The 72,089-nt window shown below is 38.3% G+C and overlaps 1 protein-coding gene across 1 annotated transcript; it reads right to left on the bottom strand.

Moving 5' to 3' along the window:
* Positions 1-25,634: 25,634 nt before the first annotated feature.
* Positions 25,635-65,283, bottom strand: LOC102909377 (killer cell immunoglobulin-like receptor 3DL1). The gene is made up of 8 exons (XM_076563425.1): positions 65,190-65,283; positions 63,293-63,586; positions 32,132-32,416; positions 30,673-30,978; positions 28,696-28,989; positions 26,463-26,561; positions 25,884-25,930; positions 25,635-25,781 (listed from the first exon to the last, which is right to left on the bottom strand). The coding sequence occupies exons 1-8, from the start codon at positions 65,281-65,283 to the stop codon at positions 25,635-25,637; spliced, it is 1,566 nt and encodes a 521-aa protein (XP_076419540.1).
* Positions 65,284-72,089: the final 6,806 nt, after the last annotated feature.

Here is a 72,089-nt window from a genome sequence, read left to right as displayed (position 1 = left end):
AATATACTCTAAAAGGAAAAAAGAGAAGATATAGAAATGATAACATAAAAGGTAGATTTTTGAATCTACTCAGAAAAGAAAAAAGAGAGACTATGGATATGATAAAAAGGTAGATTATTCCATCTGCTTTAAAAAAGGAAATACTTGTTTTCAATATTTTACATTGAATTCGATTTTTGTATATTATGTACAAATTTTGTATTGGACTCACCAAAATAGGGTACATTTTCATTATTCACTCATCAGCTGAAGAACATTTAGGTTGTTCCCTTTTCCTAGCTATTGAGAATAGAGCAGCAAAGAACATGATGGAATAAGCATCCATGGCATAGGATGTCAGGTTCTTTGGACATATGCCAAAGGGTGGACATGATGAATATATAGTACTCATGTATGAAAGTCTCAAAAATATTAATTTTACAGAGAAAATCATCTTTTATTAAAGAAAAAAGGTGTAATCTGACTATGAAAAAACTCTAGGTTGAAATTGTTATGAATTTTTAAATGATTCATCAAACAACATAAAAACTTTGAAAACCACCCCTGTAGACAAAGAATACACCTACTGAATTGGAAAATTTTATGGACCAGCTTAATGTCTAAGTAGGTAACGGCTATTGCTACCAAGCCTGATTCTGAAAATCATTGCTGGGACCCAAACAGGGAGAGGAAAAAACCTAATTCCAGTAGATATTCCTCTGACCTCCACATTTTTAAATAGTACACACACACACACACACACACACACACACACACACACACACCAACTGAATGTAAACTTTAAAAAGTTAAGAGAGCATTTCAATAGTTTACTTGATGATAAAATAGGAGAATGAGTGAGCTTAGATTGGTCACTTTATCATCAGAGGTAAATACAGAAATTGAATAAAAATACAATTAAAGAATGATTAGATAATTTTGAAACTATCCTAATTCCAAATTATAAGTCACAAAAATTCAAGAAAGTTTAAAGAAACATTGAGACTTACATGGGAGGATGGTGGTGACAGCTAGAATGAGTTTAGGGAGTGGGTTGAATATTATTAAAAGTATTGTATGAAATTCTCAAAGAGTTTGTAAAACATTTACAAAAAGACATAAAAATAGCTAATAAAAAGAAGCAGAAAAAACTATACAATGTTATCGAAACATAAAAAAAAAATGAATACAGTCAGGTTCAAGATGGGCAAATGACATGAAACAAATTCAAACCAAATAGTCAAGATCACAGAACATATAATTATCATAAGAGATCCTGATATCAGAATGGCAAAAGAAGCAAAGAACACAAGAGACATTTCCAGCAATGCTAATAGCAGTCTTCCGAGAAAAATCTATAGGACACAAGAGACCAGGGTGACCAGATAAAGGAAAACAAGAAAACACTCTACAAATGTCAGCAACAGTGTTGTTCAGAAATGAAGCATATAAAGATTTTCTCAGAAATACAGTAGCAGACAAAGTTCATCACAATAAGCTCAGGAAATGCTGTGGTGTTCTTGAAGCTGAAAGAAAAGGCTGATAATGAGTTACATGAAAATATCTCCCTGTAGAAAAAATAAAAGTAGCTCACTAAAGCAATACAAAATTAGATGATACAATAGTGTGGTGATGATACACAAATTCTATCTTTAGCACAGATGTTGCAAGAAAAATAATCCCATAATAATTTGTCCATTGACATATATGTCTAAAAAGTTATAAATTATAACATCAAAATCTCAATACAAGGGGAGGTAGTCATGGGGAGTGGAGTAATATGGAAGATACTTTTTTTTTTTTTAAAAAAATGATTATCCAGCAGGTGCTGTGGTCCACACTTTTAAATGCAGCACTGGAGAGGCAGAGGCAGGTGAATACCTGAGTTCATGGGTAGCCTGGTCTACAAAGTAAACTCTAGGATAGTCAAGGTAACACAGAGAAACCCTGTTTTAAAGAACCAAAAAGTTCATCCAATCAAAGTTGATGCCTGACCTAGCCAAGGGCAGTGTCTGGGACAATCTGGGAAAGAACTGACTGATAGGAAGGTTTCCAGGGTCTTAATTTTGAAATTCAAAATACTTACCAACAAGTCACTCACAGAAGCTAGCAGTCAACACCCTGTGATGCCTTCTTTCCTGTTAGAATAAAATCTATTTTGATGGATAGTATTTCAAGGTTTTAAGGATGGACTCACCTGCTTGTGCCAATATCCTCAGGACTAGGAAGAGGCCTGGGAAGAAAAACTCATGATGAATGCTCTTTGTTTTTTCAGTAGCCTGCCCTCTTACATCTGTGTCCCTGTTGGGCCTCTGTACATTAGAATTAGAGCTTAGTTAAGATGAACTCATGCACTAATATAAAACATGGAGGCCAGTGTTTCTGCTGTAGATAGATTTGGCCTCCCAGGATGATATTTCCACCCTCTTATTCCACACTATCTATTCCCAGCAGGACTCACCAGTACAGATCAGGTTTAGGAGCACAGACGGCATGGTGCTGCTTTGGCTGACAAGAGGCAGAACCAGAATAAAACTTAATATGGGATGTTAAAGGCTTGAGGCATCTACTTGACCACAGTACCAAAAGCTTACCAACAGAACATCTGCCCTCACTGCCACTTTCATTATTATTTTTTTGTGTCTTTGAGTATTTTTCTGTAGCCCTGGCTATATTGGAATGTACTTTGTAGAACAGGCTAGTCTGGTTTTGAATTCAAAGCCCCACTAGCATCTGCCTCCTAGGTGCTTGGATTAAAAGTGAGGGTTCTCTTACCAGGTAGTAAAAGACTCTGCTTTTACTATTGCCTTGTTGAACCATAGCTTCTTGATTATTGTTCATACTTTATCTTTTCATAAAAAGTATTTGCCATGACTACAGCTCGGTTGTATCTTAGACCGACTTCTTTGTTTCAAAATGGTTAAATCTGAGCCGGGTGGTGGTGGCGCACACCTTTAACCCCAGCATTTGGGAGGCAGAGGCAGGCAGATCTCTGTGAGTTCGAGGCCAGCCTGGGCTACCAAGTGAGTTCCAGGAAAGGCTCAAAGCTACACAGAGAGACCCTGGCTCGAAAAAAAACAAAAAATAAAAAAATAAAAAAAACCTTAAATCTGATTATTGTACTCAAACTTTTGATGTGTTCTTTTGCTTTTTATATCTGAGACTCAGTGTTTCCTCTGGATTTCTATGCAGCATGACCAATAATTATTATTTATATTGTAAGAGCAATCCAAATTGTCATTCAAAATGATTGTACTGCTAGTCTTCCAGTTTCAGGTTACAGATATTCAGTTTCTTAATTAATCATGTAGGTATTTACAATAATAAAATACCAATTTTGAATAATAGAACAAACAAAGCAAGTAAGTTTTTGCTTCATTTGAAATTTGTTTTAAGAAGTTGAAAAATATCAAAAAATGGAGAATATTTCATACATATGTATCAGTAGGAGTTGCATATTTAAAATGCCCATCCTATCAAAAGTAATCTAAAGAATCCCATCTAGGCAGTCATATCAAAAATTCAACATAATGATACACAGACCTTAAAGACAATTTCAGCTTTAATGTAAACACACATTGAAACTAACAGGATAGTTAAACTATCATGAACACTAACAGAACTGCTGGAGGTCTCACCACTCCTAACTTCCATTCATTCTGTAGACCTACATTAATAAACACACCACAGTATTGGTACAAGACAGACACATTCATCCATGGAATCAAATTGAAGACCCAGACATAATTCAAACATTTATGCATACCTGATATTTGATAAAGAAACTCCTAACATTCACTGGAAAAAAAGACAGTATCTTCAACAAATAATTTTTATCAACCTGGGTGGCTGCATGTAGAAAAGTGCAAATATCTTCATACTTATCAATTGCAACAAAACCCAAAACAATTATGTCATTCTAAAGATGTACATATTTTCCTTCTAGATACATAGAAATGTAGCTTTCACATCTGAAGGGAAAAAATCCTTTGATTAGCATCAAAAAAACACCAATAAAAACCCCAAAACAAAAACAATAGAGAGAACAGATGATGATGAGGTGTTTAGGCCTAGCTGATCTATTACAACAGAACTCCTGCACCTAAGGCGCAGGCAACATCATGCAAGCAGGGAAAGAAAGATTGTAATAAATAGAGCAAGAAGATGTTTGCTGTGAGATGGCATCTGCTAGAAATGTAATTATAAAATCATGTAAATATAAATAACATTATACACATTAATCTGATCACATTCATAAAATTAGGAATATATGTAGATATTGAAAGGTAATTAAAAATAAAGATGAATTTGAAAGAAGAAAATTGCTGTATGTGAGAGGTTGAGAGGATTAAGGAAAGGAAAAATGGTTTAATTATGATTTATTTGAAAAAGTATATTAATAAAAGTTTTAAGTTTAGAAATGTAGATTAATAGATAAGAAAAAAGCCTAATAATATAATAAAACATTGCAGATACTAAATATTACATAAGCATACTACACTTCTAGGATTTCTGTCCTATTTCAAATATTCCCAATTCTTTGCAGTGTTTTGCATCTTTTTGGCCTCTGATAGAATCTTCTAGAAATATATCATGAGAATATTGATGTTTCATATCTACGTTCATTGTCAAGAGTAGTGTATGTCCTACTGAAATAATGAACAAGTGCTATAGAGTCAGGAAAGAGCCGTGTAAAACAAAAATGTCTGAAAATTGGCAACAACAAGTTTTCAAATGTTACATATTAAACATTCTCAGATATTTCTATGTCAACCATTCAACAATGAAGTGAAACAACACGGCATAAAAATACATTTCTGGTGCTCTTGGTAAAGAATGGTGAGTGTACAAGGCTAGAGAAATCACTTACACATTAAGAGTGTCTTCTGAACTTGCAGAGGACCCAACTTCAGTTCCCAGTGCTCACAGCAGGAGGCTCACAACTGCCTGTGACTCCAGCTCCAGGGGATCCAACCAATGCCCTCTTCTGCCCTTACAAGCACCAGAACTCATATGCACACATTCACCCACCATTTAATCAGTGTGTGCTCTCATACTATGCTAAAGGAGACTCCCCTTTTACAATTGCCTTTTGCCTTTTACCAAGGATCAGAGCTTGGTTTGTGTATCAGAGTAATTGTGGCCTCAGAAAATACCCTTTGTTGATATTTGTGGAATAACGAGTAATATTGGCATCAACTCTTTGAAATTCTGGTAGAATTCTGCACTAAATCTATTCCTTTTTGCTGGGGAGATATTTTATTGACTGCTTTGATTTCACTTAAATTGCGTATCTAATCTTCATTTAATCTTTACCCTTTATAAGTGATGTGCATAGAGAAAATTATCCATTTCTTCTTGATTTTCCAATTTTGTGCAGAACAGGTTTTTAAATTATGTCCTTATGATTCTTTTGATTTACTTTTGTCTATTTTTTATGTCCCATGTTTGTGTCTTATTTCTTAATTTAGATATTCTTCCTATGGTTTAGTTAATTTGGATAAGGGTTTGTGAATCTTATTGATTTTTCCCAATGATTAAAATTGTTTTTTTGTTTCTTTGTATTTATTTTGTTTGTATTGCATTAAATTCAACCATGAGTTTGATTATTTCTTGCCCTCTACTCCTGCTGGGTGTGATTTCTTCTTTTTGTTCTAGAGATTTCTAGTGTTGGTGTTAACTTCCTTGTATTATACCTCTCCAATATTTTATTTATGTACTTAATGATCTGATCATAAGTTTGGGTATATCCATTATGTATGTCACTGTGACCTGTAATCATGATTGTATCTATTTTTCTAGCACCTATTATCTATCTATCATCTATGAATCTATTATTTATCTATCATGTATCTAGTCATCTTTGTATTTTTTTATGTATGTATATATGTATGTATGTATCTATCCATCTATCTATATCTATCTATCATCTATCTATCTATCTATCTATCTCTTAATATCTATTGTCTGTCTACGTACATATATACCTATTAACTATCCATCATCTTTTATCTCTTCTCTTCATTCTATCATCAGATGATCTGCCAGTCAATTATTTATGTATTTGTGATTTATTAATCTTTCAGTTATCTATTTTTGCACATCTTTCTTCTACCCATTATCTATTTACCTCTGCTTGTCATTCTGTCTGCCTATTATAGTCTTTTAAATATCTCTAAATATCATATGTTTTTCTGTATATTCACAACTTTTTTTTCTTTTCAAAGTAAGCACCGTCTTGAGGATTTCCATGGAGTTTTCAGTCCCTCAGTCTCCTCTCAAGAATTTTCATTCATCATGCAACCAAGACAGTATGCCATGGGTTGAAGAGAGGCAACCAAGCTTCACAGTTCCAGACACAATCACAGTCACCTTAGCAGAATGCTAAGGAGATTAGACTATCCTTGCCTGCCACTAAAATAAGTTAGTATTCCAGTTAAGAGATAATCTAGCTTTTGTGGGAGTCCTTTCTTCCTTGATAACTCGTTTTCATTAAGGACTCACTGGGACACAGGAAGGTGTTTTTTGTGGGTTCAAATGCTGATATAGCTGCAGTCCAGTTAGCTTCCTGTTTGTGTGCCTTCAAAACCACAGATAATTATGAGGCAGTAGGACCCACAGGAGGTGTGAGATCTCAGTTACAGACCACACTTTTCTAAATTAATTACTTCAAATGCAAAATAAGCAGTTCTTTTTTGAAATAATTAGTTGGTCTTGTGGGGAATTGCAGAAGAAACAAAGAATCCTTCTGTTTATATTTCCAGCATGAAAGGAGGATTTCCCTAAAAATGTCTAATGTTTCTCAAATTCCTGTCTCTTTTTTCTCCTTATATTTAGCCTAGGTTATACCAGAATTCAGTCATGGAGCAGATGCTAGCCTCAAACTTGAGTTAATTCTCTTCAATTCTGCCCAATTCTAGGAATATAGATGCTCATTCTGACACTTGTCTGTAAACACGTTTATCTTTATTTTTATTTTTAAGGGAGAAAAGATTTGTTTCACTTACAGTTCCATAACCCTGGGTGAATCACAGGGACTGTCACTCGAGAGACATTTGGTTAATTTGGACCCACAATTAAAAATCAGATCAAGAAGTATTTCCTTATAGTGACTGTTTAATTCACTCTTAAAGATTTAATGACTACCTACTTAGGAAATGATGCCACTCTAAATGTTGGGCAGGTCCCTTCACACCAATCAAACTAAACAGGAAAATCCCCCCCTAGACATGCCCATATGCAAACTCTCTGTGATTTATACAACTCTTAGACTCTAGAAAGTATTCTGTATTCTGGGAAGTTGATATTTTAAATTAAATTCACACTAGCAGATATACCAAGATAATACTCCCATTTTTACAATTGCCTAAAATATTTAGAACCAAGTGCTACACCTCTCTTGAGAATATTCCTGAAGGAATTTATTATCATCACACCATGGATACAGTTGAATATTCATGTCTGTTGATCCACTAGGTAATCCCGGCTGCCGTGAGTTCATTTGTAGTATTGCCTTGTCATTTTCAGAGACCAGATTCTCACTGTACTCCTTCCCATCTTCTAACTCTTATGCTCATTTGAAAGCCTTCTTTTGTGATGATCCCTGAAACTGGAGGGGTCGTTGTAGATGTTCCAAATGGCAGTTTGTCTCTATATAGTGTTTAGAACACTTTGGCTGATGTGTTTGAGAAATGTTTCAATTTTTCTTGGAACACTTTATTTATATCACTACCACCCCTACTCCTGCTGGTTTCCTTTCTACTTCTAGTTGGTTCTCTCTTCTGCTTTCCTGTTACATGCTCTTCTTACCCACCATCCTTTATTCTCCACCCCTTTTATTCTCCTCTTCTTCTCTGTCACATCTGTCACTACGAGTCTCATGGATCATTGTAAGAGACAGCATTAGTCCTCTCTGTCTATCTCTTTCTTTCACACACACACAGACACACAAACACACATACAGTATAGCATATATGTGTAAATATGCCATAAAGAAAGTCTATACTTTGTTAGCTAACCTAAAAATGAATAAAAACTAAAAACATAGAAATATAATTTTTAATTTTTATTCCACATAATGAAATATGTGGTATTTATCTTTCTGAAATGTGCTCTTATGATAAACTATAATTCCCATTTGCATCTATTTTCTTGTAAACTTTCTATTTAAGTTTTCATTATGAGTACATGTTGGGAAAACAAAATATTTGTGCCCACTGATCACTAGGAAAACCAGGAATGTTAACCATCCATGCTTGTCTTTTCAAAAAAGAGATTATAGCCTGAATTTTTCCTGGAGATATGGGAATTAAATGTGATTAATACCTTGGTGATCTGTGTTGTCTGAAGGCTCAGATCCTATCAATCTCCTACAAGCAGGTTCAGAAGCAGCTAATAGTCTATATAATCACTGTTTTCTCTGAAAGATCAGGACATATCAAGCTCCCAAAATGAGGACTGCAGAAACTTAATTGTCTTTGTGTACCTTACATTATCTGCACAGCCTGGTACTCCTTCAGGCTCCAAGAACCAGGACCAGAGTTGGCTAATAGTTCAAATGACCGCTAAGCTATTTGTGTGATAGAGAACACACAAGAGTCTACCCAAGGCCCTTAACCCAACACAGGTAGCCAATCTCTACAGTCTATCTTTTGGAACAAACCATGTTCTGACATTAGATGCCATTATACTTCCTTTTGCACTAGGGATTGTATTATATCAGGATTTTTCCCTCAAAGTGTACTGTGTTTCAATATACTTAAACTGCTTGGTGTCAGACTTCAGAAGTTTGTACCAGCGGGGACAGCTAAGTCATGCTGAAACGGGTTTCCTTCTTGCCTTTCAAGTTTAATTTCTTTGCCACTCATAACATTTGCAAGGATCCCCACAGCTGACAACCAGTGTGAAGTGCTATGTCCTCAGTGAAGGGTAAAACACTTTTCTAGTGTAGGGCAAATCCTATAATGCTATGAACATAGTTGAGCATGTATCCCTGTGGTATGATTGAGTCTTCCTTGGATATATATCCAAGAGTGGTATAGCTGGGTTGATTGCCAATTTCTGAGAAAATGCCATACTGATTTCAAAAGTAGCTGTACAAGTTTGCATTCCAACCATCAGTGGAGGAGTGTTCCCTTTTTTCCACATCCTCTCCAACATAAGCTGTGTTCGGTGCTTTTGCTTTTAGCCATGCTGACAGGTGTAAAATGATATCTCAGAGTTGTTTTAATTTTCATCTTCCTGATGATTAAGGATGCTGAGCAATTAATTAAATGCCTTTCAGCCATTTGAAATTCTTCCTTTGAGCATTCTCTCTGTGTAGCTAGCTCTATAGCCCATTTCTTAATTGGATTGTATGTTATTTTGAAGCCCAGTTTCTTGAATTCTTTATATATTTTGGAGATCAGTCTTATGTCAGATGTAGAGTTGGTTAAGATCTTTTCCCATTCTGTAGGCTGTCCTTTTGTCTTATATACTGTGTCCTTTGCCTTACAGAAGCTTCTCAGATTCAGGAGGTCCCATTTATTAATTGTTTCTCTCAGTGTCTGTGCTACTGGTGTTATATATAGGAAGTAGTCTCCCGTGCCAATGCGTTCAAGACTACTTCCTACTTTCTCTTCTGTCAGGTTTAGTGTAACTGGTTTTATATTGAGGTCTTTGATCCAAATGTACTTGAATTTTGTGTATGGCAATAGATATGGATCTATTTGCCATCTTCTACATGCTGACATCCATTTAGGTCAGCACCATTTGTGGAAGATGCTTTCTATTTTAGTTTGTCCAGTTTTGACTTCTTTGTCAAAAATCAGGTGTTCTTAAGTGTGTGGGTAAATACCAAGGTCTTCAATTCAGTTCCATTGGTCCACATGTTGTTTTTTATGCCAATAACAAGCTGTTTTTATTACTATATCTCTATAGTAGAGCTTGAGGTCAGGGATGCTGATACTACCAGAAGTGGCTTTGTTGTCCAGGATTCTTTTAGCTATCCTGGGTTTTTCTGGGTTTTCTGTTTTTCTAAATGAATTTGAGTATTGTTCTTTCCAGGTCTGTGAAGAATTGTGTTGGAATTTTGATGGGGATTGCATTGAATCTGTAGATTGCTTTTGGCAAGATTGCCATTTTTACTATGTTCATCCTACCTATACATGAGCATGGGAGATCTTTCCATTTTGTGGCATCTTCTTTGATTTCTTTCTTCAGAGACTTAATGTGCTTGTTATACAGGTTTTTCACTTGCTTAGTCAGGGTTACCCCAAGGTATTTTATATTATTTGTGGCTATTGTATAGTGTGATGTTTCTCTGATTTCTTTCTCAGCCCATTTATCATTTGTATATAGGAGGGCTACTGATTTTTTGAGTTAATCATGTATCCTGCCAAATTATTAAAGGTGTTTGTCAGCTGTAGGAGTTCCCTGGTAGAATTTTGGGGGTCACATATGTATACTATCATGTCATCTGCAAATAGTGTCCTCTTGAATTCTTCTTTTCCAATTTCTATCTCTTTTATCTCCTTTTGGTTTCTTATTGCTCTAGCTAGGACTTCAAGTACTATGTTAAATAACTATGGGGAGAGGGGACAGCCTTGTCTTATTTCTGGTTTTTAATGGAATTGCATTGAGTTTCTCACCATTTAATTTGATGTTGGCGGTGGGCTTGCTATAAATTGTCTTCATTATGTTTAGGTATGTTCCTTGTATTCTTGATCACTCTAAGACCTTCATCATGAAGAGGTGTTGGATTTTGTCAAAGGCCCTTCTACCATCTAAGAAAATGATTATTTGTTTTTTGTCTTTCACTTTGTTTATATGGTGTATTACATTGACAGATTTTCATATGTTGAACCATTTTTGTATCTCTGGAGAAGCCTACTTGATCACGGTGGATAATTTTTTTTTTGATGTGGCCCCAGACGGACCCCATCCCTGGGATCCAGCCACCACTGGGAACACCTGCCCAATTTGGCCCCAGGTTCTGGCCACCGGGCAGATCCCCTTCTAGTCCCACCAGGAAGGATTCCCTTGTCCAAGCCCCTGGCAGCCCCTGCAATCTCCACGCCCTGGCCCCATGCCCATCTGCCAGAGACCCCAGCCACTTCCTGAGACTTAGAGACCGGCCCCCAGCTCCCATCCTGCCCCTGACTTCCCTTCTGGACCAGAGGTGAGTATCCGGGCCCATCCCGGACCCCATCTCTGGGCACCAGCCACTTCTGGGTACACCTGCCCAACTTGGCCCAAGGTTCTGGCCACCGGGCATGACCCCTTCTAGCCCCAACAGGAAGGATCCCTTTGTCCAAGCCCCTGGCAGCCCCTGCAATCTCCACACCCTGCCCCCATGCCCATCTGCCTGAGACCCCATCCACTTCCTGAGACTTAGAGACCAGCCCCCAGCTCCCATCCTGCCCCTGAATTCACTTCTGGACCAGAGAGGGCTCCCATCCTGCCCTGGACTTGCCTTCTGGACAAGAGCGCATATCCTGCCCCGGAATTCCCTTCAGGATAAGAGCACCCATCCTACTACTGACTTCCTGTCTGGACAAAAGCTCCCATCCTGCCCCAGTTTCCCATCCAGATAAGAGCTTCCATCCTGCCCCGGAGTAGCCAGTTGGACAAGGGAGCTCCCATCTGGACAAGAGAGAGAGAATTCCTGAATCTGTCAGCTCTGTCTGAAACAAGTGCACTGATAAGGCCAAGAACGAACCATAAGGAGATGGGCAGACGTCAAGGCAGAAGTATATACAACAAAGTGAAGAGCAATACAGCATCACCAGAACCTAGCCCACCTCCAACATTTAGATCTGAACATCAAAAATTGGAAGAAGCAGAAGAAAACAGCATTATGAATATCATGAAGAAGTTAAAGGCTTGGGTAGAGGAAAAGACAAAAAAAAAAATGGGAAGAACGCGGTAAACAACTAGTGGAAAGGGCAAACAAATTAGAAGCAAACAAAGTCCTGGAAGTAAACAATAAAGTACTGGAAGAAAACAATAAAGTACTGAAAGAAAATCATGAAAAAGCAATGAAACAAATAAAGGAAACAGTCCAAGACCTGAAAAGGGAAATGGAAAAAATGAAGAAGACACAAACAGAGGGAATGATGAAAATAGAAAATCTGAGTAAATGACCAGGAACTTCAGATGCAAGTATAACCAACAGAATGCAAGAGATGGAAGAGAGGATCTCTGGCATTGAAGATACAGTGGAAGAAATAGATTCATCAGTCAAAGAAAACACTAAAGCCAACAAAGTCATGAACAAAAATGTCCAAGAAATTTGGGACACCATGAAAAGACCAAACCTACGAATTATAGGGATAGAAGAAGGTGAAAAATACCAACTCAAAGGCACAGAAGATATATTCAACAAAATCAGAGAAGAAAACTTTCCCAACTTAAAGAAGGAAATGCCTATGAAGATACAAGAAGCCTATAGAACACCAAACAGACTAAACCTCCCAAAAAAGTCCCCTCGACACATAATAATTAAACAACTAAATGTACATAATAAAGAAAGAATATTAAGAGCAACAAAGGAAAAAGGCCAAGTGACCTATAAAGGCAAACCCATCAGAATTTTTTTGATGTGTTCTTGGATTCAGTTTGCCAATATTTTATTGAATATTTTTGCATCAATGTTCAAGAGGGAGATTGGTGTGTAATTCTCTTTCTTTGTTGCATCTTTGTGTGTGTTGGGAATCAGAGGAACTGTAGCCCCATAAAAGGAGTGTGTAACATGTCTTGTTTCTCTTGTGTGGTACAATTTGAAGAGTATTGGTACTAACTCTTCTTTGAAAACCTGGTTGAATTCTGTGTTGAAATGGTCAACTCCTGGGCTTTTTCTTTCTTTTTTTTTGGTAGGGAGACTTTTAATGAGTCTTTCTAATTCCTTAGGGGTTATTGGTCTATTTATATTGTTTGTCTGGTCTTGATTTAACTTTGGTATGTGGTATCTGTCCAGAATATTGTCCACTTTGTTTAGATTTTCCAATATTGTGGAGTACAGGTTTTTGAAATATGACCTGTTGATTCTTTCGGTTTCCTCATTGTCTGCTGTTACATCTCCTTTGCATTTCTGATTTTGTTAATTTGGATGCTCTATTTGCCTTTTGGTTAGTTTGGATAAGGGCTTGTCTATCTTGTTGGTTTTCTCAAAGAACCAACTCTTTGTTTCATTGATTTTTTGTTTTGTTCTCTTTGTTTCTATTTTATTGATTTCAGCTCTCAATTTGATTTTATCTTGTATTTATTCCTCCTGAGTGACTTTGCTTCTTTTTGTTGTAGAATTTTTAGCTTTGCTGTTAAGTCACTAGTGTGAGATTTCTCCAACTTCTTTATGTGGGCATTTAGTGCTATGAATTTTACTCTAAGCACTGCTTTCATAGTTTCTCATAAGTTTGGGTATGTGGTGTCTTCATTATCATTGCATTCTATGAATTCGTTAATTTTCCTTCCTTCCTTCCTTCCTTCCTTCCTTCCTTCCTTCCCTCCCTCCCTCCCTCCCTCCCTCCCTCCCTCCTTTCTTACTTTCTTTCTTCTTGACATGTTGGTGATTCAGCTGAACATTTTCAGTTTCCATAAGATTGTATGCTTTCTGTAATTTTTGTTGTTGAAATCTAACTTTAAGCCATGATGGTTCGATAAAATACATGAGGGTATTCCATTTTTTTTGTATTTGTTAAGATTTGCCTTGTGACTGAGTATGTGTTCAATTATAGAGAAGGTTCTATGTAATTCTGAGAAGAAGGTATATACTCATTTGTTAGGGTGGAATAATATATATATATATATATATATATGAATCATAACATCTGTTACGTCCCTTATTCATCTGTCAAGTTTTGATCTGGCAGATCTGTCTAGTGTTGACAGTTGAGTGTTGAAGTCTCCCACTATTAATGTGTGGGCTTTGATATGTGATTAAACTTTAGCAATTTTTCTTTACATGTGTAGGTACCCTTGTATTTGTGGCATAAATGTTCAGAATTGAAACTTCATCTTGGTGGATTTTTCCTGTGATGAATATGTAATGTCCTTCTCTAGCTCTTTTGATTGATTTCAGTTTGAAGTCTATTTTGTTAGATATTAGATATTAGTATACCAGCTTGCTTCTTAAGTACATTTGATTGGAAAGTCTTTTCCCAGTATTTTACTCTGAGGTAGTGTCTGTCTTTGAAGTTGAACTGTGTTTCTTGTATGCAGCAGAAGGATGGGTCATGATTTCTTATCCCTACTTTTATCCTCTGTCTTTTTATAGGTGAAATAATTCCATTGATATTAAGGGATATTAATGACCAGTGATTGTTAATTTCTGCTAACTTTTGGTGGTAGTTTGTGTGTATTTCCCTTCTTTGGGATTTACTGCTGTGGGGTTATCTATTGCCTGTGTTTTCATGGATGTATCTGCCTTCTTTAGGTTGGAATTTTCCTACTAGTATTTTCTGTAGGGCTGGATTTGTGGATAGGTATTGTTTAAATCTCATTTTGTCTTGGAATGTCTTATTCACTCTGTCTATGGTGATTGAAAATTTTGCTGAGTATATTAGTCTAGGCTGGCATCCATGGTCTCTTAGTGTCTGCATTACATCTGCCGAAGAACTTCTGGCTTTCAAAGTCTCCATGGAGAATTTGGGTGTTATTCTGATGGGTATAACTTTATATAACTTGGCCTTTTTCCTTTGCTGCTCTTAATATTCTTTCTTTATTATATAGGTTTAGTTGTTTAATTATTATGTGGCAAGGGGACTTTTTTGGAATGTCTAGTCTATTTGGTGTTGTATAAGCTTCTTGTATCTTCATGGGTGTTTTAAGTTGGGAAAGTTTTCTTCCATGATTTTGTTTTATATATTTTCTGTGCCTTTGAGTTGGTATTTTTCTCCTTCTTCTATCTCTATTATTCTTAGGTTTGGCCTTTTCATGGTGTCCCAGTTTTCCTGGACATTTTGTTATGACTGTTTTAGGCTTTGGTATATTCTTTGACTGATGAGTCTCTTTCCTCTATTGTATCATCTACACTAGAAAATTTCTCTTCCATCTCTTGTATTATTTTGGTTATGCTTGCATTTGTGTTTCCTGTTCACTTACTCTGATTTTCTATTTCCAGCGTCCCCTTTGTTTGTGTCTTCTTCATTGTTTCTATTTCACTTTTCAGGTCTTGAACTGTTTCCTTCACATGTTTAATTGCTTGTTCGTTGATTTCTTGGCTTTCTTTAAGGGATTTATTGGTTTCTTCCAATTTTTTGTTTTTCTTTTCCTCAATTTCTTCAACAGAATTTTTCATTGCTTCTATAAAGCTTCTGGCATCTTCATTAAGTTCTTTTAAAGGCTGCTTTTAAGCCGGGTGGTGGTGGTGTATGCCTTTAATCCCAGCACTTGGGAGGCTGAGGCAGGCAGATCTTTGTGAGTTCGAGGCCAGCCTGCTTTCCAAAGTGAGTTCCAGGAAAGGTGCAAAGCTACACAGAGAAACCCTGTCCCGAAAAAAACAAAAATAAATAAATAAATAAATAAATAAATAAATAAATAAATAAAATTAAAGGCTGCTTTTCTCTGCTTCTTCTAAATTGTGATGTTGAGCTCTTGCTGTTGTAGAAGGTGATGCCATATTGCTCTTTTTTGTTGTATGTATTTTTGCATCGACGTCTACCCATCTCTTCCTCCAATTGGAGTAAGATGTGCTTATGTCTGACTGAGCTGCTATTTGTCCACTCTGTGCTTGCTGTTTCTGTGTCTCAGGGGGCCCCTCTGGGTCCATTCTTAGCTCTTGGTCTAATTGGATTTGGCAGATTCTGTATCTCAGGGAGCTGCTCTTAGTCCAATTCAAGCTAGCTGATTCTGTGGCTCATGGAGTTGCTCTTGGTCTTATCAGAGTTCTTGTTCCAGTCATCGCTGGCAGATTCTTTGTCTCAAGAAGCCTCTCTTGGTCCAAAGAGAGCTGGCAGATTCTGTGTCTCATAAGCCACTGATGTTGCAGGGTGATGAGTATTGGTTTGGGGTTTAGGGTGTGCTTCTTGTAGATTGCTGGGTCCAATGGATAGTCTTGGTGGAGAAGCCTGCCTGTAGGAGATATCCCTGATGACCAGCTTGTAGGGCAGATTTGGGTGGGGTTTCCCTAAGACTGGTTATGTCCTAGAATTGGTGTCCTAGAAGTTTGTATAATTTTCATACATATGAATTTTTCTTTTTTGAAATCAAGTTATTTTCTTAGTGTACAAAAGAATGGGATCATGATATTTTCATAGTACACACTGTACCATGTTCTTGTCTCCTCCGTCTAATATCTTCTTCACTCTTCTTTCGCACCTCAGTTTTTTGCTACCTATTCCCAAAACATCTCTTGTGTTCTTCTGATTTTACACCACAGGCATATAAATACAATTGTCTAATTTCACCATGAGAAAACACATATTTCTTGTCACACATTCATATTTAAATCATGATTATGCCTTTGAAAGAAAATGTCATATTATTCTTAAATATCCTAACTTATTTCATTTACCTTGAGGATCCCCAGGGCTATACTTTTTTATTTTTATCCTTGTGCATGTGTGTCTGTACGCTCACATGTGTGTTAGATACCCTCAAACGGGAGTTCTAAGTTGTGATCCAGCACACATGAGTGAGAAGAACCGAACTCAGGCCCTCTGCTATAGCAAAGCACTCTTAACTGGTGAGCCATCTCTCTAGCCCTGTTCTCAGTAGTTTTGAAGCCATCACTTTTAGTCTGCATATTTTGCACAGCTTAAAATTCAACCCTGGGTCTTGTATAAGTTATCTGCGCACTCTACAAATGAACCACATCCCCAGCACTTTTTAGAAGACATTTCCTTCTATGTAGCAAAGGCTGGTCTGTGTATTCAAAGTTGTCTATTGCTTAATGCCTGGAAATAGTCTTTGTGTCTTAAATATATTTTTAATTCCAACCCACCAAGTGCAATCAGCAAATGTGGTGTATCTGAAAAGAGATTAAATAGGAACAAAGAAAAACCAATATACAGGTGGTGTTTTTTGGTACCATTTTCCTCTATTATCATGTAACTACATTATGGACTTTCCAAATTAACTCAATATCAACTTATTAAATTCAGATGGGCAAATGCATCAAGATGGTCTGAATGTCTAGAAACTCCCATGGCCTTCAGAGCAGGGCGGTAGCTCTGATAATGGCTAATTCTCCAGCAGTAAGGCAAAATCACTAGATAATCTTAGAGCTGGATGGGACCTTTGGCATTGTCCCAGCATTTTTTCAAACTGAAAGAGATGTTGAACTAGAATTTAAGCCTTCTAAATCTCCCCTTATGTATGACACCTTATCTTTTAAGGCCATCAGGTGAGTGTGATTAAAAAATAAGTATAGAACTCACAATGTGAGGCATAATGTTCTATTTGGTTGTTTGATTTCTCTTTTGTTCTAACATCCATCTCTCCATCTTTCTCTATATATCTATAAACTATCTATTTGTATGTATGTATGTATGTACCTATCATCTATCTATCTATCTATCTATCTATCTATCTATCTATCTATCATCTATCTATCTATCTATCTATCTATCTATCTATCTATCTATCTATCATCTCTCTATCTCTCTATCTTTCATCTATTTATCTATTACCTATCTATGTAATATCTGTCCAATATCTACCATCATTTGTACTGTCTAGTCTATGTCAACTTGACACACAAACTAGTGTAGGCAAATTTCAAAGCAGTCTTATTTAATAAGAAACATGGAGCCAAATGTAGGGGTGAAAGCCTTAGAGGTCAGGGAAATAATGAGAGCCACCACGTAATCTAAACTTACCACACTGTAGTGTGGTACTGCTGCCTGACTTTTGTATTAATGGCTTGCTATTTCCTCTGATCCCCAGACAAATTTTACTTATTAACATACAAATAAAATATCACCACAGTTCAGCACAAATAAAGTATCCCCACAAACTAGAGTTGTCTGAAAGTAGGAAACCTTAAATGAGAAAATGCCTCCACAAGATCCAGCTTTAAGGCCTGTTCTAAATTGCTTATTGATGGTGATGGGCCCAATCCTTGGTGGATGATGCTGTTCCAGAGGTGGTGGTCATGGGCTCTATAACAGAGCATGTTGAGCAAGCCATGAACAGCAAACCAGTAAGCAGCACTCATTCAAGGCCTCTGCATCACCTCCTGCCTCCATGTTCCTGCCCTGTTTGAGTTCCTGTCCTGACATCCTTTGAAGATGAGCATCAATATAGAAGTATATGTGAAATAAACCCTATCCTCCTAAACTTGTTCTTTGGTCATGGTGTTTCATTAGAACTATAGAAACCCTAGCTAAGAAATTATCTACTAACCTTTCATCCACCTACACAATTCTGTTCCTTCCTATTTACCTGTATATACACATGCATGTGCCTTATAAATAAAAACATATAAAAACTAAATTGCCTAAAGTCCTTTCTGATATAGTTGGAATGAGTTATTTCCTTTTATTAGATGCTCACCAACTTATGTTTCAAATTTTTATTTTTTGTATATGGGTGATTTACCTGAATGTATGTCTGTGTACAGTGGGGACATCTGGTACCTGAAGACTCCAGAAGACAGCACTTGATTCTCTGGAGTTGGAATTACAGGTGGTTGTGAGCTGCCATGTGGTGCTGGGAATTGATTCCAGGTCCTATGGAAGAGTATCGAGTGCTTTTACCCACTGGGCTATTCTCCAGTCCTGCAAACAACTTTTTTATAAGCAAAATATTCTTAATTTAATATTACCAAATTATCCTCAAAATAAATACATAACTTCTTAATTTAAAATAATGTTATTATTCTCAAAATGAAGACACTTGGGGTCAGTCATAACATAGGGGTTAGAGTTTTACTTGGATGGGTAAAATTAGTTTTGTTTGTATTAAAAACCATGAACTTACTGGACAAAGCAGGTGAGTAGAGGGTCTTTCTCTTTCAATCCCTTCTCTTCTCCCTTGCATCTTACTGGACAGTGTCATCATTTGAGGATTCCTATACTCTTATTTATATTTTTTAAATTCATTCACTAGTTTTTCCAGCCAAATCACAGTGTCCCCTCCCTCTTTTCTATTGTCCATTCATCTAACCTTCCTTCTTCCTTCCATCCACTTCTCCTGTCTCTTCAGAAAAGGGTAGGTTTTCCATGTATATCACCCAGACATGGCACATCAAGTTACAGCAAGCCTATGTATCTCCTTCCTGTTAAGGCCTGATTGGCAACATAGTAGGAGGAAAGGGTTCCAATAGTAGGTAACAGAATGGGAGACAGCCCCTGCTCCCATTGTTAGGAGTCCCACAAGAAGATCAAGTTATAAAACTGTAACATATATGCAGAGGGCCTAGATCAGTGCCATGTAAGCTCTCTGGTTGTCATTTCAGGCTCTGCACGCCTCTCTGAGTCCAGGTTGTTCATATCGTGGGCTTTCTCGTGGTGTCCTTTAGCTCTCTTACTCCCACAATTCTTCCTCCCTTCTGCAACAGGATTCCCTGAGATCTGCCTAATGCTTTGTCTGTGGACCTCTGTGTCTGTGTGTTGACAAATTTCTAAATTAACTTATTAGACAAAAAATGTGGAGACAAATATAGGAGTGAAAGCCTTAGATCATGTAAATAGTGAGAGCCACCAGCCAACCTACCTCACCTATTCTGCAGCTTCCAAATGCCACGACTTCCTGTCTACCCAGGCTTTTATTGCCTTTCTGTTCTGCCCTCTCATTGGCTATCTAGCCCAGATACCTCATTTCCTCTTCCTACACAGCTCTGTTACTTTCTGTCCATCTGCACAGACCTCCAGATCTCTATGGTGGTACTGAAATGAAAGGTATGTGTCACCATGCTGGGCTCTATTCCCTAGTGTGGTTTTGAACACACAGAATACCTGCCTGCTAAGTGATAGGTTTAAGGGCATGTGCTGCCACTTCCTGACTATTGTGTTTACTTAAAATGGCTTACTATTTCCTCTGATCTCCAGGGAAACTTTATTTATTAACATACAAATAAAATATCACCAAGTGTGTTTCCATCGGTTTCTGGGTGATGCCTCTCTGATGACAACTGGCCTAGGCACCAGTCTATGAGTAGAGTAGAATATCATTAGGAACCATTTCATTGACTTTTTTGCAAGTCATATTTAATTTTATACTAAGTTTTTGGTGTATTAGGCCTCCACATTCTGGTCTTTCAGGCAATGCAGGATGTGGGCACCCTCTCATGGTATGAGTCACAAGCTACATCAGTAATGGGTTGACCACTCCCATAATTTTTGTGCCACCTTTACCCCAGCTCATCATGATGGCAGAGAAAATTGTAGGTTAGAAGTTATGTAGCTGGATGGGCACCCTTGTTCTTCTACTGGAAGTCTTCCCTTGTTAAGGAGATGGCTGGTTCAGGCTCTGAGTCCCCCATTCTTTGAAGTCTTATATAATGTCACTCTCATAGATTCCTGGGTGTTTCCATTGCACAAGGTTTTATAGATCATTCCAGAGATCCCCCTGAATCCAAATGTCTCTCCAAACACTCTTTCTCTCCATTTTCTTCTCACTGGATCCCTTCTGTTCCCACGAACACACTCATAATCCACCACCCCCTTTTACCTATGATGTCCATTCTATTTACCCTTCACAGTGAGATTTATGTGTCTCCATTGAGCACTGATGGTTACTCCTTTGGGTTTGTAGATTACAGCATGCTTTCCCTTTACTTTATGACTACTACACACTTAGAAGTGAGTAAATATCAGCCGGGCGGTGGTGGCACACGCCTTTAATCCCAGCACTTGGAAGGCAGAGCCAGGCGGATCTCTGTGAGTTTGAGGCCAGCCTGGACTACCAAGTGAGTTCCAGGAAAGGTGCAAAGCTACACAGAGAAACCCTGTCTCGAAAAAAACAAAAAAAGTGAGTAAATATCATTTTTGTCTTTCTGGGTCTGGGTTACCTCACTCAGGGTGATCTTTTCTAGTTCCATCCATTTGCTAGCAAATTTCTTGGTGTCATTAATTTAACAGCTGAGTAATACTATATTGGGTAATTGTAACACATTTTCTTCATCCATTCTTCATTTGATAGAAATCTAGGTTGTTTCCATTTTCTGGATATTGTGAATAATACTGCTATGAACATAGTTGTGCAAGTGTCCTTGTGGTATGTTAGATGGTCCTCTGGGTATATGCACAGGAGTGGTATAGCTGGGTCTTGAGGTTGGTCAGTTCCCAATTTCCTGCAAAACCACCATATTGACTTCCAAAGTGCCTGTGCAAATTTGCACTTCCACCTGCAGTGGAGCGGTGTTCCCCTTATGCCACATCCTCTTCAGCATAAACTGTCATTTGTGGTTTTGATCTTAGCCATTCTGCCAGGTGTAAGATGGAATCTCAAAGTCATTTTGATTTTAATTTCCCTGATGGCTAATGGTGTTGATTATTTTTTATGTGCTTCTCAGGCATTTGATGTTCCTCTGTTTAGAGTTCTTTATTTAGATCTACATCCCATTTTTAATTGGATTATATGTTATGAATTCTAATTGGTCATATAATAAAAACTCATTGCTAGATATTGGGGTAAATCCTGAAATATTAGAGGAAACAAGCCACAGCCACTTGTCACCGTGTCAACTCCTCAGCTCATCCTGTCCCCATGAATCCTCTGACTGAATTCCTCTGAGTCCTCAGCCAAAATGCTCTAGTTCCTGTATCCTCAAACCTTCTATGCCTTCCTCTGCCCATACATTTTACTTCTTCCCTAATGCTGCGATTAATGTCATGTGCCCTTCCCAAATACTGATAGCAAAGACATGAGATCTCAAGAATTGGGATTAAAGGCTTAACTCTCAAGTACAAGGATTAAAGGTATGTGCCACCACTGCCTGCTCTCTTTCTCTGCTAGATTGAATCAATTTCATGTAGTCAATGTGGCTTTGAACTCACAGAGATCTAAACAGGTCTCTACCTCCTGAGTGCTAGGACTTAAGGTGTATGCTATCACTGCCTGGCTTCTGTGTTTAATCTAGTTCCTGTTTCTGCCTTCTGAACCCCAGGAAAGCTTTATTTGGTATACAATATATCATCACAGGATTATTTGATTATTTTGATGCCTGAAATCAGCCTTCTGTTAGATGTGGATTGGGTGTGTTTGCTTGTTTTTTTTTCTAGAGATTTCAGGTATCTTGTTATGTTGCTAGTGTGACATCTTTCTAATTTCTTTATGAAGACACTTAAAACTTTCCTCTTAACACTGCTTTTATTATGTCCCATAAGTTTGGGTAGTATGTATATTCATTTTCATTCATTCTAGGAAGTCTTTAATTCCTTTCTTCATTTATTCTTAGACTCAGTTGTGATTAGGCAGACAGTTATTCAGTTTCCATGACTTTCTAGGCTTTCTGTTGTTTTTGTTATTGTTGAAATACATCTTTAATTCATAGTTTTCTGAGAGGATGCAGGGGCTTATTTAAATTTTCCTGTATCTGTTGAGAGTTGCTTTGTGACTCACTATTAAGTTTAATTTTGGAAAGATTTGATGGGAAGAAGGTATATATTTTTGTGTTTGGGTCAAATGTTCTGTAGATATCTGTTAGACCCATTTGATTCATAAAGCCTGTTAGCACTATTATGCCTCTTCTTGTTTTGTCCTGATGACCTTTTCATTGGGGATAGTGGGGTACTGAAGTCTCCCATAATTAATGTGTGAGGTTCAATGTGTAATTTATGCTTTAGGTATGTTTCTCTTACAAATGTATGTGCCCCTGTGTCTGGGGCATAGATGTGAAGAATTGCAATGTCCTCTTGGTGGGTTTTTCCTTTATTGAGTTTGAAATATCCTTTTCTATCCCTTTTGATTAATTTTTGGAGGAAGTCTATTTTGTTGGACATTAGAATAGCTACATCAGTTTGCTTCTTAGGTCCATTTGCTTGGATACACCTTTTCATTCTTTTCCTCTTGGACAATGTCTATGTTTAGTGTTGAGGTATGTACCCTGCATGCAGCAAAGGGATGGATTGCGTTTCCATATTAATTCTACTAGTTTGTGTCTTTTTATTGGGGAATTGAGTACCATTGCTACTGAGAGATATTAAGGACCACTGCTTGTTAATTCCTATTATTATGTTTTTGTTGTTGTTGGTAGTGTGTGTGTGTGTGTGTGTGTGTGTGTGTGTGTGTGTGTGTGTGTTTCAGATCTCTGGGATTTGCTTGTGTGTGTTTATTTATTGCCTGTGTTTTCATGGATATATTTCACCTCCCTGGGTTAGAATTTTCCTGCTTGTACCTTATCTAGGCCTGTATTTGTGCATAGATATTGTTTACATTTGACTTTGAAATGACATGTCTTGTTCCTTCCATCTGTGGTGATTGAAAGTTTTGCTGGGTACCATATTCTGTGCTTGCATCTCTGTTCTCTTACCGTCTACAAAGCACCAATCTAGGCTCTCCTGGCTTTTAAAGTCTCTATTAAGAAGTCATGTGTCATTCTAACAGTTCTGCCTTTATATGTTACTTGGCTTTTTTTTCTTTGCAGCTTTTAATAACCTCTCTTTTTTACTGTATATTTTGTGTTTTGATTATTATATTGTGTGGGAACTTTTTTTCTTTTCCTATCTATTTGGTGTTCTGTAAGCTTCTTGTTCCTCATAGGCAATTTTCTTTAAGTTGGGAAAATTTTCTTTATGATTTTGTTGAATATATTTTCTACCCATTTGAGGTGGGGTTCTTCCTTTTCTTATATTCTTCTTATTCGTAGATTTGGCTTTTTCATAATGTCCCAGATTTCCTGGATGTTTTCTGTTCAGAATGTTTTAGAATTAACATTTTGTTTGGTGGATTCATCTCTTCCCTCCAATATATCTTCTATGCTTGTGATTTTCTCTACTATCTCATATATTCTGTTGGTTATTCTTGCATCTGTAGTTCCTGTTCACTTACTCATATTTTCTATTTCCAAAGTCCTTCCTTTTATGTTTTCTTTGCTGCTTCTATTTCCATGTTCATGTCTTGAAGAGTTTCTTTCACCTGCCATTTTTTCTATTAGTTTTTTGGCATTATTTATGAGATTTATTTATTTCTTCTTATGTTTTATTTTAGCCCACAACGTCAGAAGAAGTCTTCCTCTTACACAAGGCAAGGTTGGATCTAAGGACCCAGGGTAAGACACTACTCATTGCCAGCTAAGATTCCCTAAAGCTGAACCAACAGCTCCCAACTGCACTCTCTCCCCTGAGCTCCAAATTCCAGACCACAACTTTCTCAGAGAAGTTTTACTATACTAGAGACCACACTGTGCTAGGAATCCCAGAGAACAAGCAGTACCCAAACACCTCAGTCAGGTAATTTTTAAATGCCAAGTACCTAAAGTAAACATTCTGTCTATGTGCAAACAGAATGTCATCTGGTACAAAACAAGCTTTTATTTGCAGAAACAGAAAAAGAATTATTAAATTTATTTAATACCAGGTAATGACAAAAATAATCACTAAGTAGACTTTAACATTTGCAAATTCAATTTTGATATGTAGTTACTTTTTTTTTCCAGAGCTGAGGATTGAACACAGGGATTGAGCTTGCTAGGCAAGTGCTCTACCACTGAGCTAAATCCCCAACCCCAATATCTAGTTATCTTAATCACAGAAATTTTAAACTTTTAAACACATAGTTAGCCGTCAATGTGACATTAGCCATCTCAGATACTTATGGGAACATGGGTGACACAAAATTTGGTGCACCCCCAACTACCAATGTCAGTGTGTGTGAAGATAAAGAAAACCTGCATCACTGCATATTGTGCAGCTTGGTTAACTGGAGGATCTCCTCAGCTTTTGTTATTACTCATATGAAATTAGGGAGGACCCTTCTGCATTCCATATATTTCACAATCTTCCGGAACCTTTTGAAGTTTAGTTTAGTTCTTGTGACTTAATTATTTTTCTTCCAAAAGGCAATGTTCCAATTCTGAGGAACTAACTTTTCAACAGGAAAGTAATTGAAAAAGAAGAGAATGAGGTGCTTATTCAACCACACCTTAGAAAATGTTTCGATAATGGGGATGTATACATTGAAATATTTAAAAAAAATATGAGGATGGTTCTGGTTAGAGAAGACTTTGACATACAGCAATTGGGGTATACAGTATAGCAAATGGTAAAACCCAATGTTAACCGTAGGCTTTCAGAATGATAACTCTAAGAGCAGAGTTAGAAAGATAAGATGGGGTTACTGAGTGTGAATATGATATATATGAAATTGTTTTGAAACCCATTATGTTGTATAACATGATTACATATTAGTAACATACACAAATAAAAAGGTGAGCCTCTTGTTGATCTGCAGTTGTGAGATACTCAACATGGTTAAGGCTTCAAGTACATCAAGAACTTACAGCCAGTCAGGTTATAGAGGTCTGCCAGAGAGAAATTAAATAGAGACCCATGAACTAAGGAAAAGAGTTTCATTTCTGTTGAGTGGGTTGCAAGGACCATAACCTTTGTAAGTAAAGGAAAGCCACTTTCAGAACCATATTACAATGATGAAGCATAGTCCCAAAATTAGAGACCTCTGTCTTCACATTCCAGCTTTTGTTTCACTGCATCTATTGGTCTTTACTGGAGAAGGGACTGTGGTCTTCCTCAGAACTTTCTTTGAGAATTCATGGGATGACCATCTTTCATCTCAGTTTAACATTTCCTGACTTCCATGTATAAACTGGGATGTGTGGAAAATTCCTTGGGAATCTGGGAATCGGGAGTGGTCAATTTTTGTTTGAAGATCATCTGATCAAATTTTAAGTATGTCACCTCCTGCACTTCTTCTCTTTCAGGGTCCTAGAAAGAGGTAAACATTAAGTGATATTGTGTACACATAATCTTGCAGAGAATAAAGGTATATTAGACTGTATGGAAGAGAGAAGACTCAGTACGACCTACCTGTCTGTTCAGTGTTGCTCTTGCTTCAGAGTCTTGACCCATGATGGCTGCATTTTAGAAGACAGAATTAATCAAACCCATGTAATAAAGTACTTTTGCACTCTCATTTCAAATGCAAGGTACTAGTGAGAGATATGGTAAAACCCAAGATTGCTCACCCACTGCAAATTAGAACTAGATTTTCTACATTGCTGTACCCTAGAAATTCTTTCTTCAGCACATACTCTCTGTCCTCTTCCTTCTTTCCACCCTCTCTCCTTCTCTTCCTCCTTCTCTGCCTGCCTCCCAATCTCTCTCTCTCTCTCTCTCTCTCTCTCTCTCTCTCTCTCTCTCTCATTATACCTTCTCCTTGATATTAGTGCATGCTTTGGATGCAAAGATGCATTGAGGAATTATTCAGTGGTCTGAAAACTGTGGGGAAGAGCAAGGGCTGTGGATTTTCTCTAGAAAGCTCTGTCTTAGTTTTCCTGTCTTGGTCAAAGTATTTTCTTATAAATTAAGAAAACATACCTCTACTTCTCTGCTCTTGTTTTCTCACACTACTCAGATGACATTCACTGGCTTGGTCCAGAGACTTACCCTTTTTGGCAGAGCACCAAGAATAAAGGAGGATGATGAGGAAGGCAAGGATCATCGTCACTGACAGTCCAATCAGAATATGCAGGTTTCTGTGGTTCTCTGGAGGAAGATGTCAACCCAATACGAGGTATATCTCAGTACCCCCATTTTGACAGATTATATAGTAGTTATTGATTAATAGGTAACTGATAAAATATTGCTTTAGGACAAGAGTCTTGATGGAGAACCCACTAATAAAATCTGCTCAATGGAAACAGTATTAAATGGACTTCTAATTAATTATCATTATACCCAGATATGACTATATTTCTCAACTCTCATTAGAGGAAACTATATTTGGTATAGATGGTGATTAATGCAGATACCCACAACTGGGCAAATTGTGGAGATGAAGAGACTGTAGAATTATGGCACTAAATGAGATGTTTACATCTCAAATCGGTCTCCAAATGTTTAGCATCATTTTGAAAGATATGGGGGAAGAGATTGCAAAAAGAGGCTATGGGTAACTATAAGAAATCTGTCTTCTGTACAATGAGGGCAGGTGAAAAATGAACTTCACAGGAGGTTGAGATAGCATGCCCAAGAATGGTGCAATTTCAAGCATGGCCAAATGTCATCATGGAGAGTGGAGGTGGACATGAGGTCCCATCCCTAGTCAAGGGGCTATGGGCTATTGGTGACTGTTGGAGAATGAGTGTCAGTTTCAGGAGTGTTGTTACTAGTAAATTGACTATGCTCCAGCAGAGGTCCACACATCCAGGAATATATAGGTGTTATGCAAGTGGCAAAAAACCACAGGACCCTAGGTTCAAATCACATGTTCAGTAGCTAAATCTGAGATTGATATCAGTGCTCATTAGATCTGCTTTGCTTCTGTGACACCTTGAACTAAACATTTAATTCTCTTGTCGGGAAAAAAGGAAGTCAAGTCCAATCTGTCAGAAGTAGTATTTTTTTATATAAAATACTCCCTTCTGCTCACTTGTTTCCTTCTTCAGTCCCCATCACCTCCTCTCCAGGAGGAACAGAGCTAGAATGAGAACTTCATTGCTCCTGGGGAGGGAGAAAATTTACTCTGTTTTTCACTTACCAAGGTCTCAGGTACAGAAATTAGAGATGAATAGTCATTAAATTTCCCATGCTGCTCTAAATAACATCTAATGTTGATGAGATCAAGAATCAGAGAGGGGAGACAATGATGATAATAATACAGAGTCAAGAAGGAGCTGAGACAAAAAACAAAACTAAACAAAGAGCTTTTGGTCCCTAAGTTTCCACATTAGAAGAGGAATCAGTTACTCACTAGTTTTGGAGTCTGGTTCTGTGTAAGAAGTAGTTTCTTGTTGATTTAATTAGAGAAGGGGACAGGAGAGGGAGAACGTTCCTCAGAGGCTGTCTGCCTTCCCCTTAAGGAAAGTTTTTTAAATTTGGACAGTGAACACCACCCACTCTACCTCTTAGTGCTGAGCCTGTAGAGTTATAGGATGACATTTAGTGGATTGCTTCTAGGTGTTGGCTCTCTCTTTGGATTTCAAGTTTTGATGATTCATAGGACTGCTGTGGGAAGATCTATGTGAGCAAGAGTTCAGGAGGGCTGCTCCATCTCTGCTCTGCCCAAACTGATATGAAGCTCATGCCTAATGAGTCTGTCCTGACCCATTTTTATATACACCTCTATACACAGACATCCCAGTGTGGATGCAAAGTCATATAAATCATTTTTGGGAGACTCCTTTCTGTTATTTTGTAATCTGCTACCAACTCCCAAATTCTATGTTGGTTTTTTTTTTTTTTTTTTTTTTTTTACAAAAGGTTTTTAGTTGAAATATAATTCTTTCCCTTTCCCCTCCCTTTCCTCTCTCCAGTCCCTCCCAACAACCCTTTCTCCAAGTTTCTCATATCCTCACAACACTCTTAAATTGATATCCTCTTTTTCATTGAAAACTATTATTATGTGTATGTCTAAAGCTATGCATAATCACATATATATGTACACATGTCGTATATACCCATACATATATAAATACATGTACATATATATCATATATGTATACACACATGTATAAATGTAACACACACACACACACACACATACACACACACACACACACGACATTAGAACACAGTGCGGTCCTTCTTTGTAGTTCCCAATGCTATTTTCTCTCTATCATCAATTGGAGAATTCTGAGACATGGCTTCAGTATATGATATATAAATGAAGTTCTCTTACCAGTGACAAGAAGGTACAAGGGGTCGCTTGGAATGGACCACACATGGGAAGAGTTCCTGAAAGATCCATAGCATCTATAGTTCCCTGCTGGTACCACAGGACCAAGAAGGAAATCTGCCTGGAATGTCTCATTTTGGTTCTGCACTGCAGGCAGACCATTTCCCTCAGGTACCCCTTCCCTGGACAAATGGAACATGTCAAACTGAAGGGCAGAGACACAGGACAAGGTCATGTTCTCTCCTGAGATCACCACAGGGCCCATCAGGGCTGACAGAGAAGGATTCTTGTAGAAACCTGGAAGAAAAGAGGAAGAGACAGTTAGTTACCAGTGTTCATTCATCCTCAGTGTTCCCGCTACATGCTTCTATTTCTTTGATCTCTCTCTGCCTCTTACCATCTCCCCCTCTCTATTTCTCCCTTTCTCTTCTCCTCTCTTTCGCTCCTTCTCTCTCTTTATTTCTATGTTACCATATTTAGTCTATGACCTCACTCTGTCATAGACTATTTTTTCCAATTTTTGCTTAATGACATTTTCTCCCTCTATTTGCATGGGTTCATTCCATCTGTCTTTTAAAGTTTGTTTTTGTGAGCATAATTAATTTTATCTAGCACTCAATTTCATTATGAAATATTCCTATGCAAACATAATATATTTTATGCTTGTTTTAAGTTTTGAAATTAAACTATATATCATTTAATATTTTAAAAAATTGTTGTTACATATATAATTATAGATGTACAATATTAACCATATTAAGGCTAGTATTCTTTATTGACCTTCTACTTCCAATAATCACATTCATTTTACCAATTTCTCTTCTCTATATTTCAATTTTTCCAATTGTTTTGCAAGTCAATGGGTTCAATTAGAATTAATCATGATTTTGTTTTAATTAGCATACCAAGTAACAGTCTTCATTATAACATTCTCATACAGCTCCTTTTGTTCATTTTTTCCCCTCTTCCCTCCCTTGGACCAGATTGGCTGATCTCTTTATTCCCCTCATTTCCTACTCCTTTCATTTATTTCCCATCCCTCAATATTAAATATTAAATATTAAATATTTCTTCCTCTCATGGGCACTTGTTAAATTCATGACCTATAACATTGCCATCCTATATATAATAAAAATCTAGAATCTAATATCTTTCTATTTTTCTTTGTAGGTGTTGTATCTGTTTACATGTGTGTTAATTAATCTCTCTTTCAAAGTACAGAATATTCCATAAATATCTATATTTCTCTTGAACAATGGCCATGGTGATCTTCCCTCTCTTGTTCCTCTTAGTGTGTGTACTGCTCAAGTTTGATCTGTCATCTACTTCCCAAGCACTTAGTTCAGAATTTGTTTTTTGCTTCTACCTTTATAAGACTTCTACCAAGAGAGCCAGGCATATCATGTGTCAGAGAAGCTCTGTCTTGATATATTTAATATCTGCTATAATTATTCCATCTCTGCTTTTGAAGTTTCCATTCAGGCTTCTGTCTTTTTGTAGTTTTTCTCTTAGCACACATTCCATGTTTACTAATTCACAGCCTTTTCTGGTTTCCACCTGTGTGAAGGCATAAGGATTCATTAAATAACCAGCCCAATTATGTATTTGGACTCAGGTCAGACACATGATCTCTCTGGCTCTCTTGACAGACTTCTTATTGAGGTAGAAGTAAGAAAATTCTGAATGTTAGTAGAAAGACTTCATTCTCTCTGGTTCATATTATGCTTACCTAATTGCCATTTTTTTGTGTACCTCTACTTATGACTCATTTGCACCTCTCTGTATCTATGCTTTATGTTATAACCAAGGGTCTGTTCTTGTATATTTCTTTTCATTCTCTATATCAGTAAAATACTCACCAAGGTTGCCTTCATGTAAATTTCCCACACTCATTTTCTTGTGGCTTCCCACAGCTTTTAGTGTAGAGAATATTTTTTCTGTATCACAAAGAGAATGAAAAGTGTGTATGCACCCTCTTACCTGTGATCTTTATATCAATGGGGTCACTAGAGTCTGACCACTCATATGGTGAGTGATTGTAAGAACCATAGCATTTGTAAGTTCCAGCATGTTCAGGTGTCACAGGACCTATTGAGAATTTGGCCTTGAAATTCCAACGATGATGTTCTGCAGAAAGTTTGAAAGAGTCCTTGATTGTTCCATTTTTATGGGAAGTCAAAATGAAGGTGTCAAACATAATCTCTGATCGACACTCCAGTGTCACCTTCTCTCCTAAATTCACCAGGGGAGTTGGTAAGGCCAAAAGGAAAGGCTTCTTGTAGATTCCTAACAATAAAGTAATTGTATGAACCTGATCAAAATCTGTGTGTCCTTGAAGAACTATGGTTCTCCCTCAATTGGTCTGTTCTTCCTATGAGTGCTCCAGTGCACTTGTTCTTGTCTATTTCAACTCTAGACACAGACTCCTCAAACTTTGTGTCCATTTCCTCCTTATCTGACACTAGGATTATCGCAATATTTTCATACTGGCTTTTTGTGACAATGTGTCTTTTGAGCCCTACTTCCATAGGCCCTATTGTCTTTTTCTAAGACTGGAACGTGCAGGAAACATGGCAATTTTCACACCAGGCTGCTCTATGTGTCCTTTTTAATGCAACTTTGGATAAAGTATAATCCTTGGCAGAATGAAGGAATTAGTATTGAACATGGTTATCAGAGAAACACTTCTAGCCCTATGCTTGGTTCAAACCTCTGTAAGACATTCCTGATCCAGAATCAAAAGCATTGTTTCATCCCAATATGTTGATGAATTAGCATCCTGAACTTACTGCTCTCAGAGCATCCAAACCATGCTTCTAAAATTGCTCTTGACATGGGTTCCTATATTATTTTCCAATTGCTATCATAAAAATTACCACAAATTTCATTCTTAAAATGAATACAAGTATTGTGGAGATCAGAATTCTGAAAAGCCCAAATGGCATAAATCAGGTTTCTTCAGGGATAGTAACTACTGAAATCACTAGGAAAGTATCCATTTTTTGTCTTCTAGCTTCTAGAGCCTCATGCATTCCTTGGCACTTGTACCTTTCCTCCATGTTCAGAGTTTGGGACACAGTGTCTCCTTCATGATGCTGGTTTTTCCCACAAATGGATTTTTCCCTATTTTGTTATATCAACCCTTGTAGTTCTACAGACCTGGAATAATTCAGGATATTCTTGCATCCTGATATCAACTTGTTAAGATCTGAGTTCCATCTTCCAGCCCATTTTTCCTTGACATATTTAACACACATGAAGCCTTAGGGACTAGAAAAAAAATGCATGACCTTTACATTTTATTATGCCCAGAGCGTTATCTATTTTTTTGTGTTGAATATTCCTTTATAAGTCCAAACCTCTTACTAACACTGTTTCTGAAAATTCCAGGGTTGGGAGATTTGGGGAAATGAAAGGAACTCAAAACATCATTTCTAACCTGAAATTGTGATCTTCACAGGGTCACTTTTTTCTGAAATTTTAATAGGGTAATGAAAATTCAAACCATAGCATCTGTATGTCCCTGCATGTGCTGATGTCACAGGATCCAATAAAATTTTCTTCTGGAATGATCTTCCCTGGATCTGAGGGATAGGATTACCATGTTCTTTGTACACCTTGAATTTGTAATAGGCACTATGAGAGTCACATCGAAGTTCCACATGCTGTCCCAAAGGAACAATATGGCTTGGCCAGGCAGAGAGTGAAGGCTTGTCATGATATCCTGCAGAGGAATGCACAGAGAAAATATTTAATGATGCTCCTTCATCCCTGAGAGCTGAGTCTCCATTTTTCTCTTCTTTGGGGTCCTTTGTATAACACTTTTCTCTGAATTGAAACATCCCTGCTTCAATGTAAGAGGCTGAAATTTTCAGGAGATACAGAAAGTAAACAAACTTTCTCTGTCATGGAAAGGTGAAACAATCAATTCATCAGTGGCCCTTCCCAGCTCTATAGAAAGAGTAAGATACTGGACCAGCTGAGCTCTGAGTGCTAATGTCTAAGACCTGTTGGGCTGCTTGCAAGTTGTGCACTGAGCTCCAGGGTTTTCGCTTCATGATAATCACTCATATTTGGGTGTGCTTTAAGTAAGGTTTGAGTCACCCTTGCTTCTATGAGTAACCCCTAATCCACGATGCTGTCAGTAACAGAGTAAATCTATAGATTCACAGAGTTGTGCTTTGGTGCAATTAGTGTTTGGTCTGCCATGGATTTCTTTCATGAGTTGAGCAGATTTGTATGTGTTGTACACAATAGTGCCATTTTGAAATGATGAGTGTAAAAGACTGTGGTTTTTTGAATAGTTGTGGTCCACATAGACTCTTCTGTTTAATTACATGGCACATAAGGAATATCACTAATAAGAGACATGGCCTCATTGGAGTAGGTGTGGCCTTATTGGAGGAAGTGTGTCACTGTGGAGGCACACTTTGTGGTCTGTTAACTCAAGCTATTAGCAGTGTGAAACACAGTCTCCTTCTTCTGCCAGTGGATCAAAATGCAGAAATCTCCGCTCCTTCTCTAGCATTATCATCCTGACTGCCTACACACTGCTAGGTTTTCTATGATTATTTTAATGGAAAAACTCTGAACTGTAAGTCAACCTCAATCAGATGTTTTCCTTTCTTAGAATTTCCATGGTCATGGTGTCTCTTCAGAGCAATAAAAACCCTAAGACAAAGACTGTAGGTGTTATCCAAATTACCATATATATATATATATATATATATATATATATGGTATGTTGGATATGATATATCTTTCATGTTAAGATATTCTAGCTGAGAATTTTGAGTTTTGAATAATGAAGCAAATTTCATAATGACAATAATATAATTTAAGAAGAAATTACACCAGAAGTGTAGAAGGAAAGGTTAATGTGATTGAGATGATAGATCAGAATTGATGCCACCAAGGGAGCAGAAAATGACAGTTCTTGATGCACCAGCTCCAGAATTCTAACAATATTCCAGTGAGAAGTATATCGTGAATGTTCTTAAACTCATGGATGAGGGAGAGATAGCCAACAGGACCACAGAAGTGAGAAGATCTAGAACAATGATGAGGAATGAGTCTTAAGAAATAATTTGCCCTCATGTACTTTTGTAAAAATTTTCATTCACAGAGTTTATACAGGTTCATGTTTCTATACTAAGTGTGATAAACTAGAGGCTGATATATACATAGTTCCTCCATCATTTCAAGGCTCCTTTTATGTGAAATATTGGGAGTCTAGTATTGCTCAGCACCTTATTTATGTATATTTAGAATGGATTTGGACTGATAATTGCCAGCTCATGAAACTTGTTAATTTATCTGCATCCAACTTGTAGAGGAAGGAGACAACAGCAGCTCTCTGTATTCACCACTATGTAGACTCCAAGCTATACTACCAGTCAGCTCTGGTGGACATCTTGCAACACTGGCCACCCAGCAAACATCATAGACCCTAGCCAGGGACTGTTCTTTATTTCAGAGTGTTTTCAGGCCTTTTAAAGCACCAGGAAGTACATCCAGCAACAGCATCTAATCTCAAAATACAGGAAGGAAACCAGCCAAACTATAGAAGCTCACACCAAATTCAGTCAATCCAGGGTTGCAACAAGTTGACCTGACTACTATCACCAGTTATACTAAATAGTAAAGGACTATGTAGCAACACTGAACTCCTCTCCATGGCAGAGGAGTTCATTATTATTAGTGCACAGGCACACAAGTGTAAGAGCATAAGCATGGAAATCAGAGACGTAAAACATTACAGAGAACAATGGTGAGACTCAAGAAGTAAACACAAAAAAGGAGACCTATAAACCCCATGATGAATAATTCCCAGAGTGTTTTTAATTAGTTTACAGAAGTATAAGAAACCACCAACAAAACATGGGCAGATAGCTGCTGCTCATGGACAGGCCAGAACAGTCAGAAGAACAGGTGAATGCTCCACCAGCATGAAGAGCAGATAGGCTGCCCTCCACCACATGTAGCTCTCTGAATCAGTAGGTTCAGTTTCCCAAGAGTCAATATGCTGCCACAGTTCTTGACCCACCATCCAGCAAAACTTTCAATCACCATATATGGGAAAAGCAACATATTCCAAGATAAAGTCAAATTTGAACAATATCTGTCTTGAGATCCAGCCCCACAGATATACTAGAAAGACATCTTCATCCCAATAATATTAACTACACTCATGTAAAAACAGGAAATAAATATTTTCACACTAGTAAAGGCAAATAATGGAAGAACATGTATGTTCATGTACTTGCCAACATATACACACACACACATACACACACACATACACACACACACACAAAGAGAGAGAGAGACAGAGAGGGAGACTACCACTACCCCCACCAAAATAGCAGAAATTAACAATCATCGGTTATTAATATTTTTCAATATCAATGGACACAATTCCTTAATAAAAAGATCCAGACTAGCAAAATAGTGTGCAAACAGGACCCATCCTTTTGTTCCATACTAGAAACACCCCTAATATTGAAGGTAAACATCACCTCATTATCTCAGAATAAAGCACTGGTCCAAGAATTTCTAAGCAAATGGATATAAGAAGCAGGTTGGTTTTTCCATACTAATATCTAACAAAATAGACTTCTGTGGTGATTTGAAAGGCAATGGCCTGAAAGGGAGTGGGCTATTAGGAGGAGTGGCCTTGTTGGGGTTGCTGTGGTCTTGTTGGAGGAAAGAAAACAGAGAAACACTGGACTTAACAGACATGGTGTCCCAAATGAACATAATAGCTATCCACATCACATATCACCCAAATGCTAAAGAATATACCTTCTTCTCAGCACCTCATGATTTTTTTTTCAAAAATTGACCACATACTCTTTCACAGAACAAGTTTCTACAGATACAAGAAACTTTAAATAACCCCTGAATTATATCAGACCACTATAGTTTGAAGCTGGAATTCTAGGAAACAGAAACAAAAGAAAGCCTGCAAACTCATAGAAAGTTAAGAACGCTATACTGAAAGAAAACTGGGCCAAGACCAAAGTAAGAAATAAATGAAAAACATTACACAGTTCAATGAAAATGAATGCAAAACATACCCACACCAATGGGACACAATGAGAACAGTGCTAAGAGAAAAGTTCATAACTTTACGTGCCTACATATATAAATTAAAGAGATTGCATATTAGCAACTTAACAGCACACCTGAAAGATCTAGAAAAAATAGCAAACACATCCAAGACAGCAGGGAATAATCTAACTGAGGGTTGACATCAACAAAGGAGAAACAAAGAAAATAATATAAAGAATCAGTAAAATGAAGAGTTTGTTCTTTGAGAAAATCAACAGAATGGACACCAACTTGCTGTGTGATGTTCTATATGCTGTGAATATGTGTTGCTCCAACTGGTTGATAAAATGCTGATTGGCCAGTAGCCAGGCAGGAAGTATAGGCAGGATAAGCAGACAATGATATTTTTGGGAACAGGAAAGCTGAGTCAGGAGATGACAGCCTGCTGTCTAGGAAGCAGCATGTAATGGCACACAGGTAAAGCCACAGAGCACATGGCAGCAAAAAGATGAACAGAAATGGGCTGAGTTTAAGTGATTATTTTAGAATCTGCTGTGGGATCTGTGGGTTTGGGCAATACCAGGGAAAACTTTCAGCTACACCACCTAATTCATATTAGCTAAAAGGCAGGCAGAAAATACACAAATTAACAAAGTCAGAAATGAAATGTGGGACATAACAAGACACATCTAAGACAACAAATGCATCACTAGGGCACACATTAAAAACCTGTAATCCACAAAACTGAAAAATCTAAGAAAATGAATAATTTTCTCATTAGCTACCACTTTCCAAAGTAAATCAAGGTCAGATAAACAATACAAATAGCCCTATAACCCCTAAGGAAACATAAATTCTCCATAAAAGTTTCCCAAAGAAAAAAGTAGAGTCAGTAAATTCTAGTGAAGAATTCTTCCAGACTTAAGAAGAGATAATGCCAATATTTCTCAAATTATTCTTAGAAACAGAAGTAACATTGCTTCATTTTATGAAAGCACAGTTACCTGATACCCAAATCATGCAATGGTTCAATAAAAATATAATTACAGGCCAATCTCTCTCATGAGCACTGATGCAAACATATTCCATTAAACACTTGCAAAAATACATCCAAGAACACATTAAAGGATTTCCAAAGTGATCAAGGAGACTCCATCATAGAGAAGTACGGGTATTTCAATATATGAAAATCTGTCAAGGCAATCCACCATATACTCCTGAAAAAAATTCACATAATTTTTTATTAGATGCTGAAAAAGGCTTTGAACTTAATCTAACATGGCTTAATGATAATGGGATATGAGGGATACAAGGAACATACTTAAACATAACAAAAGCAATATACAGAAGCTCTTTAGTCAACATCAAACAAAAAGGAGAGAAACTCAAAGCAATTCCACTAAAATCAGGAATAACACAAGTCTGTCGGCTTTCTCTGTATGTATGAAATTTGGCACCACAACTGCACAGATAAACACTGTCTTAAAAAACCAAACCAAACCAAACCAAACCAAACCAAAAAACCCAGAAAACAAAGAGGTTGATCAATACAATGTAATTGAAGACCCAAATGTCAATCTGCAAAGCTATGAATACCTGATTGTTGATAAAGAAGACAGAAATATACAATGGAAAAAACAAAGTATCTTCAACAAATGGTATAACTGGATGTCTACACGCAGAAGAATGCAAATAGATGGCTCTCTTTCACCATTCAAAACCATTGTCTAAGTGGATGCAAGACCTCAAAATCAAAATCAAAACAGATATATCAACAGATGGCAGCTCATACAGAGATCCACAGCCAAACATTAGGGAGTATTTCTGGAAGCCCATGGAAGATGGGAAGAAGGGTTGAAGAAGCCAGAGGGGTCAAGGGCATCATCAGAACATGACCCAAAGATTCAATTAGGATGAGCTCATGGCCTTCAGTTACAGAGACTGAAGAGTTCATCAGGGAACCTGTATGAGTCTAAGATAGGTACTCTGCACATGTGTTATGGATGTTTAGCTTGGTGTTCTTCTTGGACTCCTAGAATTGGGACTTGGTGCTGTCTCTGATTCTTATACCTACACATGGTATCCTGTTCCTCCTATAGAGTTTCCTTGTTCAGTGTTGATACAAGCACATGTGCTAGACTGAATGTTACTTTTTGTGCTTTGATCTGTTGATATCCCAGGGAGCCTTGCTATCTTCTGAAGGGGTATGAAGGAAGGGTGGATATGGGGAAGATAAGTAGTGTGTGTTTGAGAGTGTGTGTGTGTGTGTGTGTGTGTGTGTGTATGTGTGTGTGTGTGTGTGTGTGTGTGTGTGTGTGTGTGTGCACACGCGCACGCTCGCTGGTGAAGTGGAAGTAGGAGAAACTGTGGTAGGAATATAATATATGAAAGAAGAATAAAAAATCCTTGTCAATTGTTAGGAGAATAAAACACACAAATAAAGCATTGGAGCTATCAGTCACATACAAAAGAGAAAATATGCCATTTGTTTTTCTGGGCCTGGGTTATCTTGTTCAGTATGAGATTTCCTAGTTCTATCTATGTCAATGCTAATTCCATTGTTTTTACCTTTGAACAGAATTCCACAGTAACATGTGTTAAAATTTCATTATCCATTCATCAGCTGAAGGACATTCAGGTTGTTTACTTGTCCTGGCTATTGCAAATAGAGCAGCAAAGAACATGACTGAATAAGCATTTATTCCATAGGTCATCACATTCTTTGGATACATTCCAAGGATGGAAATGATGTAAATAGAATAGTTATGTATGGAAATCTCCATATAATTTGCAATGAAAAACATCTTCTATAAAAGTAAAAAGATGCAATCTAACTATGAAAAAAGAAACTCTGGGTAGAAAATGTTTTGAAATTTTGAAATGAATCACCAACAACATAAAAATTTTGTAAACCACCCCCACAGACAAAAAAATCAGCTATTGAATTGGAAGAATATATGGGCCAGCTTGATGTCTAAGTGGGCAAATGCTCTTTCTGCCAATCTTGACTCTCTGAAAACCATTGCCAGGATGCACATAGTAAAAAGAGAAAATTGATTCCAGCAGGTTTTCCTCTACCTCCACACTTGTGCCATGGTGCATGGTGCATGCACACACACACACACACACACACACACATACACACTCACTCAATCACTTACTCACACTCACACATTCACCAAATAAATATAAACATTAAAAAGTTAAGAGAACATTCCAACAGTTTACTTGATTATAATATAGGAGAGTGAGTAAGCTTAGATCATGATCTGAAATGTAAATACAAAACCTGAATGAAAATAAATTGAAACCATCCAAATACCAAATTGTAAGTCATAAAATTTCAAGAAAGGAAAACAAACATTGAGTTTTACTTGGGAGGATGGAGGTGCCATTTAGAATGAGTTTGGGGAGCAGAATGAATATTATTAAAATATTATATGAATTCACAAAGAAATTTTATAATGTTTACAGAAAGACAGAAAAATAAAGCTTAGAAAAAGGAGAGAAAAATTTACTTAGAGAAAATACTGTACAACTCTCTTGAGACATGAAGAAAACTGAAAATGGTCAGGTAAAGATGGTCAAATGACATGAAACAAATTCAAATCGAATCATCAAGATCACCGAGCATATAATTGTCATGAGAGGGGCTGGAGAGATGGCTCAGAGGTTAAGAGCACTGACTGCTCTTCCAGAGGTCCTGAGTTCAATTCCCAGCAACCACATGGTGGCTCACAACCATCTGTAATGAGATCTGGCACTGTCTTCTGTGTACATAATAAATAAATAAATCTTTAAAAAAAATAATTGTCATGAGAGATCCTGACATCAGATTGACAAAAGAAGAAAAGAACACGAGTGACTTCCAGTACAGATAATGTCAGACTTCTGAGTGAACACCTACAGTACACAGGAGACAGGACGACCAGCTGAGTGGAAAAAAGAAAAACTCTGCCTACAAATGTCAACAATACTCTCCTTCAGAGATAATAAAAATTTTCTCAGAAAAACTGTAACAGACAGAGTTTCTGACAATAAGCTCAGGGAAGTGTGTGGAATCCCTCAAGCTGAAAGAGTGTCTGGTCATGAGTTACCGGGTGTTATGGCCCACACTTTTAATTGCAGCACTTGGGAGACAGAGGCAGGTGAATATCTGAGTTCATGGGTAGCCTGGTCTACGAAGTAAATTCTAGGATAGTCAAGGCAACACAGAGAAACCGTGTGCTGAACAACCAGAAATTAAAAGTGTATCCAATAAAAGTTGAAGTCTGATTCAGCCAAGAACAGTATCTGGGACAATCTATGAAAGAACTGAGTGACAGGTTTTCAGAGTCCTAATTTCAAAATTCAGAAGGCTCACCAACAAGTCACTCACAGAAGCCAGCAGCCAACACCCTGTGATGCCTGCTCTCCTGTTAGAATGAAACGTATCTATTGCAATGGATAGTATCTCAATATTCAATTTTTTTTTGTTTTTTTGACACAGGGTTTCTCTGTGTAGCTTTGCTCCTTTCCTGGAACTTTCTCTGTAGCCCAGTTTGGCGAACGCCTTTAATCTCAGCACTCAGGAGGCAGAGGTAGGCAGATCTCTGAGTATCTCAATATTTAAAGATGGACTCACCTTCTTGTGCCACTGTCCTCAGGAATAGCAAGAGACCTGGAAAGAAAAACTCATGATTATCTCATCTTTCTTTTTTCATTAGCCTGGGCATCTAACATCCCTGTCTTGTTCGGCCTCTGTACATTAGAATAAGAGTTTACTTAGTTAAGATGAACTCATGCACTAAATATAAAACATGGAAGCCAGTGTTTCTGTTGTAGGCAGGCAAATTCAGCCTCCCAAGATGATATTTCCACCCTCTTATTCCACACTATCTACTCCCAGCAGGACTCACCAGTGCAGATCAGGTTTAGGAGCACAGACAGCATGGTGCTGCTTTGGATGGCAAGAGGCAGAACCAGAATAAAACATATTGGGTGTCGTAAGAGGCTTGCAGTGTCTACCTGACCACAACACGGAGGGCATAACAAGAGAAACATCCGCCCTCGCTGCTACATTCATTATTTTTTGTGTGTTACAGGCTTTCTCTGTTGCCCTGGCATTACTGGAATGCACTTTGTAGACCAAGCTAGGTCGACTTTGAATTCATTTGCCTCCCAAGTGCTTTGATTAAAGTGTATGTTCTCATACTAAGTTAAAAAAAATCTCTTTTGTCATTGACTTTGTGGATCATAACTTCTTGGAAATTGTTCAGACTTTAGCTTTTCATCAAAAGTATTTATCATGACTACAACTGAGTTGCATCTTGAACCCACTTCCTTTATTCAAAATGGTTATATCTGATTATTGTACTAAAAGTTTTGATGTGTTCCTTTGCTTTTTAAATTCGAGACTCAGTGTTTCCTCTGGCATTCTATACAACATGTTCAACAATTATTTTTCATATTGTAAGAACAGTCCTAATGTGTCAGTTAAAATGACTATACTGCTATTATTCCAGTTTCAGGTTATAGTTATCCATTTTCTTAATTAATCATGTAGGTATTTAGAATAATAAAATTACACTCTTTAAAAATCAAACAAACAAAGCAAGTAAGTTTTTGCTGTATTTGAAATTTGTTTTAAGAAGTTGAAAAAATATCAAAAGATGGAGAATCTCTCATGCTCATGTATCAGTAGGAATAGCATAGAAAAAAAAGCCCATCCTATCAAAAGATATCTAAAGAATCCCATTTACACAGTCACATCAAAATTTCAACACAATGCTACACATATCTTAAAAAGACAATTTCTGGCTTTAATGTAAACACACAGAGAAACTAACAGGATAGTTAAACCATCATGAACACTAACAGAACTGCTGGAGGTCTCACCACTCCTAACTTCAAATCCTACTATAGACCTATGTGAATAAACACACCACAGTGTATGTGAAAAGACAGAGAGGTTCATCAACGGAATGAATTTGAAAACCCAGACATAATTCAGACATATATGCATAGCTGATCTTTGCTAAAGAAACCCAAAACATTCACTGGAAAATAAGACAGTATCTTCAACAAATGGTTTTGTTCAGACTGAATCACTGCTTGTATAAGAATGCAAATAGCTTCATACTTATCAACTGCAACAAACTCAATGCAAGTATAACCCCTAATTGCATTCTAGATATCTAAATATTCTCCTTATAGATACATGGAAATGAAGGGGGAAACACATGAATGGAAAAAATCCATTGATTAGCATCAAACAAACACCAATACAAACCCCAAAACAAAAAATAGAGAGAACAGGTGATTATGAGGTGTCCAGGTCTAGCTGATCTATTACAGCAGAACTCCTGTACCTAAGGCACAGGCAACATCATGCAAGAAGAGAAAGAAAGATTGTAATAAATAGAGCAAGAAGATGTTTGCTGTGAGGTGGCATCTGTTAGAAATGTAAATATAAAATCATGTAAATATAAATAACATTATACACATCAATCTGATTACATTCATAAAATTAGGAATACATATATAGATATTTAATGGTAATTAAAAATAAAGATAAATTTGAGAGAAGAAAATGGCCATATTTGAGAGTTTGAGGGGAGTAAGGAAAGGAAAAATTGTTTAAGTATAATTTATTTGAAACAATAAGCCTAACAATATAATAAAATGTTGCAGGTCTTAAATATTACATATGCATACTATACTTCTAGGATTTCTGTGGCCAATAGTCAGTCCAGTTTCAAATGTTCCCAGTTCTTTGCAGTGTTTTGCAGCTTCATGGCCTCTGACAGAATCTTCTAGAAATACATCATGAGAATATTGATGTTTCATATCTAGGTTCATTGTCGAGAATAGTGTATGTCCTGCTGAAATAAAGTGCTGTAGAGTCAGGAAAGAGCCTGGTAAAATAAAAATGTCTGAAAATATGCAAAGACAAGTTGTCAAATTTTACATATTAAACATTCTCAGATATTTCCATGTCAACCATTCAACAATGAAGTGAAACAACACGACATAAAAATTCATTTCTGGTGTGTTTGGTAAAGAATGTTGAATGTGCAGGGCTAGAGAAATCACTTATCCATTTAGAGTGTGTTCTGAACTTGCAGAGGACCCAACTTCAGTTCCCAGTGCTCACAGAAGGAGGCTCACAACTGCCTGTGACTCCAGCTCCAGGGGATCCAACCAATGCCCTCTTTTGCCCTTACAAGCACCAGAACTCACATGCACAGATTCACCCACCATTTAATCAGTGTGTGCTCTCATACTATGCTAAAGGAGACTCCCCTTTTACAATTGCCTTTTGCCTTTTACCAAGGACCATAGCTTGGTTTGTGTATCAGGGTGACTGTGGCCTCATAGAATACCCTTTTTGTATTTTGTGGAATAACTGGAGGAATATTGACATTATGGCAGAATTTTGTGCTAAATCAATTTTTTTTGCCTAGGGATATGTTTTATTGAGTGCTTTGATTTCAATAAGTATTACAGGTCTACTTAAATTATTATGTAATCTTCATTTAATCTTTATCCTTTATAAGTGTTGTACATAGATAAAATTATCCATTTCTTTCAGATTTTCCAATTTGGTGCAGTACAGGTTTGTAAAGTATGATTCCTTTGATTTACCTTTGTCTTTTTTATGTCCTATGTCCATGTCTTATTTCTTAATTTAGATATTCTTCCTATGATTTAATTAAGTTGACTAAGGGTTTGTAAATCTTATTGATTTTTCTGATGAATAAGTTGTTTTATAGATTCTTTGTATTTATTAAGTTGGTATCATGTTAAGTTCAACCATGAGTTTGATTATTTCTTGCCCTATCCTCCTGCTGGGGTGTGATTTCCTCTTTTAGTTCTAGAGCTTTCGGTGTGCTGTTAACTTCCTTGTATTATACCTCTACAATATTTTATTTATGTACTTAATGATCTGACAATAAGTTTGGGTATATCAACTATGTATGTCACTGTGACCTGTAATCATGTTGGTAGCTATCTTTCTAGCACTTATTATCTATCTCTCATCTCTGAATCTATTATTTATCTGTCATGTATCTAGTCAGTTTGGTTATTTCTATGTATCTATATGTATGTATGTATCTATCATCTATCTATCTATTACCTGTCTACATACATATATATGCATTAGCTATCAATCATCTTTTTTTTTCTATCCTCTTCATTCTATCAGTAAAATGATCTGTCAATTATTTATGTATTTGTGTTTTATTAATCTATTTTTCAATCATCTCTTTTTACACAACTTTATTCTACTCATTATCTATTTACCTCTGTTTGTCATTCTGTCTATCATTTCTTCTTCTTTTTTTTGAGACAGATTTCTCTGTGTAATTTTGTGCCTGTCCTGGGTCTTGCTCTATAGACCAGGCTGGCCTTGAACTCACAGATATTTGCCTTACTCTGCCTCCCAAGTGCTGGGATTAAAGGCATGTGCCCCCCAGTCTATCATTTCTTATAAATATCTCTAACTCTCACATGTCTTTATGTATATTCATAACACATTTTTCTTTTCAAAATAAGCACAGTCTTGAGGGTTTCCATGCAGTTTTCTTTCCCTCAGTCTCCTCTCAATAATTTTCATTCACCCTGAAACCCAGACAGTTTGTCATTGGTTGAAGAGAGGCAGCCAAACCCCACAGCTCCAGACAGTTACAGTCACATTAGCAGAATGCTTAGGAGGTTATCCTTGCCTGCCACTAAAATAAGTTAGTCTCCCTGTTAAGAGAAGTTTAGATTTTGTGGGAGCTCTGTCTTTCTTGATAACTGACTTTCATTAAGGACTCACTGGGACACAGGAAGATGTTTTTTGTGGGTTTAAATGCTGATATAGCTGCAGTCCCGTTAGCTTCTTGTTAGTGTGCATTCAAAACCACAGGTACTTGTGAGGTAGTAGGACCCACAGGATGTGTGAGGTTTCAGTTACTGACCACACATTTCTAAATTTGTTACTTCTAATGCAAAATAAACAGTTCCTTTTACATGCATATTCATGTCTGTTGATTGACTAGGTAGTTTTACAGTTGTGGCGCTTTCATTTGTATAACAGCCTTGTCATGTTCAGAGACCAGCCTCTCACTGTACTCCTTCCCATCTTCTAGCTTTTATGTTCTTTTCAAAGCCTTCTTTTGTGATGGTCCCTGAATCTTGGAAGGGGTTGCTGTAGATGTTCCAAGATGGCTTTTGGTCTCTATATAGTGTTTTAGAACTCGGCCTGATGTGTCTGAGAAATGCCTGAATTTGTTCTTGGAAGACTTTAGATCACACCCCACTGCTCCTGCTGGTTTTCTTTCTACTTCTAGTTGATTCTCTCTTCTGCTTTCCTGTTACATGAACTTCTTATGCACCATCCTTTATTCTCCAACCCTTTTCATTCTCCTCTTCTTATCTGTCACATCTGAGTCTACAAGTCTCATGGATTATCATAAGAGATGGCATTGTTTCTCTCTCTCTCTCTCTCTCTCTCTCTCTCTCTCTCACACACACACACACACACACACACACACACATACACACACACAGTATAACATACGTGTATATGCAAAAAAGAAACGTTATATTTTGTTTTCTAAAATAAAAACTAATAAAAAATAAAATTATAGAAACAATTTTTATTTAATACTACATAGTGAAATATGTAGTATTTTATCTTTCTGAAACTTGCTCATTATGATAAACTCTGATTTTCAGTTGATTCCATTTTCCTGAAAACTTTCTATTTAATTTTTCATTATGAATACTTGTTAGGAAAACAAAATATTTGTGCTCAATGACCACTAGGGAAACCAGGAAAATCAATAATCCATGGTTGTCTTTTCAAAAAACAGGCATAGAGCCTAATTTTTTCCTAGAGAGATGGAAATTAAAAGTGATCAATAGCCTGGTGATCTCTGTTGTCTGAAGGGTCAGATTCTATCAATCTCATATAAGCAGGTCTGGAAGTAGCTAGTAGTCTATATAACCACTGTTTTCTCTGAAAGGCCAGGCTATATCAAGCTCCCAAAATAAGGACCGAAGATGCTTAATAGTCTTTGTGTAAATTATCTGCATAGCCAGGTACTCCCTCAGGCTCTGAAAACCAGGACCAGATTTGGTTAATAGCCAATGACCACTAAGCTATTTGTGATCGAGAACACATAAGAACTTTCCCTAGACCCTTAAACTAATACGGGTAGCCGATCTCTACAGTCTATGTTTTGCAAAAAATTACATGTACACTGTTTTGATTCTGAATGTCATTATACTTCCTTTTGCATTAGGGACTGCATTATATTGGGATACTTTTTTTTCCCTTCAAAGTGTACTGTTTCAATATGCTTAAAACAAACTGTTTGTTTTCAGACTCCAGAAGTTTGTACCAGCCAGGACAACTAAGTCATGCTGAACTGTGTTTCCTTCTTGTCTTTCAATGTTTATTTCTCTGCCACCCATAGCATTTGCAAGGATCCCCACAGCTGACAACCAGTATGAAGGGCTAAGTCCTCAGTGAAGGTTAGAACACGTTTCCATTGTAGCTTGAATTCTGATGGGTAGTAAAATAAAGACTCAGAGCTAGATATCAGCCTAGATGCTGAAAGATCAGAGAGACAAAGGAGCTAGCCACATCACCTCTTATCTCACCAAATCTATGAAATCTCACCAAATCTTATCTCACCAGCCTGGAAAGGGAGTCAAGTTCCTGTCTACACCCCATCTTATCACTTCCTCTCTCTGCCCAGCCACATCATTTCCTGTTTCCTTCACCCAAGTGCTAGGATTAAAGGTATGTGACAGCATTGCTTGGCCTCTATGGTTAACTCATGACTAGCACTGCCCTCTGATTTCCAGGTAAGCTTTATTTTTAGAGCACAAGCAAAATATTACCACATTTCTCCTTTTTGTCTAAATTTAAAGAAAGTAGGGTAAAATAATATAGAAAAACTATATACAATAGGTACATGACTAAATACAATATATAGGCAATAAATACATCAAAAATGTCTAGTCAATAAACATTTGACAAATTCAGAGAAAAGATTCCAATATCTATCCGATTTTGGTGATTCCAAAAGTTGTACCTAATTCATTTTCTACCCTAATTTGCATTATCAAAATTATCTTTTAATGTCGCTCAATCTTATTCACTTTACCTGTGAGTTTATTTTCTGTGGTGTAACAAGGAAAACTATAACTATAGCTGTAAAATCTTCAACTTCCTCAGAGATTGGAGAAAGGAATAATATTTCCTCCATATGCAAGGAGTGCAAATGACTTCCAAAAATTGTGAGAAATGACAGCAACAGCTAGCTGCCTAGATAGTCAGCCAAAGTTCATCTGTAATATTGGGGCATCCCTCTTCAGACTAAAGGCCCAGAATATCTGACTGACTTTTCTGTGATGCAGATTGTTCTGAAGGGCTGTTCTACTTAGTCTTGGCAAAATTTTGGCAGCTGCTTTCTTTTGTGTCCCGCTTGTCCAGTTTGGACACAAAGTGCCAGCAGTTGAGGCAAGAGCACTTTCTTGTCCAGTGGCTCTCTTTTGCCACAATGATAGTAAGCTCATGTGGATTTTCTTCAATGCCCATCATCTTCTCTGATGTATATTGGTACTTCCAGGAGCAGACATGTCTCCTTGTCAAAAAAATGCCTACATTATTAAAATATCTTAAATATCATATTCTGTAAATCTCTGAAGTGTTTGAAGACAACCTGTCTATCTAAAATATGTCTCTGTTTGATCTTCAAAACATACTTTATATGACTACAAGTTTGATTGTTATAAATAACTACTAACTTGCATCTCTTTATACCATACTTAGTTGCTAAAATAATTTTCAAGGAATGGAAATTTTCATTACATTGCTAAATGAGTTATATGGGTATAATGCTTGAACAAGAGTAGACATGTTCTAACAAAAATAACCATAAATTCTTACCAATATGCAGAGATCCATATCAATGTAAATATTTAAAGCTAGTAGTTGTTCTTTTAAAATGAGATTAAATAACCTGCATTTTTATCTTATCACTTTTATATTCCCAGACACTTATATTATCAGACACTTATCATTTTTATATTCCCACTTATCACTTTTATATTCCCAGACACTTATATTCTCAGACACTGAGATCAATAATAAATGGGACCTCCTGAAACTGAAAAGCTCTTGTAAGGCAAATGATATGGTCAATAAGATAAAATGACAGCCTATAGAATGGGAAAAGATCTTCACCAACCCCACATCTGACAAAGGGCTGATCTCCAAAATATATAAAGAACTCAAGCAACTAGACATCAAAATACTAAGTAATCTGATCAAAATGTGGGACACAAATCTAAACAGAATTCTCAACAGAAGAATCTCAGATGGCCAAAAGACATTGAAGGAGTTGCTCAACATCCTTAGTCATTAGGTAAATGCAAATCAAAATGACTCAGATATCATCTTACAACTGTTGGAATGGCTAAGATAGAAAACACTGATGATAGCTCCTGTTGGAGAGAAGTGGAGTAAGGGGAATACTCCTCCATTGTTGGTGGGATTGCAAACTTGTACAGTCACTTTGGAAATCAATATAGAAGTTTCTTAGAAAATTGGGAATCAATCTTCCTCAAGACGTAGTTATACCACTCTTGGGTATATGCCCAAATGATTCTCAATGATACCACATGGATACTTGCTCAACTACATTCATAGTAGCATTGTTCATAATACCCAGAACCTGGAAACATCTTAGATGCCCCTTAACCAAAGAATGGATAAAGAGAATGTGGTACATTTAAAAACAATGAGATCCTGAAATTTGCAGGCAAATGGATGGAACTTGAAAAAAATCTTTCTGAGTGAGGTATCCCAGATCTAGAAAAATAAACATGGTATATGTTAGTAAACTGCAAAAGCTCTGCATTTGGTATTCCGGGTTTCGGCACCAATGTTAGTAAACTGCAAAAACTCTGGGTTTGGTGTCCTGGGTTTCGGCACCAAATGTAGGTAAACTGATGGCTGAAACTGCGAGGAGACAGTTCAGCCCTAGAAGGCAAGGTATCCCAGACACCTCAGAGCTACTTAGGACAAGAGCTCTGCCCTGAAGGTGTCCTGGATACCTGGAGCTGTTTAACACAGCTCTGATGGCTGAGACTGTAACAAAACAGCTCAATCTTGGAAAGGAAGGTTTTCTGACTTCTCAGGAGAGTCAAGCCTGGAACTTCTTCAGCAAGGAAGATTATCTTGACTCTTCGGGAAGGTCAAGATATACCTGGTATGATGGTATGATGGGGGATGGTTTCCCCACAGGACACAGCAATCCTGCTCCTCTCCTGGAGAACCACAATCTCTGGCTCAGTGTTACCAGCTCTTAGTCGCTCAGTCCACTATGGGACGTCACAGCAAGGTTCTTCTTTTCAGCTCCCCCTTGCTCAGTCCACTATGGGACCTCCCAGCAAGGTTCTTCTGTTCAGCTGTCAATGAAGGTCTTCACCCAATACTGTTTTGAAAAAGAGGTTTATTTGGGAAGGAGGAGTCCAGGAGAGTAGCTGCCTCTACCAGGGTGGAGAGAACAGCTCACAACTGACCAGACAGTGCGGTTTATATAGGATGTCTAGGGGGCAGAGTCAACTGTGATTGGTTAGTTTATTTTCTGCCCAGGGATTGGCCAGTTTTGTGAGCAAGGGGCAGAGATGGCCCTGATTTCAGGGCCAAACTGTGTTTCTTTCACTGGCCTTTCTTGGCTTTTTGACACTACCTCTAAGGCCAGGGCACATTTCTTTCACTGACTCTGATTCTAGGGGCCAAGAGTGTTATATTTTGGTACTAGTTTCAGAGTCAGGGCATATTTCCTAGGTTCTGGATTTGGGGATAAAGTGTTCACTTCTCTGCCTCAGGTCCCAAACACAGGCTGTGTTTCTTTCCCTGGTCCTGGGCCCTAGGGCCAGTATTCTACTGTTCTGCTCTGTAATTGGTTGTTTTCACAAGTCAGTTGGACAGGGGCAGAGATGGCTCTGATCTGAGCTAAACTGTGTTTCCCTCACTGGCTTTATCTGAAACATCCTTCCCTAATCCTGGCCTCCAGGGTCAGGGTGGGTTTTTCTAGCCAGTCCCCTTTTATATATTCACCAGTGTATATTCACTGATAATTGAATATTTGGAGTAAGTATAGGATAAGGGACCTACAATCCACAGCCCCAGAGAGGCTAGATATAGGAGGGCCCAAAGAGGGATGCTTGGATATCCCTGGGGAGGCAAAATAAAGGAGATCTCCTGGGTAAACTGGGGGGAGGACAGGAGAGGTCCCTCCAGATGGCAATTTGAAGGAGTGAGTTTGGTGGGCTGGGTGCTGGATGCAGGAAGGAGGCAGGACAAAAGGGAGTGTAATAAAAGAGATGTCATAATGGGGGCCTTTTGGGGTTACAGAGAAACCTGGCCCCAGAGAATCCCCAGGAATTCACAAAGATAACCACTGCTAACAATCTTAGCAGTAGTGGAGAGAATGCCTGACCTGACCATCTAATGTTAATTGTCATCATACATACTCTATTTAGTGACTGATGGAGGCAGATTTATGATCCACAGGAAAGCATTGGGCTGAGCTGCAGGAAACTTGATGAAGAAAAGCAGGAGGAATTGTTGGAGCCAGAGGGGTCATGACTGGGAAACCCACAGAGACAGCTGACCTGAGCTGGTGTGAGCTCATTGATTCTGGTCTACAAATTAGGGAACTTCCATGGGACAGACATAGGCCCACTGCATATGTGTGATAGCTGTGTAGCTCCAGCTCTTTGTAAGGATCCTAGCAGTGAGATCAGGACCTGTCCCTGGTGCTTGCCTTGATTTTGGAAATCCATTCCCCATGCTCGATTAACCTTGCTGAGATTTGATGAAAGGGGAGTAGCTTGGATCTGTCTCTACTTGATGTGCTATGTTTTGTTCAAACCAGTGGGAGGCTAGCCCATTTCTGAATGGATATGGAGGAGGAGTGGAAGTCAGGGCTAGATGGGAAGTCACAGGGGACTAGGAGGAGAGAAGAAGGGGAAACTGTTGTTGATAGGAAAAAATAAATTACAAAAGTTATAGCAATAAAATAAAATAAAATGACAGAGCTTCTTATCTCTTTGGTCATCATAGGATTGTATGGAGCACATCATACTTCTTTCTATCTGCATTGAACAAACTAATGTCTGAGTCATAAACTTAAGTGTCTTCTGTTAAATCTCTTAAATTTAAAACAGTTTTTTTTTTATTTTTTATTATTATTATTATTATTTTACAACACCATTCAGTTCGACATAATAGCCACAGAATCCCCTGTTCTCCCCCTCTCGCCCACCCCTCCCCCCAGCCCACCCCCCATTCCCATCTCCTCCAGGTCAAGGTCTCCCCCGAGGACCGGGGCCGACCCGGCAGACTCAGTCCAGGCAGGTCCATTCCCCCCTCCCAGACCGAGCCAAGCGTCCCTGCATAAGTCCCAGGATTCAAACAGCCAACTCATACAACGAGCCCAGGACCTGGCACCAACGCACAGCTGCCTCCCAAACAGACCAAGCCAAATGACTGTCCCACCCGTTCAGGTGGCCCGATCCAGCTGGGGGCCCCTCGGCCCCTGGTCCATAGATCCTATGCTTCCATTCATTTGGCTATTTGTCCCGGTGCTTTATCCACCTTGGCCTCAACAATTCTCGCTCATATAAATCCTCTTCCCACTCACCAATTAGACTCCCAGTGCTCCACCAGGGGCCCAGCCATGGATGTCTGCCCTCAGATTCCTGAGTCCTTGGATGGGGTTTATGGCACCACTATTTGGGTGTCTGGCCATCCCATCACCAGAGTAGGTCAGCTCCCGCCGTCTCGCGATCATTGCCAGCAGTCTTTTGAGGGGGTATCTTTGTGGATCTCTGTGGGCCTCCCTAGCTCTCTGCTTCCTCCCCTTCTCACCTTCTCATGTGGTCTTCATTTACCATGGTCTCCTATTCCTTGTTCTCCCTCTCTTTTCTTGATCCAGCTAGGATCTCCCACTCTTTCCCTCGACTGTCGCCCTTCATTGTTCCCACTCATGACCAGGCTATTCATGTAGATCTTGTCCATTTCTCCGTGTCTTTTTTTGGGGTCCCGTTTTCCAGGTAGCCTCACTGGTGATGTGAGTAGCAGTCTAGTCATCCTTGTTCCACATCTAGCATCTTCCTATGAGTGAGTACATACCATATTTGTCTTTCTGAGTCTGGGTTACCTCACTCAGGATGATTTTTTCTAGATCCATCCATTTGCCTGCAAACCGTGTGATGTCGTTGTTTTTCTCTGCTGAGTAGTATTCCATTGTGTATATGTGCCACAATTTATTTATCCATTCTTCAGTTGAAGGGCATCTAGGTTGTTTCCAGGTTTTGGCTATTGCAAACAATGCTGATATGAACATAGCTGAGCAAGTGCTCTTGTGGTATGATTGAGCATTCCTTGGGTATATGCCCAGGAGTGGTATAGCTGGATCTTGGGGGAGATTGATTCCCAATTTTCTAAGAAAGCGCCATATTGATTTCCAAAGTGGTTGTACAAGCTTGCATTCCCACCAGCAGTGGAGGAGAGTTCCCCTAGTTCCACATCCTCTCCAGCATAAAGTGTCTTCAGTGTTTTTGATCTTAGCCACTCTGACAGGCGTAAGGTGGTATCTCAGAGTTGTCTTGATTTGCATTTCCCTGATGATTAGGGAAGTTGAGCAATTCCTTAAATGTCTTTCAGCCATTTGGGATTCCTCTGTTGAGAATTCTCTGTTCTAAAGCCCATTTCTCAATTGGACTGTTGGTCCTTTTGATGTCTAATTTCTTGAGTTCCTTATATATTCTGGATATCAGTCCTCTGTCAGATGTGGGGTTGGTGAAGATCTTTTCCCATTCTGTAGGCTGTCGCTTTGCCTTGTTGACCGTATCCTTTGCTCTACAAAAGCTTCTCAGTTTCAAGAGGTCCCATTGATTGATTGTTTGTCTCAGTGTCTGCGCTACTGGTGTTATATTTAGGAAGTGATCTCCTATGCCAAGGCGTTCAAGACTATTTCCTACTTTTTCTTCTAGCAGGTTCAGAGTAGCTGGATTTATGTTGAGGTCTTTGATCCACTTGGACTTAAGTTTTGTGCACGGTGACAGATATGGATCTATTTGCAGCCTTCTACACGCTGATATCCAGTTATGCCAGCACCATTTGTTGAAGATGCTTTCTTTTTTCCATTGTACACTTTTGGCTTCTTTGTCAAAAATTATATGTCCATAGGTGTGTGGGTTAATGTCAGGGTCTTCAATTCGATTCCATTGGTCCACATGTCGGTTTTTATGCCAATACCAGGCTGTTTTTATTACTGTAGCTCTATAGTAGAGCTTGAAGTCGGGGATTGTGATGCCTCCAGAAGTTGTTTTATTGTACAGGTTTCTTTTAGCTATCCTGGGTTTTTTGTTTTTCCATATGAAGTTGAGTATTGTTCTTTCCAGATCTGTGAAGAATTGTGTTGGTATTTTGATGGGGATTGCATTGAATCTGTAAATTGCTTTTGGTAAGATTGCCATTTTTACTATGTTAACCCTGCCTATCCATGAGCATGGAAGATCTTTCCATTTTCTGAGATCTTCTTCAATTTCTTTTTTCAGGGACTTAAAGTTCTTGTCATATAGGTCCTTCACTTGCTTGGTTAGTGTTACCCCAAGGTATTTTATGTCATTTTTGGCTATTGTAAAGGGTGATGTATCTCTAATTGCCTTCTCAGCTTCTTTGTCCATTGTATATAGGAGGGCTACTGATTTTTTTGAGTTGATTTTGTATCCTGCTATGTTGCTGAAGGTGTTTATAAGCTTTATCAATTCCTGGGTGGAATCTTTGGGGTCACTCAAGTATACTATCATGTCGTCTGCAAATAGGGAAAGCTTGACTTCTTCCTTTCCAATTTGAATCCCCTTAATCTCCTTATGTTGTCTTATTGCTCTGGCTAGAACTTCAAGTACTATATTGAATAAGTATGGGGAGAGTGGACAGCCTTGTCTCGTTCCTGATTTTAGTGGAATTGCTTTGAGTTTCTCTCCATTTAATTTGATGTTGGCTGTTGGTTTGCTATATATTGCCTTTATTATGTTTAGGTATGTTCCCTGTATTCCTGATCGCTCCAAGACTTTTATCATGAAGGGGTGTTGGATTTTGTCAAATGCCTTTTCTGCATCTAGTGAGATGATCATGTGGTTTTTTTCTTTGAGTTTGTTTATATGGTGTATTACATTAATGGACTTTCGTATGTTGAACCACCCTTGTATCCCTGGGATGAAGCCTACTTGATCATGGTGGATAATCATTCTGATGTGTTCTTGGAGTCTGTTTGCCAGTATTTTATTGAGTATTTTTGCATCAATATTCATGAGGGAGATCGGTCTGTAGTTCTCTTTCTTTGTTGCATCCTTGTTTGGTTTAGGAATCAGGGTAATTGTAGCCTCATAGAAGGAGTTTGGTAATGTTCCTTCTGTTTCTATTATGTGGAACAATTTAGAGAGTATTGGTATTAACTCTTCTTTGAAGATCTGGTAGAATTCTGCGCTGAAACCATCTGGTCCTGGGCTTTTTTTGGTTGGGAGACCTTTAATGACTGTTTCTATTTCCTTAGGGGTTATTGGACTATTTAAATAGTTTATCTGGTCTTGATTAAACTTAGGTATGTGGTATCTATCCAGAAAAATGTCCATTTCTTTTAGGTTTTCCAGTTTTGTGGAGTAGAGGTTTTTGAAATATGACCTTATAATTCTCTGGATTTCCTCAATGTCTGTTGTTATGTCCCCCTTTTCATTTCTGATTTTGTTGATTTGAATTCTCTCTCTCTGTCTTTTGGTTAGTTTGGATAAGGGCTTGTCTATCTTGTTGATTTTCTCAAAGAACCAACTCTTTGTTTCATTAATTTTTTGTATTATTCTCTTAGTTTCTAATTTATTAATTTCACCTCTCACTTTGATAATTTCCTGGCGTCTATTCTTCCTGAGAGACTTTGCTTCTTCTTGTTCTAGAGCTTTCAGATGTGCTGTTAATTCACTAGTGTGCGATTTCTCCAACTTCTTTATGTGGGCATTTAGTGCTATGAATTTCCCTCTTAGCACTGCTTTCATAGTGTCCCATAAGTTTGGGTATGTGGTGTCTTCATTTTCATTGATCTCTAGGAAGTCTTTAATTTCTTTCTTTATTTCTTCCTTAACCCATTGGTGATTCAGTTGAGCATTATTCAGTTTCCATGAGGTTGTAGGTTTTCTGTAGTTTTTGTTGTTGTTGAAATCTAGCTTTAAACCATGGTGATCTGATAGAACACAGGAGGTTATTCTGATTGTTTTGTATCTGTTGAGATTTGCTTTGTGGCCAAGTATGTGGTCGATTTTAGAGAAAGTTCCATGGGGTGCTGAGAAGAAAGTATATTCTTTCTTGTTAGGATGGAATGTTCTGTAGATATCTATTAGGTCCAATTGGGTAATGACATCAGTTAAGTCCTTTATTTCTCTGTTAAGTTTCGATTTGGTAGATCTGTCCAGTGGTGAAAGTGGGGTGTTGAGATCTCCCACTATTAATGTATGGGGTTTTATATGTGGTTTAAGCTTTAGTAATGTTTCTTTTACATATGTGGGTGCTCTTATGTTTGGGGCATATATGTTCAGAATTGAAACTTCATCTTGGTCGATCTTTCCTGTGACGAGGATGTAATGTCCTTCTTGATCTCTTTTGATTGATTTTAGTTTGAAGTCTATTTTGTTGGATATCAGGATGGCTACCCCTGCTTGTTTCTTAAGACCATTTGATTGAAAAGTCTTTTCCCAGCCTTTTATTCTTAGGTAGTGTCTATCTTTGAATTTGAGATGTGTTTCTTGTATGCAGCAGAAGGATGGGTCCTGCTTTCGTATCCATTCTGTAAGTCTATGTCTTTTTATAGGTGAATTAAGTCCGTTGATATTAAGGGATATTAATGACCAGTGATTCTTCATCTCTGTTATTTTTGGTGGTAGTGTGTGTGTACTTCTCTTCTTTGGGGTTTACTGTTGTGGCTTTATTTATTGCCTGTGTTTTCAAGTGTGTATCTGACTTCCCTCGGTTGGAATTTTCCTTCTAGTGCTTTCTGTAGGGCTGGGTTTGTGGATAGGTATTGTTTAAATCTGGTTTTGTCTTCGAATGTCTTGTTCCTTCCGTCTATGATGATTGAACGTTTTGCTGGGTATATTAGTCTGGGCTGACATCCATGGTCTCTTAGTGTCTGGATTACATCTGTCCAGGTCCTTCTGGCTTTCAAAGTCTCCATTGAGAAATCGGGTGTTATTCTGATGGGTTTACCTTTATAGGTCACTTGGCCTTTTTCCTTGGCTGCTCTTAATATTCTTTCTTTATTCTGTACATTTAGTTGTTTAATTATTATGTGTCGAGGGGACTTTTTTTGGGGGTCTAGTCTGTTTGGTGTTCTATAGGCTTCTTGTATCTTCATAGGCATTTCCTTCTTTAAGTTGGGAAAGTTTTCTTCTATAATTTTGTTGAATATATTTTCTGTGCCTTTGAGTTGGTATTCTTCACCTTCTTCTATCCCTATAATTCGTAAGTTTGGTCTTTTTATGGTGTCCCAGATTTCTTGGACATTTTGGTTCATGACTTTGTTGGCTTTAGTGTTTCCTTCGACTGATGGAACTATTTCTTCTACTGTATCTTCAATGCCAGAAATCCTCTCTTCCATCTCTTGCATTCTGTTGGTTATACTTGCATCCGAAGTTCCTGATCTTTTACTCAGGTTTTCTATTTCCAGCATTCCCTCTGTTTGTGTCTTTTTCATTTTTTCAATTTCCCTTTTCAGATCTTGGACTGTTTCCTTTGTTTGTTTCATTGCTTTTTCATGGTTTTCTTTCAGTGCTTTATTGTTTTCTTCCAGGACTTTAATGTTTTCTTCCAGGACTTTATTGTTTTCTTGGAGGGCTTTATTGTTTTCTTCTAATTTGTTTGCCCTTTCCTCTAGTTGTTTACAGCGTTCTTCCAATTTTCTTGTCTTTTCCTCTACACACGCCTCTACCTTCTTCATGAAGTTACTCATAAGGCTACTTTCTTCTGCTTCTTCCAATTTTTGGTGTTCAGGTCTAGATGTTGGAGGCGAGCTAGGTTCTGGTGATGCTGTATTGCTCTTCATTTTGCTGTATGTACTTCTGCTTTGACGTCTGCCCATCTCCTTGTGATTCCTTCTTGGTCTTATCAGTGGACTTGTTTCACAAAGATCTGACAGACTCAGGAGGACTCTCTCTCTTGTCCAAAAGGGAGTTCTCTTGTCCAACTCTTTGGTCCAGAAGGGAAGTCAGGGGCAAGCTCTGGTCCAGAATGGCAGTCGGGGACAGGCTGGGAGCTGGGGGCTGGTCTCTAAGTCTCAGGAAGTGGGTGGGGTCTTGGGCAGATGGGCGTGGGGGCAGGGCGCGGAGACTGCAGGGGCTGCCGGGGGCTTGGAAATGGGGATCCCTCCCGGTGGGGCTAGAAGGGGAGCTGCCCAGTGGCCAGAACCCGACGCCAAGCTGGGGAGGTCCTCCCGGGGTGGCTGGTGGCCAGGGATGCGGTCCGGGTTGGACCCGGGTACTCACCTCTGGTCCAGAAGGGAAGTCTTCGGGGGCAGGCTGGGAGCTGGGGGCCGGTCTCTAAGTCTCAGGAAGTGGGTGGGGTCTTGGGCAGATGAGCGTGGGGGCAGGGCGCGGAGACTGCAGGGGCTGCCGGGGGCTTGGAAATGGGGATCCCTCCCGGTGGGGCTAGAAGGGGAGCTGCCCAGTGGCCAGAACCCGGCGCCAAGCTGGGCAGGTCCTCCCGGGGTGGCTGGTGGCCAGGGATGCGGTCCGGGTTGGACCCGGGTACTCACCTCTGGTCCAGAAGGGAAGTCTTCGGGGGCAGGCTGGGAGCTGGGGGCCGGTCTCTAAGTCTCAGGAAGTGGGTGGGGTCTTGGGCAGATGGGCGTGGGGGCAGGGCGCGGAGACTGCAGGGGCTGCCGGGGGCTTGGAAATGGGGATCCCTCCCGGTGGGGCTAGAAGGGGAGCTGCCCGGTGGCCAGAACCTGGTGCCAAGTTGGGCAGGCCTCTCAGGAGTGGTTGGTGGCCAGGGATGCGGTCCGGGTTGGACCCAGGCACTCACCTCTGGTCCAGAGGGGAAGTCGTCGGGGGCAGGCTGGGTAAAACAGTTTTAGAAAAGATCACCTACTGTGACATGTGCTTATTACTAGTAAATAAATGGATGGATTGACCACGATTCCTTATTTAATTTGGGTTATTGAAAACTTCTAATTATGGAAAACAATGTCCAGATATGAGCCACTAGTTGTTAGTGTAGATTCACTCTTAATTTTAAGACCTGAATAAATTTCAATATTTTGCCCAAAGTCCTTTGATAAAGGGCTTTACTATAACAAAAAATCAAGTACTGTGAATGTTTTCCCCACATCGATAACCACAGTTAAATGTTATGGTCCCAAAATGATAAATGGAAAACCTGTGTCTCAGAAAATTACCCAGGAGTATACACCTAGAAACATCACACATGGGAATCTAGCTTATATTCTCAACACTTAGATAAGACTGGGTTGTACTGTTTTTGCTCTATCATGCTCATGCTCTGCCATGTGCAGGAAGAAGTTTCTGTCCCACCAGCCAACTGCCTAATAACCAAATAAAAACTTACTAATTATGAAACCTCAGCAGATAGCTTAAGTTTGTTTCTAACTAGTTCTTATAGCTTAAATTTACCCATATTTTTAAATCCACATTCTTTTAAGTGGCTTTGTTTCCCCAATTCTCTACTTCCTATCCTGCTTTCTCTCTGTCTGGCTGGTGACCCTGGCCTTCTTCCCAGTGTTCCCTCATTCTGGATCTCCTGCCTAACCTCTTCCTGCCTAGCTATTGGACTGTTGGCTCTTTATTAAACCAATGAGAGCAACTCATCTTTACAGCATATAAAAAGATTATTGTAGAGCAACCATGCATAAGTTGGGATCATTCATCAACACCTATGTATACAATGGCCTGTTAGAAATTAAGCTCTTACTAAGGCTTTGATGTCTGGTTCTAGGAGACATATTAGTTGAATGATCCTCAAATGAGTATAATATAGGACAAGAAGACAATCTGTTGAATAGCTCAGCTTTTCTTTTTGATTTAACAAACACATTTTATCATATATTAAAACCAAGAAAATGCAAAAGAGAACATATGGGGTTGTGTCCTATTTATTTATTTATTTATTTATTTATTTATTTATTTATTTTTGCTAATTTGAAAGAAGATATAGCCATTAGGGAAGTGGGACTATCAATTGAGAAGATGCATCCACACAAATTGCCTGGAGGCAATCTGTTGGGAATTTTCTTGTTTCAAGGTTGATGTGGGAAGGCCTAGTCCTCTGTGGGTATTTCCACTTCTTGACAGGTCATCATAAAATTCAGAGTAATGCAGAGTGACCAAGTCATGAAGAACATTCAAGTATGTGGTGAATCATCATTGCATTTGCTTCAGTTCTTTCATCCATGTTCCTGCCTTGGCTTCTCTCAATGGATTGTGACCTGGGATATTTAAAATATGTATGCTAAAGAAATTCTTTACCTCCATTAGCTTTTGGCCATGGTGATTTATCACCTCAATAAAAATCATATTTAAAATTGGTAGTGTGTATAAAGGTTGTGTGAATCTTTTTGGTAAAACATTAGCAAACATCTCTTGATTCTAGCAGATGGGACACCCATGACAGATCCAATAAATGATCCAGACAAGTCTATATTATTGAAATAAGAAGGTTACTATAATTACTTACAAGATCATGGTGTTATGGGTGTGGCCTCATTCAGAGATTCACCTCTCTGATCATTAATAAATTTTAAGAAAGCAAAGGTTTTTATTCACATACTGACACTAGATATATACCTGGGCAGCCCCAAGACACCTCAATCAGGGGATCTAAAAGACAGAGGACAGGCTTCTGTTCAGGCAAACAGAAGGTCATCTGGTACACAGCGAACTTTAATTTACAGAAACATGCAAAGAAGTTTTGTTAATGTTGTGCAAGACTAGGTATTTACAAAAATGAACCCTTAGCAGGCTTTAACATTTTAAGTCTTATTTCACTTTATAGTTTGATTTCTCTCCAAAGGAAAAGTGAGAACCATAACATTTTAAGTATAGGAAATCCATATAAGAATAATGACAGATGGCCCCAAAGTTAGAGACTTCTATCCTATGATTTCAGCAATTGTTTCACTGCATCTATTCAGTTTTGCTTCCAAAAGGGCTTTGGTCTTTACAGATGAATTCCTGGTATCTTTCTTTGAGTACTCATAGGGTACTAACAGTCTTTGATTTCAGCTTATCATTCCATTGCTCCCATGCACACAATGATACATGTGGAAGGATTCCTTGGGCTGCTGTGAACTGGTCCTGATAAATTGCTGTTTGAAGATCCACTGATCAAATTCTGTGTATGTCACATTCTGCATTTGTTTTCCTTCAGGGGCCTAGAAAGAGGTAAATGTTGAGTGCTTTTGTATGCACATATTCTTGTGGAGGATGAGGGGATGTAGGACCCACACTCTGAAAAATGGTGAGTTCATGACGACCTATCTCTTCCATATTCTTTTCACTTCAGACCCTTGGTCATTGGTGCTGCATTTTTAGAGGAGAGGAGTAGTTATTAACACCTAAGAAAGAACTTCTGCATGCTCCTTTCAAATACCAAGGATTAATGAGAGATATGGTCAAACCCAAGGTTTCTCTTCTCCCACACAGACAAGTCATATGTCCTGCATCTCTATGTTTCAACCCCATCTCATTAATGCTGTATGCTCCTAGTTTTCTCTTTAGTGCTCTCTCTTTCAAAAAACCTTCTTTTAGATATTATTCTGCTTTGAATATGAATATACAGTGAAGAATTAGTCACTGGTCTGAGAGCTGAGGGAAAGAACAAGGGCTCCGCTGTTCTCTCTGCAAAGACCCACAACAGTGTCCCTGTCCTAGGCCAAGTAAATGAATACCACACACCTGTATTCCTCCAGGTTCAGTTTCTCATGCTACTCAGATGATACTCATGGCCTTCTTCTTGATATTCATTCCTTTTTTTCACAGCACTGAGAATGGATGAGGAAAATGAGGAAGCTAACCATCATGTAGAATGAGATTCTAATCAGAATATGCAGGAGCCCATGATTATCTAATGGAACATATGAATGCAATAAATAAGAAGACAATCTTAGGATCCCTGTAATAGATTACCTAGCATTTATTGATAGATGGATAGTTAATGGGCTATTAATCTTTAGGACAATGTTCTTGGTGAAGAAGCTACTATTCTCATTCTGCTAAAGCACACAGTATAAATTGGCTCCTAATGACTTTCCTTTGGATCCCTATATTAATGCATCTCTCAACCTTCAGCAGGGAAGTATATATTTGCAATAAATAGTGATCAATACAGGCACCCACAACTAGCCAAATTGCAGAGAATAAAGGACTGTTGAATGTTTGGCTCTAAATATGACATTTACCTGATATCCACTTCTACAAGGCTCAGTGTTAATTGTGAAAATGATGGATCAAAAATGACTGAATGAGGTTCATGATAACAAAAAAGAAATAGGGTCTCCTGGACCCAAGATGTCAGTAGTATATATGAACTCAAAAGCAGATGTTACAGAATGCAAATGATCACTACACGTGCAAGCTAGACCAAATCCCAGCATGCATTGAGGCTGAGGACATGAAGTCCCACCCTTAGTCAATGGGCTATAGGCAAATGAAATCTGTTGGGAGAATCAGTTTCAGGAGAGTTGTGATGAATATGTTGACCATGCTCCAGTGAGAGACCACACATTCATGAATATATGGACATCAGAAATTGAACTTCATGGATAAAAAAGATAACAGCATTGGGTGGGTAGGTCTAGGAGGACTTGAGTAAGGTGGTGTATATGTAGTGGGTAGCCATTCCAACTTTGATCTGGAAGTTCCAACCCCCATTGAGGCTTTGGTAACTGTCATGTCTACCAGGCGGGGCCAAGAGAGGACCCTGAAGACCCAAGATCTGGATGGGCCTGCTCTCTTGGTTCCTGAACCTTGAACGCTGGAGGTAGACCAAGCAGAGTTCTCCAGAGAACACAACTGGACTGCGTCACACCTTTCCCAGACCCTTTTACTTATCCCTTCACTTGTAAGTTACCCCACAAAATAAACCTCCCTTTTAACTATGTGAAGTGGCCTTGATAATTTTACCAATATCAGCACATTGTTTGAAATTCTCAAAAAACAAATACAAATTAAATAATAAGAAATAAGCATCTATAGAAATGATCCCTGAAAGTACAATCTTTGGAAGGGAGTCAAATTTCCCCTTCTGTTCACTTACAGGGGACTCAGGTGCATAAATTAGGGATCAAACGTCCCCATGGATCCCATGCTGCCCATGAATAATTTCTGATTTTGCAGAGTTTGAGAATCAGAGAAGAGAGATGACTAGGCAAATATTACAGAGCTGTGAGGCAGCTGACACAGCACATGACCTCAGGAGATTTGTTTACCTACAGTTCTAAATGAAGAAGAGGAATAATTTACTCACTAGTTTTGGAGTCTGGTTCTGTGTATGAAGTGCCATTTCTGGAAGTGTTTACTATGCAATGGGAACAGGAGAGGGAGAGAGAGGCAGTCAATGTTGCTGTCTGTCTTCCTCTTATGGAAAGTCCTTTCAGGTTGGTCAGTGACCAACACCCACTTTGCCCTAAGTTCTGAGTGTCAGTGTTATAGGAGGCCTTCGTATGGTTTGTTTAGAGGCTGGCACTCTGTCCTTGAATTTCAAGTTGTGATGAGACAATAGGAATACTGTGGAGAGATCTATGTGATAGGGATATCAGGAGGGCTGCTCCATCTCTGCTCTACCCAACTCATCCCAATCTCATTTATTATGAGTCTTTCCTGACCACTTTCTGTATCTGTGTGTACATACGATGTCCCAGTCTGTCTGGCAAGTAAGGTCAGCATTGTTTCAGGTGTTCCCTGTCTCTTATTATATAATCTGCTACCCTTACTCAAACTTCATCTGTTGTTTTTTAAAAAAGTTTTAATTGATATATAATTATATCCCTTCCATCTCTCCAGCACTTCCCAGGTATCTTTCCTCCAAGCTTCCCATATTCTTTCATTATTACTTTTGTATGTGTTATATATTTTCATATATTGTAATGTTATATATATATATATATATATCTTGATGAGTATAGTGTTTTAATACACACATAAATATGTATATTATATCTTGAATACACACATGTATATATATATATGTTTACACACACACACACACACATATATATATATATATATATATATATATATATATATATGTATATACACACATACACACACACACACTAAACAAAAATACTCACGGTTGTTCTTTCTAGCTCCCTATGAGATTTTCTCTCTATTATTAGTAGGATGGTTCTAAGACATGGATGAAGGATTTTATTAGCCACAAGACATCATATATCTATCTCTATCTCTATCTCTATCTATGAGGCTTTCTCACCTGTGACAGAAAAGTAAAAGGGGTCACTTGGGGATGACCAGTCATGGGAAGAGTTACTGATAGAACCAATACATCTATAGGTCGCTTTCTGAGTAACAGGACCAAGAAAAAAGTTGGCCTTGAATGTCCCATAGTGGCTCTGCACTGCAGGCAGCCCTTGCCCCTGAGGCACCCCTTCCCTGGACAGATGGAACATGTCAAACTGATGGTCAGAGATGCAGGACAATGTCACGTTCTCTCCTGACATCACCACAGTGGCCACCATGGCTGACAGAGAAGGTTTCTTATACAAACCTGGAAGAAAAGAGGCAGAGACAGTTAGAGGGGCAGCTCCTTCCCAGTGTTCGTTCCTTCCTCGTTTCTGTCTCCTCCTTCCATATCTGTGATCGCTCTCTCTCTCTTTATTTATCCCTGCCCATCTTTCTTTCTCTCTCCTTCTTTTCTTTTCATTATCATCCTGAGTCTCTGATCTCACACCAGTACACAAACATTGTAACCCAGCTTTTGCTTTTGGACACGTTCTGTGTCTAGCCACATTGGTTCATTCCCTTTGTTTTTGTAAAGTATACTTTTATTTACATATATTAATAATAGCTATCAATTGACTTCATTTTGAAATATTCATTCATATATAATGTATTTTCATAGTTTTTAAAAATTATTTTTTTACTCTCTGAAATAAAAATACAGTTCTACTATTTCACGCCCTCTTTGTGTTCTACTGTTCTTACACAAATCTTTATGTTTATTATTGATCATATTAATGGTACTATTTTCTATTGTCTCTCACTTCTGATTTCATTCATTTTCCTAATTGGTCTTCATTATACTTTCATTTATTTTAAGTGTTTTTTAAATCAATGTGTTTAATTGGAGTTAATTATTATTTTGTTCATTTTTTCCCACTCCTATCTCCTGTACCAACTTTGCTGGTCCTTCCCGTCCCCCTCATTTCCTCTTCCATAGCATGTGTATTCTACTCCTTTCCCCATACCTCTCTTAATCTCCTTCCCTTCTCATGGCCAATTTCCAAATCAATGACCTCTAACTCCCCCAACCTATGTATATTAAATACCTAGAGTCTGACTGCATTCTAAGTTATTTTGAATCTGATCTCTTTTTAGATATCTGTGTTAATTAATCTCTCTTTATAAAGCACAGAATACTCAATGAATCTGTTTGCATCCCTTGAACAGAAGCTATGATCATCTTCTCTCTCTCTCTTGTTTCTATACTGTTTGTGTACTGCTTAAGTGAGATCTATCATCTTCTTCCATAGCTATGTTTTGAAATATTTAACATCTGCTATTATTTCTCCATCTCTACGTTCAAAGTTTCTATGCAAGCTTAAATATTTTTTGCAGGTTTTCTCTTACCACTCATGCTTGCTTACTATTTCCCTAGTACTTTCCATCTCTTAGTTTTCCTCTCAGTTTTCCTCCACTGACCCATTGTGTGAATATATTTCCATGTTTCTGCTTTATTTGAATCAGCATATCACTGGGGGAACTCCTGTAGAATTTTTCAGCCATTCTAGAATGTCTGAATGATTTGAACATGGATGGCAAACAGTTTGAGGATGTAGAGAAGAGTGTTTGGTGTTTTACTCAATTACCCAAGGCAATGCTATTCAAGGACAAATAATGAGTCAACCACAAGAAAGAAAGAATGTCAGTCTTGACAGATATTCTATGGATGTCATCTGTACGAAGGTCTTAGGACTCATGAAGAATCAGCCCTACTCAGCACTTGAACTTAGGTCAAACATGATATATCTGGCACTTCTGGGAGACTTGTAGAGGTGGAGGGCAAACAAAATTCTAAACTATCTAGCCCTTTGAGCATTAGTAGATGGATGTCATTTTGCGTAATTCATATTAAGTTCACCTTGTCTCACCTTTCTCTTTATCTCTATCTGTGACTCCTTTGATGGTCCTGTATCTGTGGTTTATGTTATAACCAATGATCTGTTCTTGTGTCTCTGTCTTCATTGTCTATGTCAGTAATATACTCACCAATGCTGCCTTTCTCTAGGTTTCCCCACAATCATCTTCCTCTGGACCTCCCAGGACTTCCAGTCTATACAATATCTGTTCTGTCTCACGGAGAGGATGATGAGCAGATAACACCCTCTTACCTGTGATCTTTATATCAATAGGATCACTGGATTTGGACCACTCATATGGTGTGTGATTGTAAGAACCATAACATGTGTAATTCCCAGCATGGTCAGGTGTCACAGGACCTATTTCAAAGTTGGCATGGGACCCCCCCAAGATTAGATTCTGCAGAAATCTGGAAGGAGTCCTTGATTATTCCTTTTCTGAGTGAAGTCAAAGTGAAGGTGTCAAACATAATCTCTGATCAACACTCCAGTGTCACCTTCTCTCCTAAATTCACCAGGGGAGGTTGTAAGGCCAAGAGGAAAGGCTTCCTGTAGACTCCTAAGAATAAAAAAATGTATGAATGTGATCAAAATCTCTGTGTCATTGAAGACCTATGGTTCTACTTCAATTAGTCTGTTCTTCCTATTAGTGCTACAGTGCACTTGTTTTTGTCTATTTCAACTCTGGACACAGAATCCTCCATCTTTCTGTGACCATTTCCTCCTTATCTGACTCTAAGAGCAACACAATATTTTCCCACTGACTTGCTATTAAACTGTGTCTTTTCAATCGTTCTTTCATAGGTAGACCCTATTGTCCTTGACTAAGATTGGGGAGTGCAGGAAACATGGCAAGCTTCACACCATGCAGCTTTATGTGTCCTTTTAATGCTACTTTTCATTAAGTATAATCATTGGAAGGATAAAGGAATTGGTATTGAACATGATTGTCAGGGAAACATTCAGCCCTCTGCATGGTTCAAACTGCTGCAGGGCATTCCTGATCCAGAATAATGAACATTTTTTTCCTCCCAACATGTTGATGAATTAGCACCCAGGCTTCACTGCTCTCAGAGCATTCTTTCAATGCTTCTTAATTTTTTCTTGACATGGGGCCCATGTATTATTTTCCACATGCTAACCTAACAATTTACCACTGATGTGATTCTTGAAAAGAATATAAGTGTTACAGAGATTAGAATTCTGAAAAACTCAAAGTGACATAAATCAGGTGTCCTCCGGGATAGTAACTACTATAATCCTTGGGAAGTGTTCATTTCTTGTTGCCTTCCAACTACTAGAGACTCATGCATTCCTTGGCACTTGGACCCTTCCTCCAGTGTCAGAGTTAACTCTAGGGTATCTCCCTTATAATGCATTTTTTGTTCACAACTAAATTTTTCCTTATTTTGTTATAATAACCCTTGTATTTAGAAGGACCCAGGATAATTCAGGATGTTCTCCCATCCTCATATCAACTTGTTACAATCTGATTTTCATTTTATAGCCCATTTTTCCTTGAATCATTTAACACACAGGAAGCATTAGGAACTAGAAAGTACATGTCCTAGTGTATTATATTATGCCCAGAACATTATCTATTTTTCTGAATTGAATATTCATTTATAAATCCAAGCCTCTGAATAACACTATTTCTGAAAATTCCTAGGGTGGGAGATATGGGTCAATGAAAAAACACTTCAAACATCATCTCTGACCTGAAATTATGATGGTCAAAGGGTCACTGTGGGATGTGAGTACATAGAGAGACTGATACTTTAAACCATAGCATCTGTATGTTCCTGCATAAGCTGGTGTCACAGGACCCAAGACATGTTTCTTCTGGAATAGTCTTTCATAGACTTGAGGGATAGAATCCCCTTGTTCTTTGTACAACTTGAATATGTAAGAGGCACTATGATAATCACATCGAAGTTTCGCATAATGTCCCTGAGGCACAACATGGCTTGGCCAGGCAGAGAGTGAAGGCTTGACATGACTTCCTGCAGAGAGATGCAGATAAAAAATTAATGATGCTCCTTCATCCCTGATAGCTGAGCTTCCAATTTTCATTTATTTGGGTCCTTTGTATAACATTTTCCTCAAATTGAAACATTCCTGCCTCAATGTGAGGAGTTGAGAGGCTCAGGAGACTCAGAATGTAAACAAACTTCCTATGTCCTGGAAAGCAGAAATATCCAAGATTAAACAGTAGCCCTTTCTAGCTCTATACAAACAGTAGGAAACTGAGCTAGTTCAGCTCTAAGTGTTAATATCTAATACCTGTTTAGTTGCATACAAGTTGAATACAGTGCTCCATGGTTTTGGTTTCATGATAATCACCCACATTGAGGTGTGCTTATAGTAATGCTTTTAAGTAATCGCTTGCTTCTGTAAGTAACACCTAATCCATACTATTATTAGTAACCTCTTTCACACATATTCACAGAGTTGTGCTTTGGTGCAATCATTGTTTGGTCTGTCATGGGTTTCATTTATGAGCTAAGCATATTTGTATGTCTTGTATTTCCCCAAGGAAAGTCTCAAACACAATAGGGTCATTTTGAAGTGAAGGGTGTGAAAGATTGTGGCTGTTTGAATAGTTATGGTCCCAATAGACACATTTGTTTGAATGCATGGCACATAGGGAATGACACTAATATGAGGTATGACCTCTTTGAAATAGATGTGGCCTTGTTGGAGAAAGTATGTTATTGTGGAGGTATGCTGTGAGGTTTCCTATGCTCAAGCTATTCACAGTGTGAATACAGTCCCCTTCTACTGCCAGTGGATCAAAATGAAGAACTACTACTCCTTTTCCAGCATCATGTCTGCCTGCACACTGCCAGGTTTCCTACCATGATGATACTGAACTAAACCTCTGAACTGTAAGTCAGCCTCAATCTAACAATTTTCTTTATTAGAATTCCCATGGTCATGGTGTCTCTTCATAGCAATGGAAAGCCTCAGTCAAAGAATGTAAGTACTCCTCAACTGCAACACACACACACACACACACACACACACACACACACACACACAAATATATATCTTTCATGCTAAAATATGCTAGCTGAGAATGTTGAGTTTTGAATAATGAAGTAGATTTCATTGTGAAAATATTGTAATCTAAAGAGAAATTACACCAGAAGTGTAGAGGAAAATGCTAATGAGAATGAGATATAGCTCAGAATTGATGCCACCAAGGAAGCAGAAAAAATGCTTTTGATTCACCAACTCTAGAAATCTACCAATACTCAGATGAGAAGTACATTGTCATCATTCTAAAACTTGTGGGTGATGGAGAGATAGCCCATAGGACCAAAGAATTGAGAATTTCTGTAGGAAAAAGGGGCTGGGTAAAGAAACCCACCCTGACCCTGGAACCCAGAACCAGAAAAAGAAACACAGCCTGGGTTTGGGACCTGAGCCAGAGAAAAGAAACACTTTATTCCCAAACCCAGAACCTAAGAAACAAGCCCTGACTCTGAAACTGGTGCCAAAGAAACACTCTTGGTCCCTAGAATCAGAGCCAGTGAAAGAAATATGCCTTGGCCTTAGAATTGAGTCGAAATGCAAAGAAAGACCAGAGAAAGAAACACAGTTTGCCCTGAAATCAGGGCCATCTTCACCCCTAACCCACAAGACTAACCAATCCATGAGCAGAAAAAAACTAACCAATACCTGGTTGACTCTACCCCCAAGAGATCCTATGTAAATCACCCTGCTTGGTCAGGTGTAGAGTATTCACTCTACCCTGGTAAGGCAGCCACTCTCCAGGACTCCTCCTTCCCAAATTAATGTCTTCTTCAAAAGAGTTTTGGGTGTGAGAATCTTCATTCAACGGCACAGAGAAGAAGATTGGTAAGTCATCCCATAGTGGACTGAGTAGGAAAAAACCTTGCTGAAATGTCTGGGTACTGAGCAAGGGGGAGCTGAACAGAAGAAACTTGCTGAGATGTCCCTCAGGGGGCTGAGCAAGGGGAGCTGAAAAATAACACATTTTGCTAAAGCCAGAGGAGATTGCTACATTTCTGCAGGGGTTTCGCCTTTTGCAGAGTGAAGGAAAAGAAGTAAAGAAGTGGAGCTCTGCTAAGAAGCCCCCTTAAGTGGGGGCTGAGCAAAACTCACCTTTAGCAGCTCGCTAGGAGAGGAACGGAATTGCTCTATCCTTCGGGGAGACCATCCCTCACCACAGCAGGTATAACCTGACTCTTTCAAACAGTCAGGATACCCTTCCCTGTTGAAGCAGTTCCAGGCCTGACTCTCCTGAGCATTCAGAATACCACCTCATCTAGTGCTGAGCTGTCTTATTGCAGCTCCAGCCGTTGGAGCTGTCCTAGCATCTTGAGGTATCCGGGATACCTCCAGGGCTGAGCTGTCCAGCAGCTCAAGGTTTCCAGTTGTCAGAGATGTCTTAGTAGCTCAAGGTGTCGACTGACTCCTCAAATAGTCAGGACACCTTTGCCCCAGAGTGGCAGCACAGTTATTATATATATATATATATATATATATATATATATATATATATATATGTGTGTGTGTGTGTGTGTGTGTGTGTGTGTGTGTGTGTGTGTGTGTGTGTGTGTATGTATGTGTATATGTATATGTATACACACATATACATATATACTTAGGGGGAAATTTTTTGAATTACTTTGTCCCTTATGAACTTTCATACATATTTTCATTCACAGAGGTTAAACAGTCTCATGTTTCTACATTAAGAGTGACAAGTTGCAGGCTGGCATATAGTTTCTTCATCATTGCAAGGCTCCTTCCATGTGAAACATTTGGAGTACAGCATAGCTCAATAACTTGTTTACTTGTATTTAGAATGGATTTGGACACATGATGGCCAGCCCATGAATCTTAGTCATTTATCTATATCTATTTGGTGGATATTCCTGAGGAATGTGACAATAGCTGGTCTCTGTAGTGAAGACCATGTAGACTCCAAGCTATACTATCAGTTAGCCATGGTGGACATCTTGCAACACTGGCCACACAGCAGCCATCATAGACCCTAGCCAGAGACTGTCCCTGATTGCAGAGTGTTTTCATGCCTCTTAAACAGCCAGGAAGTACATCCAGCAACAGCAGCTGATCTCCAACACAGGAATGATACCAAACTGTAGAAGCTGACACCAAGGTCATCCATGGTTGCAACCAGATGACCTGACTACTATCCCCAGTTATACTAAATAGCAAAGGTCTGTTTACCAACAGTGAACTCCTCTACATGGCAGAGGAGTTCCTTATTACTAGTGTACTGCTATCCACATATAAGAGCATTAGCGTAAAAATTAGAGAAGTAAAACATTACAGAGAACAATGGTGAGGCCCAAGAAGTAAACACAAAAAAGGGAGACCTATAAACCCCATGATGAATAGTTGCCAGAGTTTTTAATTAAGTTACAGAAGTATAAGAAACCACCAACAAAACCTGGGCAGATATCTCCTGCTCATGTACAGGCCAGAACAGTCAGAAGATCAGGTTAAGGACATAACAACAAGAAGAAAGATAGGCTGCCCTCCAGCATGTGTAACTCTCCAACTCAATAGGTTCAGTTCTCACAGACTCCCCTTCTTGCCCTACCATCTAGAAAAACTGGATTTTTTTTACCATAAGTGGAAAAACAAGATACTCTGTGATAAAGTCAAATTCAAACAATATCTGTCTACAGATCCAGTCTTACAGCAGACACTAGAAAGACAGCTCCAACCCAATGAGATCAACTATACCCTTGTAAAAATAGGAAATAAATAATCTCACACTAGCAAAAGCAAATAATGGAAGAACATGAATGCTCATATAGATGGCCATCCATACACACACTCAGAGAAAGCAAGAGAAAGAGAGAAACACTACCACTACAACCACAAAAATAACCAATGGAAAAATCGATGAAGATAAAGTTTCAATTCTTTACATCTATGACCCAAACACAAGGGCGACTACATTTTTAAAAGAAACATTACTAAAGCTTACATCACATATGGGCCCAAACACATTAATAGTTGGAGACTTCAATTCTCCACTCTTACCAATAGGTCATCCAGAAAAAAATAAACAGAAAATTACTGGAGCTAACAGACATGACATCCCAAATGAAACTAATAGCTATCTACAAAACATATCATACAAATGCAGAAGATTATACCTTCTTCTCAGTACCTCATGAAATTTTTTTTCTAAAATTGACCACATACACAGTCACAGAACAAGTCTCACCAGATACAAGAAAATTGAAATAACCCCTGTATCATAACAGATCACTACAGATTGAAGCTGGAATTCTAGGAAACAGAAACAAAAGAAGGCCTACAAACTCATGAAAACTTAAGAACACTCTACTGAATGAAAACTGGGTTAAGACAGAAATAAGAAAGAAATTAATAACATTATAGAATTCATTGAAAATTAATGCACAACATACCCAAACTTATGGGACACAATGAGATCAGTGCTAAAAGTTCATAACAGTAAATGCCTACATAAATAAATTGAAATGATCTCATATTAGCAACTTAACAGCACACCTGAAAGCTTTAGAACAAAAAGAAGCAAACACACCCAAGGCAGGAGGAAATAATCAAACTGAGGGCAGAAATCAATAAAAGAGAAACAAAGAGAACAATATAAAGAATCAATAAAACAAAGAGTTGGTTCTTTGAGACAATCAACAGGGTGGACAATGCCTTATTCAAACTAACTAAAAGGCAGAGAGAGAATATCCAAATTAACATATTCAGAAATGAAAAGTAGGACATAACAACAGACACTGAAGATACCAAAAGCATCACTAGGCCATACTTTAAAGACCTGTAATCTAGGGATGGATCAAGCTACACAACTGTCTTAGATGGCTTTTTATAGCCAACTACCTATGGTGGGACACCTTGTACAGC

This window comes from Peromyscus maniculatus, chromosome 1, assembly GCF_049852395.1.
Source record: "Peromyscus maniculatus bairdii isolate BWxNUB_F1_BW_parent chromosome 1, HU_Pman_BW_mat_3.1, whole genome shotgun sequence".
Taxonomy (NCBI): Eukaryota; Metazoa; Chordata; class Mammalia; order Rodentia; family Cricetidae; genus Peromyscus; species Peromyscus maniculatus.
This window is presented reverse-complemented; position numbering and strand designations above follow the sequence as displayed.

What these genes read in the sequence shown, in the direction of transcription:
- LOC102909377 (XM_076563425.1), bottom strand. Translation starts at nt 65,283, where the DNA reads ATGAAGACAGAGACACAAGAACAGATCATTGGTTATAACATAAACCAC. An exon ending in AGATAGAGATAAAGAGAAAG is followed by an intron (nt 63,587 to 65,189) that starts GTGAGACAAGGT and finishes CTTTTCTTCCAG; the next exon opens with GTTTGTATAAGAAACCTTCT. An exon ending in TTGGTGCTCTGCCAAAAAGG is followed by an intron (nt 25,931 to 26,462) that starts GTAAGTCTCTGG and finishes TCTAAAATGCAG; the next exon opens with CCATCATGGGTCAAGACTCT.